The sequence below is a fragment of the Triticum dicoccoides genome, chromosome 3B (assembly GCF_002162155.2).
Source record: "Triticum dicoccoides isolate Atlit2015 ecotype Zavitan chromosome 3B, WEW_v2.0, whole genome shotgun sequence".
NCBI lineage: Eukaryota > Viridiplantae > Streptophyta > Magnoliopsida > Poales > Poaceae > Triticum > Triticum dicoccoides.
The window spans coordinates 240,258,228-240,330,316 of record NC_041385.1 but is presented as its reverse complement, the minus strand read 5'-3'; the positions used below and the strand labels follow the sequence as shown (position 1 = coordinate 240,330,316).

The 72,089-nt window shown below is 43.9% G+C and overlaps 3 protein-coding genes and 1 long non-coding RNA gene across 19 annotated transcripts; 1 reads left to right on the top strand and 3 right to left on the bottom strand.

Moving 5' to 3' along the window:
* Positions 1–3,134: 3,134 nt before the first annotated feature.
* Positions 3,135–4,311, bottom strand: LOC119281193 (BTB/POZ and MATH domain-containing protein 2-like). Its single transcript, XM_037561789.1, has one exon. It carries the CDS (start codon positions 4,277–4,279, stop codon positions 3,251–3,253), a length of 1,029 nt encoding a protein of 342 aa, XP_037417686.1. The 5' UTR covers positions 4,280–4,311; the 3' UTR covers positions 3,135–3,250.
* Positions 4,312–16,864: 12,553 nt separating this feature from the next.
* On the bottom strand, positions 16,865–21,777 carry LOC119275701 (E3 ubiquitin-protein ligase hel2-like). The gene is made up of 7 exons (XM_037556600.1): positions 21,426–21,777; positions 20,966–21,283; positions 19,786–19,994; positions 19,658–19,706; positions 18,704–18,793; positions 18,520–18,582; positions 16,865–18,391 (listed from the first exon to the last, which is right to left on the bottom strand). The coding sequence occupies exons 1-7, from the start codon at positions 21,591–21,593 to the stop codon at positions 17,162–17,164; spliced, it is 2,127 nt and encodes a 708-aa protein (XP_037412497.1). The 5' UTR covers positions 21,594–21,777; the 3' UTR covers positions 16,865–17,161.
* Positions 21,778–23,081: 1,304 nt separating this feature from the next.
* LOC119275700 (50S ribosomal protein L3-2, mitochondrial-like) lies at positions 23,082–30,137 on the bottom strand. Its single transcript, XM_037556599.1, has 5 exons — positions 29,796–30,137; positions 28,688–28,897; positions 26,889–26,993; positions 23,657–23,770; positions 23,082–23,566 (listed from the first exon to the last, which is right to left on the bottom strand). The coding sequence occupies exons 1-5, from the start codon at positions 30,135–30,137 to the stop codon at positions 23,396–23,398; spliced, it is 942 nt and encodes a 313-aa protein (XP_037412496.1). The 3' UTR covers positions 23,082–23,395.
* Positions 30,138–39,432: 9,295 nt separating this feature from the next.
* On the top strand, positions 39,433–56,059 carry LOC119275699. Of its 16 annotated transcripts, XR_005135846.1 has the most exons (10): positions 39,433–40,108; positions 40,238–40,316; positions 40,782–41,003; positions 41,236–41,403; positions 52,442–52,613; positions 52,938–52,992; positions 53,990–54,201; positions 54,280–54,544; positions 54,626–54,710; positions 55,462–55,726. It is a non-coding gene; the product is annotated as an uncharacterized LOC119275699 (long non-coding RNA). The 16 variants fall into 16 exon arrangements; XR_005135838.1 differs by adding an exon at positions 55,822–56,059 and having other exon boundaries at positions 52,442–54,201; positions 55,462–55,684; XR_005135837.1 differs by adding an exon at positions 55,757–56,059 and having other exon boundaries at positions 52,442–54,201; positions 55,462–55,684.
* The last annotated feature ends 16,030 nt before the right edge of the window (positions 56,060–72,089 follow it).

The window sequence follows — 72,089 nt, the reverse complement described above, 5'->3', positions numbered from 1 at the left end:
TACCAGAAAATTGCAAAAAATAATACTCATATAGAGCCTAGAAAAATTATTCTCAACTCGAAGTGCAATGTTGTAAATTCATTTTATTTATACAGCTAGTTTGGACCTAATAATAATTCCCTTAAATATTTGTAGAGTTTACTTAATTACCAAGATTGTATTTATCCACTCCAAATGACATCTTAACATTTTCTCACTCCTTTCATAAGGAATATAAGTAATATTATGTTCTCTTTTATTTCTTTGAGTTGAAAATAGTTTAAATTTAAATGTTCTTGAATATTCAAATACGCATTTGAATAATAAGATGCAAATTAATGCTTTTATAAACGTCCTAATAAAATTGGGATGTTATACATCGTGTGTGGTCTTTGTGGTTGTTGCTAGAAACCCATGGTGCTTTGATGCGTCATCCATATCCATTTCAAGTGTCATATCCTACACTGATCTAAACGGTCTTATATTTCTTTACAGGGAGAGTACCTTTTACGAAGTGATCTAAATGATCTTATATTTATTTACGGAGGGAGTACATAGTTCTACATTTTCAATTCATTTCCCTGTGATTTATACATATTACTTTATATTGGAGCTTAAATTCTTCAATTTAAGAAAAAAAAAGTCTCAAATGTGAATCACTAAAAGAAAATTAATAGAACAAGCATATAAACAACAATTTTAAGAAAATGCTTGTTTGCTTGCCCTAATTCAGAGAGCATTTAAAATCTCAAATGTTAAATCAAAGGTGCATGTCCATTGACCCTGCAAGTTGAAGGCACATTCTCTAGTAGTCGAGAAGTCCATATCACCCCTTGAAATCGTTTTAGGGTTCAGATAACAATCTTGGACTTTGATTTGGTTCATTTAACCATGTGAACTCTGAGAACCGTTCACTTGACAACCCCCTTCTCTCGGTTCTGTGCTAGTCTGCTGTGCCAAATCACATAATTTCTCTCTCCTCCCAGCTATATGCCTATGTCATCTCTTTTCTGTCTCCTTGTAATAACCAAAACTAAAAGATAGGTTTCTCTCAAGTTGTATGCTAATTTTTTGAACATATTTTTTAAACCTATTACATAAAACTTTGACAAAATTATAGTGAACGAGGAATAGTTCAGTGACCAAATGTTATTCAGATAAACTTAATATTTCAGTTTCATGTTTAAATGTTGGGTTTAAAAAAGCAAACTGCACACAAACAAACAAATAACCAATGACCGACTATTATTCAGTGAACATCTGGTCAAACAAAGAGAAAAATATTTACGCAACAAGTTGAAACATGGAACTGCATGGTAGATTAGGAGGGTAACTTGACAAAATTAGGAAGGAATATATCTACTATTTTAAAATTAAACCAAGTCAGAGTAACTTGACTAAAGGGAGAAAACCTGACCTTCTTTTCAGAGTATTATGCTGGACTTTCAGAGAAAACAACTTAGGTCTGAAAAAAGAGGGAGGTGCAGACTTCCAGATGTCATTAGTAACTTTCAATAGACTTCAATAAAACATTTATATCTAATCGCTGGAAAACGTGGTGAATCATAGACCTCTAATTTTAACTGAACTAATTTCATATACACCTAAGAGAACCACTGTATCATGCGGTCTTACAGTACTATCAAAAGCAAGTAGATTTTCTGGGCATCAAAATATTGTGAAATACAGCTGCAATCTTTGATGTCACTATAAGCTACACTTATTGTTCCATCTCGCAACAAATTCTATGTGTTCCTCAAGGTGAATAATTATATAAAAGACTTCTGCATTGACCTTTGTGTTAGTACTGTGAAACATGGCTGGTAGCACTAAATTGTCAAGCTCCTGTGGAGATGGTTCAACACTACTTAGAAACGTTAGAAATAGTAAAACTAATCAATTGATTTTGCCTTAGATGTAATAATACGCCTTTGAGGAAAATGGTTGAACTATTTCTAGGGTTTTGGGTCAGCACACAATTGCAACATTAAATGATCCATGTAGACTTGCTAATAGGTATGAATACTATCCTAAGGTGAGACTGACTTGCAATCCTGCTTGGTACATACATGCTGCGGCAAATACAAAAAATATCTCAATCAATCAAACTGATTAATAATCTCGTCACATACAAATCAGATTGAGAATACTTTTGAAAAAGATATTCAGTTGCTTCCCTGCCCCAAATTCCTACAAATTAAAGGGAACAGAAATCACCTCTGTAAATAACAACTAAATCCCGACTTGCCTGACATGCACCAAGTTCCAAAGTTTGCTTTGATGCGTTCCTGTAGACGGTAGGGCTGCATATAACCTGTTACGAACAATACTTTCCCCAGTTTTTTACATGCTTCTTCATTATTGCGTTCCTTCTGTATCAAAATGATTAATTTACAACACAAGGGGTACTTTCAAATGTCAACTTTTATTCGATATTTTATTCCTCAAGGATATGCAGGTGCATTAACATACTGCACTCTTCCAATTAGTTACTGTCATATAGTACAAATGTGTTTCATTCAAAGTAATAGCATGATATAGGCCAATTGCCCAATACTGTGATGTACCGATGATGTTTATATAACAGTATAGATGGATGATGTGGTGGTACTCAATCATTTTATAGGTTAGATTGATTACTTATTTCATTTTATATTTGTAAAAGAATTAAAAGCTTACCGATGGGTCAACTTTTTATGGATTCAGTCTCAACTTTTCAGGTAATCAGTAAAATAAAAACTGAAACCAATTGGAGGATGCAAGAACAGAAAAGTACCTGGCAAAGGAAATTGAACACCTTCCAGTGCAAGAATTATTGTTTCAAATGCACCCCTATTATTTTACAACACGAGTTCGAAAATGTGGCATTCATTCTCCCGTTTCGAATTTCATATTATGACGAAATGTTCCCATATAATCACATTAACACACTCCTGTCCCACTCTTGTCGCATTTTGCTGCTTATTCGTTACGGCAGATATCATCATTGAAGTGAGTAGCATACACTAGCCTGCACATGTAGTGTGGTAATTAAAACCTATGACAAAATTTTCGAACAGACAATTAAACACTCATATATATTGTTTAGCAACAATACCATTTGCGCTAAAAGGATAAGTATGCAACATCTTGACAAACGAAAAACATTAGCAGAGTAATACTGTTTTCCACCAAAGCTTCAGATATATTAAAATAAACTAATCCTTCATCAAACAAGTAGCAAGATATGTATGTGACTTAACACACATGCCAATGTGAAATGAAGACTATATCATGTACAGCCTAGTTGCCTTCTCCCACAGTTCCAGTAAAGCCAAAGGACAGGTTCTTTTGAGCTCATCATATCCTGGCTTGCTATTATATCATCCACTTTACCCAAAGAGGCAATAAATTCAATGCAAGCATCAGTCAACTTGTTGCAGTGATGCTGATCAGCCAAAGGCAGTGTAGTCACCACGGTCTTCGAATCTATGTTCTTGCAAAGGATGCTTTCACATATGATCTTCAGTCTTTCCATGGCATAGCGATCCGCGGCTACAAGCAAATGTCCAATAATCTCTTTGTACTCATCTTGATCTTGGTAAAGATCATGCATGGTGGGCAACGAATCGGTGTATATAAAATGGAGCAGGGCCTCGAAGACTGCAGGTTGCATGTCGCCGATGATAACGCGACCCATATCATTTTCCCTCAAGGCACCGTACAACTCTGCCTTAAACACCGGTGACCGCATCGCGAGCACTGTCTTGTGGGCAGGAAAAGCCTCCCCTTGAACCTCGAAGGTGACATCGGTGCCCTCTTTCCCTTGCCACAGCTTCCTGAGGTGATCCGTGATGTCGGATGGCGGCAACGGCACCTCAACAAATGATTTGGGCGCTTCCGTGCAGATAGTGATGGTACACTCAATTGTGAGGCGATCGCCGCCGCGAAGGTAAGGCGACGCCTCGAGGTCGCTCTTCCTCATGAACTCGGGATGGCCGAAGCACGTCCGGTCGCCAGAGTCGAATTCTGCGGCGACCGTCCTCATCGTACGAGGCGGCGTTGATCCAGTGATGTCCACCAAACTGAGCTCGAAGGTTGCCCTCACCTTGGCCTTCTTGCTGACTAAAAAGAGATAGACCGCCACATAGCCTCCGGAATGCCCAAACACTCCTTCCTCATAGAAACGAATCTGCCAGTCGTAAGCGCCGACGGTGAATACTTCCGATGATTGTACGTCGAGGCTAACTCCGCCGTACCCTGAGACCTCGAACACGAGCGAGCCCCGCCCCGCACGTCGCGTGGACGCCGTGCATCCCATCGCCGCTTCCGTTGTCCGGTTGTCTTGCTCGTGGTCGGGGTGGTGGCCGGTGGCGGGGGAGAAGGGTTTCTTAGGGTTTCTTATTAGGGTTTTCCATTTGTATGGAGGGTGGGCCGAGAAGCGGAAGGAAAGAGGGTTGGGCCGGGAAGCGGAACGCGCTTCGCTATCCTCTCTAAAATCGGGCCCAGGAATCCGAGTCCAGCCCTGGCCGAATCAAATCGTCTCACGTCCCGTTAAAAGCCGACATCAATCGGACCTCCCAAGCACCGAAGCGCTGGCACCGACGACAAACAACTACTCCCTCTGAGTGCCAAAAACATTCTTATATTATGAAACGGAGGGAGTAGTTCCTCGGATTATCTACAGTAATGCCTACTACTAGCAGTTAATACACTTGTGAATATCTAGTGATCTAAACGCTTTTATTTTAATTTACAGAGGGAGTATCATATAATCTTGGAGGAACTCTGACTTCTCATATTCAGTTTTACAGATGAGGAGCCATCAAATGCGCAAAGCACATCATCAGACCATACCCATGGGAATTCAATCTAGAAGAAGGCGAGCTCAGACGTTAAATTGGGAGACCTTCCAAATGTATGTCAAATTTCCCTTTTTTTGATATACAGTCGAGTACAGCTATAACTTGTAATCTCAAGCATCTATATTCCGTTGACGTAGGATGTGATGTGCACAATTTTGTCAAAGTTGCCTCCTAAAGAGATTTCAAGGGCCAGTGTTTTATCAAGTCACTGGAGATCTATCCGCGATGTTTCTTGCCACAAATTATGTTTCACTGGTGCTGCTGGGTGTTGCCGCGATAGTTTTTTAAGAAAAGAATATTGTGAATACATGCAGAAATTTATCAATGATGTCAATGCAGTCTTGAGAAATTTCCACGGCACGGTGGTCAAAGAATTCCATGTCAAATTCGAATTTGACATCATGCTGGCTACTCATCTCAATAACTGGGTTGATTTTGTTGTGTCATCACAGACAAAGAGCATTGTTGTCTACTTAAACCCTGTTAACAAGGCAGTTTGAGATATCTTTCGTTACATATTTCCATTTCACCTTTTGGATATTGAAAGCATATCACGTCTAAAATATATTCAACTTAGCTTTGCATCCTTTAGACCACCATTCGAATTCAATGGTTTCCCAAGCCTAAGAAAGCTTGACCTGGAATTCGTGGATATCACTAGAAAAGAGCTTCAAGTCATATTGAGGGAAGAACTAGATGGAGCATTAGCCAGGCGGTTATCATTTGGGTAAGATTTGTCCTTTGATGGGACAATAAAAATATATTTAACTCCAGATGCTTCTATGAGGTATACCAATGGGATAACCAACATGAGAGGACGCTCAGACGTACAAAGGGGATAGAACATTGCCATTAACTCAATTTGGTGTAAGGTTCAGAATTTATCTTGCTCGGCCAAGTAAAAAAACAGTTCGCGTACTTTGCTTGGCACCCTTCCATACCGTGTTTTGCTTGCCAATAGGCATTTGAAGGTGCTGCCTCAATGTCCCTCATGCTCTTAAGGATCGGATGATACAAAGCAACTGTTTTCTCGGTGTAGAAAGTGATGGAAGTTTGGAGAGTGTTGAGGCTGGTGAAAGGAAACGTGCTACGCCACAAAAAGAATACATGTATGAACATGCCTATGAACACTATGAGATTGAGTTTCAGTGCCTTAAGGCACCTGCCTTTGTGTGCATGACATGTGGGCCCAACAGATAGCTGACCCACATGTCACACACCCAAAGGTAGGTGCAGTCACGGCACCGAAGCTGCATCCAACACTATGGAGGTTATTGGTAACGATGATCTCACCAGCAATCAACACAGTGGAAGAGGAAGAAGAGTTGATGAAGCTTGCCGATTTCCACGTCTAAGTTAATTATATCCCAGCAAAGAGAATTTTCTTCGGGATGATCTGTTGATCTATTGTTGAAGAGGACGACACTTCTGAGGTACCCGCACGTACTGATCTAGCAGTACCGCAACACTTCATGGAATCAGCAAGAAGAATTGAGGGAGAACTAGATGGAGCATTAGCCAGGCGGTTATCATTTGGGTAATATTTGCCCTTTGATGGGACAATAAAATATATATTTAACTTCAGATGCTTCTATGAGGTATACCAATGGGATAACCAACATGAGAGGAAGCTCGGACGTACCAAGGGGATAGAACATTGCCATTAACTCAATTTGGTGTAAGGTTCATAATTTATCTTGCCCGGCCAAGTAAAAAAACAGTTCGCTACTTTGCTTGGCACCCTTCCCTACCGTGTTTTGCTTGCCAATAGGCATTTGAAGGTGCTGCCTCAATGTCCCTCATGCTCTTAGGGATCGAAGGATACAAAGCAACTGTTTTCTCGGTGTAGAAAACGATGGAAGTTTGGAGAGTGTTGAGGCTGGTGAAGGGAAACGTGCTACGCCACAAAAAAGAATACATGTACGAACATGCCTATGAACACTATGGGACTGAGTTTCAGTGTCTTAAGGCACCTGCCTTTGTGTGCATGACATGTGGGCCCAACAGATGGTTGGCCCACATGTTACACACCCAAAGGTAGGTGCAGTCACGGCACCGAAGCTGCATTCGACACTCTGGAGGTTACTGATAACGATGATCTCACCAACAATCAACACGGTGGAAGAGGAAGAAGAGTTGGTGAAGCTTGCCGATTTCCACGTCTAAGTTATTTATATCCCAGCCACGAGAATTTTCTCCGGGATGATCCGTTGATCTATTGTCGAAGAGGACGACACTTTCGAGGTACCCGCGCGTACTGATCTAGCAGTACCGCATCACTCCATGGAATCAGCAAGAAGAATTGAGGGAAGAACTAGATGGAGCATTGATGTCTACTACACAACCTTCTTCTTGTAGACGTTGTTGGGCCTGCAAGTGCACAAGTTTGTAGGACAGTAGCAAATTTCCCTCAAGTGGATGACCTAAGGTTTATCAATCCGTAGGAGGCGTAGGATGAAGATGGTCTCTCTCAAACAACCCTGCAACCAAATAACAAAGAGTCTCTTGTGTCCCCAACACACCCAATACAATGGTAAATTGTATAGGTGCACTAGTTCGGCGAAGAGATGGTGATACAAGTGCAATATGGATGGTAGATAAAGGTATTTGTAATCTGAAATAATAAAAACAGCAAGGTAACAAGTGATAAACGTGAGCGTAAACGGTATTGCAATGATAGGAAACAAGGCCTAGGGTTCACACTTTCACTAGTGCAAGTTCTCTCAACAATAATAACATAGATAGATAATATAACAAGCCCTCAACATGCAACAAAGAGTCACTCCAAAGCCACTAATAGCGGAGAACAAACGTAGAGATTATGGTAGGGTACGAAACCACCTCAAAGCTATTCTTTCGGATCAATCTATAAAAGAGTTCGTACTAGAATAACACCTTAAGACACAAATCAACCAAAACCCTAATGTCACCTAGATACTCCATTGTCACCTCAAGTATCCATGGGCATGATTATATGATATGCATCACACAATCTCAGATTCATCCAACTAACATAAAAGTACTTCAAAGAGTGCCCCAAAGTTTCTACCGGAGAGTGAAGAACGTGTGCCACCCCCTATGCATAGGTTCCCAATGTCACGAAACCCGCAAGTTGATCACCAAAACATACATCAAGTGGCACATGATATCCCATTGTCACCACAGATAATCACGGCAAGACATACATCAAGTGTTCTCATAAAAGACTCAATCCGATAAGATAACTTCAAAGGGGAAACTCAGTTCATCACAAGAGAGTAGAGGGGGAGAAACATCATAAGATCCAGCTACAATAGCAAAGCTCGGGATACATCAAGATCGTGCCATAGAGGAACACGAGAGAGAGAGATCAAACACATAGCTACTGGTACATGCCCTCAGCCCCGAGGGTGAACTACTCCCTCCTCGTCATGGATAGCGCCGGGATGATGAAGATGGCCACCGGTGAAGGATCCTCCCTCCGGCAGGGTGTCGGAACGGGCTCCCGGGAGGTTTTTGGTGGCTACAGAGGCTTGCGACAGTGGAACTCCCGATCTATCTTCTGTTCTGGAAGTTTTAGGGTACAAGAGCATATATGGGTGCGGGGGGTACGTCGGAGGAGCTACGGGGGGCCCACGAGGTAGGGGGCGCGCCCGGGGGGGAGGGGGGCGCCCCCACCCTCGTGGGCAGCCCGTATCTCTCCTGACGTGCACTCCAAGTTCCCTGGGTTGCTTTCCTTCCAAAAATAACTTCTCCAGTTGATTTCGTTCCATTTTGACTCTGTCTGATATTCCTTTTCCGCGGAACACTGAAATAGGCATAAAACAGCAAATCTGGGCTGGACCTCCGGTTAATAGGTTAGTCCCAAAAATAATATAAAAGTGGATAATAAAGCCCAATATTGCCCAAAACGGTAGATAAAGTAGCATGGAGCAATCAAAAATTATAGATACGTTGGAGACGTATCAAGCATCCCCAAGCTTAATTCCTGCTTGTCCTCGAGTAGGTAAATGATAAAAAAGAATTTTTGATGTGGAGTGATACTTTGGCATAATTTCAATGTAAATCTTTTTAATTGTGATATGAATATTCATATCCGAAAGATTCAAGACAAAAGTTCATATTGACATAAAAATAATAATACTTCAAGCATACTAATCGAAGTAATCATGTCTTCTCAAAATAACATGGCAAAAGAAAGTTCATCCCTACAAAATCATATAGTTAGGCTATGCTTCATTTTCGTCACACAAAGATGTTCCCAACTTCTATACCCCCGATGACAAGCCAAGCAATTGTTTCATACTTAAATAATCTCAAACTTTTTCAACCTTCACGCAATACATGAGCGCGAGCCATGCCTATAGCACTATGGGTGGAATAGAATATGATGATGGGGATTGCGTGGAGAAGACAAAAAAGGAGAAAGTCTCACATTGATGAGGATAATCAACGGGCTATGGAGATGCCCATCAATTGATGTCAACATGAGGAGTAGGGATTGCCATGCAACGGATGCACTAGAGCTATGAATGCTCAACAAAATAAAACTAGTGGGTGTGCATCCAACTCGCTTGCTCATGAAGACCTAGGGCATTTGAGGAGACCCATCGTAGGAATATACAAGCCAAGTTCTATAATGAAAAATTCCCACTAGTATAAAAAGACAACTTATGAGACTCACTACATGAAGAACAAGGTGCTACCTTGAAGCACAATATATGAGACTCATTACATGAAGGACAAGGTGCTACTTTGAAGCACAAGTGTGGAAAAAGAGATAGTAGCATTGCCCCCTTTTTTTATTATTGTTTTTTTTTTGCCTTTCTCTTTTTTTTTGGGAAATGCTCTAATAATGATGATCATCACACTTCTATTGATTACAACATAAGCATTACAACTCGAAACTTAGAATAAGATATGACTCTATATGAATGCCTCCGGCGGTGTACCGGGATGGCGCAATGAATCAAGAGTGACATGTATGAAAAATAATGCATGGTGGCTTTGCCACAAATACGATGTCAACTACATGATCATGCAATGGCAATATGACAAAAGTAATGTATGTCATGATGATGATGAACGGAATGGTGGAAAGTTGCATGGCAATATATCTCGAAATGGCTATGGAAATGCCATAATAGGTAGGTATGGTGGCTGTTTTGAGGAAGATATAAGGAGGTTTATGTGTGATAGAGCGTATCGTATCACGGGGTTTGGATGCACCGGTGAAGTTTGCACCAACTCTCAAGGTGAGAAAGGGCAATGCACGGTACCGAAGAGGCTAGCAAAGGCGGAAAGGTGAGAGTGCATATAATCCATGGACTCAACATTAGTCAAAAGAACTCATATACTTATTGCAAAAATTTAGAAGTCATCAAAAATCAAGTACTACGCGCATGCTCTTAGGGGGATAGATTGGTAGGAAAAGACCATCGCTCGTCCCCGACCGCCACTCATAAGGATGCACAAGCCAGGTACACTTCATGTTTCAAATTTGTTACACAACTTTAACCATACGTGCATGCTACGGGACTTGCTAACTTCAACACAAGCATTCTTTGAATTCATAATCACCCAACTAGCATGACTTTAATATCACTACCTCCATATCTCAAAACAATTATCAAGTATCAAACTTTTCTTAGTATTCAACACACTCATAAGAAAGTTTCACATATCTTGAATACCAAGTATATTAATATTGAGCAAATTACCATGTTATTAATGACTCTCAAAATAATTTAAGTGAAGTATGAGAGTTCATCTATTTCTTCAAAATAAAACTACCACCATGCTCTATAAGGGATAAGTGATGCACTAGAGCAAATGACAAACTACTCCGAAAGAAATAAGTGAAGGTCAATGAGTAGCTAAATAATTATGCAACTATGCGGAGACTCTCTCTCAATTAATAATTTCAGATCTTGATACTTTATTCAAACAGCAAGCAAAGCTAAAGAAAACTACATTGCAAGGATAGCACAACTCATGTGAAGAAGCAAAAACTTAGGCTCAACCAATACTAACCGATAGTTATTGAAGAAGAAAGGTGGGATGCCTACCGGGGCATCCCCAAGCTTAGATGCTTGAGACTTCTTGAAATATTATATTGGGGTGCCTTGGGCATCCCCAAGCTTGAACTTTTGTGTCTCCTTAATTCCTCTCATATCATGGTTTCTCTTTTTATCAAAAGCTTAATTCACAACAAACTCAACAAGAACTCGTGAGATAGGTTAGTATAAACCAATGCAAAACCTTATCATTTTCTACTGTAAAAAATCACTAAAATTATTATTCAACATTGCATACTAAATGCCTATGCATATTTAATACTCCTATCCTTAAATAGAATCATTAAACAAACAAACATATGCAAACAATGCAACCATAACAGCAATCTGCCAAAACAGTACAGTCTGTAAAGAATGCAAGAGTATCATTACTTCCTGACTCCAAAAATTATGAAATAAAATTCCCACTGTAATAAATTTATCAGAGCTAAATATGCAAAAAGATTCAACATTATACCACTCTCTGACTTTTCTAGGGAATTTCTGCAACAGCGGTAAACTTTCTGTTTTCAAACAGCAACATGTATACTAGCAAAGTAAGCATGGCAAAGGCTATCCTTGACTTCTTTATTGAAACTAAAGATGCAAAACATTATTCTAACTAACAGCAAGCAAATACTAACAAAATAAAATGACGCTCCAAGCAAAACACATATCATGTGGTGAATAAAAATATAGCTCCAAGTAAAGTTACCGATGAACGAAGACGAAAGAGGGGATGCCTTCCGGGGCATCCCCAAGCTTAGGCTTTTGGCTATTCTTGGATATCTTGGGGTGCCTTGGGCATCCCCAAGCTTAGGCTCTTTGCCACTCCTTATTCCATAGTCCATCGAATCTTTACCAAAACTTGAAAACTTCACAACACAAAACTCAACAGAAAACTCGTAAGCTCCGTTAGTATAAGAAAACAAAACCACCACATAGGTACTGTAATGAACTCATTCTTAATTCATATTGGTGTAATATCTACTAATTTTAACTTCTCTATGGTTCATACCACTTAATACTAGCCATAGATGCATCAAAATAAGCAAACAACACATAGAAAACAGAATCTGTCAAAAATAGAACAGTCTGTAGTAATCTGTATCAAACGCATACTTCTGGAACTCCAAAAATCCTACCAAGTCCTAAGAAATTCGTGTACCAATCCAGAGAAAAAATAATCAGATCAAAATCACGTTTCTGTGAATTAACAAAACTAATTACTGGGTGCAAAAGTTTCTGATTTTCAGCAGGATCAACACAATTATCATCGTAAGCCATCCTAAAGGTCTTACTTGGCACTTTATTGAAACAAAAGCTATAAAACATGATTATTACAGTAGCATAATCATGTGGACACACAAAAACAGTAAAGGTAAATATTGAGTTGTCTCCCAACAAGCGCTTTTCTTTAATGCCTTTCTAGCTAGGCATGATGATGACAATGATGCTCACATAAAAGATAAGAATTGAAACATAACGGGAGCATCATGAAGCACATGACTAGCACTTTTAAGTCTAACCCACTTCCTATGCATAAGGATTTTGTGAGCAAACAACTTATGGGAACAATAATCAACAAGCATAGGAAGGTAACACAAGCATAGCTTCAAGAATTTAAGCACATAGAGAGGAAACTTTATATTATTGCAATTCCTACAAGCATATGTTCCTCCCTCATAATAATTTTCAGTAGCATCATGAATAAATTCAACAGTATAACCAGCACCTAAAGCATTCTTTTCATGATCTACTAGCATAGAAAATTTACTACTCTCCTCATAAGCAAAATTCTTCTCATGAATAGTAGTGGGAGCAAACTCAACAAAATAACTATCATATGATTGAAAATTAAGATCAAGATGACAAGTTTCATGGTTATCATTATTCTTTAAAGCATACGTGTCATCACAATAATCATCATAGATAGGAGGCATGCTTTCATCATAGTAAATTTGCTCATCAAAGCTTGGGGGACAAAAAATATAATCTTCATCAAACATAGTTTCCCGAAGCTTGTGGCTTTGCATATCATTAGAATCATGGATATTCAAGAAATTCATACTAACAACATTGCAATCATGCTCATCATTCAAAGATTTAGTGCCAAACAATTTAGAGATTTCTTCTTCTAGCACTTGAGCACAATTATCCTTTCCATCATACTCACGAAAGATATTAAAAGGTGAAGCGTATGAGACAAACTTAACTCCATTTTTTTTGTAATTTTCTTTTATAGACTAACTAGTGCTAAAACAAGAAAAAAAAGATTCAATTGCAAGATCTAAAGATATACCTTCACTTACCTAGCCTCCCCGGCAACGACGCCAGAAAAGAGCTTGATGTCTACTACACAACCTTCTTCTTGTAGACGTTGTTGGGCCTGCAAGTGCATAGGTTTGTAGGACGGTAGCCAATTTCCCTCAAGTGGATGACCTAAGGTTTATCAATCCGTAGGAGGCGTAGGATAAAGATGGTCTCTCTCAAACAACCCTGCAACCAAATAACAAAGAGTCTCTTGTGTCCCCAACACACCCAATACAATGGTAAATTGTATAGGTGCACTAGTTCGGCGAAGAGATGGTGATACAAGTGCAATATGGATGGTAGATAAAGGTATTTGTAATCTGAAATAATAAAAACAGCAAGGTAACAAGTGATAAACGTGAGCGTAAACGGTATTGCAATGATAGGAAACAAGGCCTAGGGTTCATACTTTCACTAGTGCAAGTTCTCTCAATAATAATAACATAGATAGATAATATAACAAGCCCTCAACATGCAACAAAGAGTCACTCCAAAGCCACTAATAGCGGAGAACAAACGTAGAGATTATGGTAGGGTATGAAACCACCTCAAAGCTATTCTTTCGGATCAATCTATAAAAGAGTTTGTACTAGAATAACACCTTAAGACACAAATCAACCAAAACCCTAATGTCACCTAGATACTCCATTGTCACCTCAAGTATCAATGGGCATGATTATACGATATGCATCACACAATCTTAGATTCATCCAACCAACATAAAAGTACTTCAAAGAGTGCCCCAAAGTTTCTACCGGAGAGTCAAGAACGTGTGCCAACCCCTATGCATAGGTTCCCAATGTCACGAAACCCGCAAGTTGATCACCAAAACATACATCAAGTGGCACATGATATCCCATTGTCACCACAGATAATCACGGCAAGACATACATCAAGTGTTCTCATAAAAGACTCAATCCGATAAGATAACTTCAAAGGGGAAACTCAATTCATCACAAGAGAGTAGAAGGGAAGAAGCATCATAAGATCCAACTACAATAGCAAAGCTCGGGATACATCAAGACCGTGCCATAGAGGAACACGAGAGAGAACACGAGAGAGAGATCAAACACATAGCTACTGGTACATACCCTCAGCCCCGAGGGTGAACTACTCCCTCCTCGTCATGGATAGCGTCGGGATGATGAAGATGTCCACCGGTGAAGGATCCCCCCTTCGGCAGGGTGCCGGAACGGGCTTCCGAGAGGTTTTTGTTGGCTACAGAGGCTTGCGGCGGCGGAACTCCCGATCTATCTTCTGTTCTGGAAGTTTTAGGGTACAAGAGTATATATGGGTGCAGGGGGTACGTCGGAGGAGCTACGGGGGCCCCATGAGGCAGGGGGCGCGCCGGGGGGGGGGCGCCCCCCACCCTCGTGGGCAGCCTGTATCTCCCATGACGTGCACTCCAAGTTCTCTGGGTTGCTTCGTTCCATTTTGACTCCGTCTGATATTCCTTTTCCTCGAAACACTGAAATAGGCATAAAACAACAAATCTGGGCTGGGCCTCCGGTTAATAGGTTAGTCCCAAAAATAATATAAAAGTGGATAATAAAGCCCAATATTGCCCAAAACAGTAGGTAAAGTAGCATGGAGCAATCAAAAATTATAGATACGTTGGAGATGTATCAAGCATTAGCCAGTCGGTTATCATTTGGGTAAGATTTGCCCTTTGATGGGACAATAAAATATATATTTAACTCCTGATGTTTCTGTGAGGTATACCAATGAGATAACCAACATGAGAGGAAGCTCAGACGTATAAAGGGGATAGAACATTGCCATTAACTCAATTTGGTGTAAGGTTCAGAATTTATCTTGCCCGGCCAAGTAAAAAAATAGTTCACGTACTTTGCTTGGCACCCTTCCCTACCGTGTTTTGCTTGCCAATAGGCATTTGAAGGTGTTGCCTCAATGTCCCTCATGCTCTTAAGGATCGGAGGATACAAAGCAACTGTTTTCTCAGTGTAGAAAGCGATGGAAGTTTGGAGAGTGTTGAGGCTGGTGAAGGGAAATGTGCTACGCCACAAAAAAAATACATGTACAAACATGCCTATGAACACTATGGGACTGAGTTTCAGTGTCTTAAGGCACCTGCCTTTGTGTGCATGACATGTGGGCCCAACAAATGGTTGGCCCACATGTCACACACCCAAAGGTAGGTGCAGCCACGGCACCGAAGCTACATTCGACACTCTGGAGGTTACTGATAACGATGATCTCACTAGCAATCAACACAGTGGAAGAGGAAGAAAAGTTGGTGAAGCTTGCCGATTTCCACGTCTAAGTTAATTATATCCCAGCCACGAGAATTTTCTCCGGGATGATCCGTTGATCTATTGTCGAAGAGGACGACACTTCTGAGGTACCCGCGCGTACTGATCTAGCAGTACCGCAACACTCCATGGAATCAGCAAGAAGAATTGAGGGAAGAACTAGATGGAGCATTAGCCATGCGGCAATCTGATCTAGATTAGATTTAAACTGGAGAGAGAGAGAGAGAGAGAGAGAGAGAGAGAGAGAGAGAGAGAGAGAGAGAGAGAGAGAGAGGCGCAAGTAGCAAGGGGAACAATCATGGGATGGTTTTTTTCTCCTAGTGCACCCCTCGCTATATAGGTGGCTGGGAGGTTTGGGTCGACCAACCCTTGGAGGAGTCCCTCCTCCTTGCATCAAACAGCCCTAGTCCAACTAGGACTCCCCTTATTGATATTGTTACTATGTTGATGTCACTGGGAACAGAATCGCTTTGGTCCCTTCTCCTCTGCACCATTGATGCTAGAACACAAGAGTTCTAGGAAAAGAAGAAGAAGGTACTTGAAGAATATACAACCAGGAAGAACAAAGTGAATGGATTTTCCACAACATTTTTGTTTTACTACAAGTTTGTTGCACCAATTCTTTATCGAAATATATGTACCCTCAAAACCGGTCCACAGAAGCAGGTATATTGCTTTCCATTTACGATCCAATTACATAAATTCCTGGAGGGATATACGAGGGGAAATAGATGATAGACACAAACGAGTTCCCGAATCTTGGAGCAGGACAATGGGCGTGCCCTGGCCCCTGCATGTCACAAACTCCTGCCCACATGAAGCTCCTAGTTCAGGCATCAACACTCATAGTTGTAATTCAGGCATGGTCATGTTGCAATTCGAAGTTGAGAGGAGATTAATCTCTCCGGGGGCGGTACGTCGCTTAAATGGTGGAAAAATCAGCATTGTATTTCACCGCTTCAAGACCACGTGGAACATATTAAGGCTAAAATATTTCTGTGTTTTTTTTTTCATGTTGCATTGATCCTCTAATACTAAGATGAGGTATATATAGAGTACAAGTGTAAGAGAAAGAGACTTGGGGTAGAGGCAAGTCATAGATGATTTATACTTATTCTCATCTCGTGCAGAGCCATTGTGTTTATCACGGCAATTCATACCTACACTTTGCGCCCTCGGGATTAAGAAGACAAAGTAAAGCGTCTTGAATTGTTCGTTACTGTTGATTACTGACAAGTACTACTCCCTTTAATTCAAATTAATCGACGAGCTTTGGTACACCATTAGTACAAAGCTGTACTAAAGCTCCGTCAATTAATTTGGATCTGAGGGAGTACCTCTGTTAGGAACAGAGGCTGTACTTTGTATTAGGTTGGACATAGCGCACTGATGGATTTGGATATGTAAAAAAGTATAGTTCTAGATGGATTTGATATGTATTTCCATACAAACTTCGAAATACTAATCCTGACAGAGACATCCCGAAATACAATAGCTTTGATAGTTACCATCCACATAGTTCATAACTATTCCTTCTTCACAACATTCACGACACAATTACGCAAACTCAACATAAAGTTCAGACACAGAGAAACAGAAGCGAACCAAATAATCACTCCACGGCCTTTTCAGTCGCCTCAACAAGCCAGACACAAAGCAGGGGAAAACGGACGTTTTCACAGCAGCTCAGGTGGCAACTCATCCTGTAAACCGCAGTTTACTTCTTCGCCTTGCTCACGAGTCTCTGCCCCCCACGGTTTTGCCAAGCACCCTTCACAGGCCACCTCGGCTCCTGCAAAGGTCCATCGGCTGCTCCACACCCTTCTCTCAACAGCGCTCTAGAGCCTCCCACCTGCGACTGAAGCTTGCTGGCAGCACTCAGGAGCTTACCCTCTAACGAATCCTGTGCAGCAGCAGGAAGTTTCCCCTTCCCCTTATTTTTCCGGGTGCAGTCTTTCGAGCAAACAGCTCCACCGCCACCATTTCCTTGGAGGCTTGTAAGGCGCAAATTCGCATAGTAGGCATCAGCAAGCTCCTTCTGCTTTTGAGGATCCGGCAGTAACCTTGACATTTCAAGAACGAGGTGCGACAGACCAAATTGTTCGACGTATGAAAGATACTTTGAAGCATTGATAACTCCTTGACGATACTCCCCGGAGATCTCTTTGAACATCGAGTACCTGTCCCGGTCCATTCCTAATGCGGCCTGCATTCTTTCAACCAATGAATTATTCGCTGCACGAACATCATCCACAGAGCACAACACCTGGCGGCTCACAGGTGTTTCTTGCCTTCCATTTCCTGCAGAAGTCAGACTCAGCGATCCACTAACGTGAGGACTTGTGTTGGGTGTAGGCCAACTTGGGGAGTGACTTGAACCAGAAGGGATCAAATCAGTATTTTGAAGGGACCAATGCTGAGCAGAATGGTGTGTATTCACAATTCCATTGCTTTGTTGTCGGAGCCCAAATGCATGAGTGTTCTCAGCTACCTTTCGTACCCCCTGCTCTGTTGAAGCGGCAGTTCTGTTATTACTGCCTGATAAAGGAGGGAATTCCAAATCCATTGCGCGTGCAGCAGTCCGTGAGCTCCGACTGACAACTGGTGTATACCCTGATTGCCCTGATATGGGAGGGGATGAAGCTTCTTGAAAACAGGAACCTATTCTTGCATCAGGAACCTCCTGGCGGGAGAGGGGTTGTGGTTGCTGCCAAACACGATTCATCCCAGAGCTTTGGCCTGCTTGTGATGAGTGCCCAGAACTAGATCGCAAGGGAGACACAACTGCAGCAACTTGATTTCCCGAGCCACGACCCATATTTGCAATGCTATTCTGAACAGACAGCAAGGTATTGTCAACAGAACCATTGGAGAGGCAAGCGTTATGCCTTCTACCTCTGCCATTACTCTGCTCTAGCTCACTCCGGTCTCGAGAACTGGTTGGTGTCTGTCAATGACGGGCAAAGTAAAATAGATCAGCTTAATGCTCCATTTTTACTATCAATATGTATATGCTAGCATGTCAATAGTTGGCTTAACACAAGAGATGGAAATAAGGCAGATTCGTTTGTACACCTGGAGAGCAGAATTCTTCTGTGCATGAGGCATGCGCTTCCTATGCTCCACAGCATTGTGCCTCTGGAGGGAACAAGAAAAGAAATGATGTAATATCAGTAAAGGATAACCAGTTATCATGTACTAATCTGGTGACATGTCCAGGGAATATGATTTAACAATATATCATTTGTGTTTGACTTGCCTTAAGCTCTGCTTCACTTTGGAAGACAATGAACTTCTTCTCCAAGCACTCTCTGTCCTCGCAGAAGAAATGGTCTCTTCGGAAATGCATCTAAAGGGGCACATGCACCATGTTAGGTTCTAACATGAAATTTACCACAATTTTGACTTGGAATTCTGTAGCAACTTGTTATTCCAATTTAATACAAGTCTACCACTAAATTCTGTACCATAGGATTGATATGCAGTAAAAATCTTGTGTGGGAATGGCATGCATAGGCACCGAAAATGGAGACCATGTTATATCCACATCAAGGATAATAGATCTAGCAGGCACAGCTCCAGTTGGAAGAGATAGACAATATGCTATGGTCTCGCTTAACTGCTACGGACATGACCTTCAACTGCGGAAGTGATGTGACATCAATTTAATCAATATACTCATTACAGTGTTCCGAAAGGCGCTGCCTAGCCATAGTCTGCATAGGTGGCATCTACATGCTAGGGTACACCCTCTCGCCTAGGCAGCCGCCTAAGCAGGACTAGGCGCTGGTCTGCTTCCTGATTGGTGCCTAGCACCTTGTGAATGTACTCCCTCCGTCCGGAAATACTTGTCGTAGGAATGGATGCATCTAGACGTATTTTAGTTCTAGATACATCCATTTTTATGCATTTTTCTGACAAGTATTTCCGGACGGAAGGAGTACATTGATGGTCCAAACATAAGGCATACTTAACAAATATAGACTCGGAGATTAAAAATGGGTAAAATATACAATTCTATTCAAATAACCTAGTTGGGCAAGGATAGAACCTTATATCTTATCTACACAATATTTGGTATCCACTCCAATATCTCTGTAGTACAAATTTGCCCATAGATGCAATGTTTACATGTATTTATGTTGGTTTTACTGCCTAAAATTAAGATAGCACTCTGACTTTAGTATAACTATGCCAACTTGATATGACATACCTCTAAGTCATCATAGTTCCTGAAATAATCATCCTGCCCACCGTGCTGCCTGTAAACAACCATGAAGTCAGAGAAACCCTAAGCTTTGTACTTATGCCCCAACAAATAAAATAACGGTTGCGTAGCACCTCTGACATATGTGACAAGAATAATGTTCTCTTGTCATATGTGTATCTAGCTCAGTCTCTCCATAAAATGGGCTTTTACAAAACTTGCACATCGGGTGCCCTGCAAAACCCCGGCGCTCAACTTCCGAGCCATCCACCTCTGAATCACCGGTTTTTATGTGCTGGTTTAATTGAGGCCTTGTATAAAGTTTCTGCTCGCAAATAAATACCTGCTCAAGACAACAACAGTACAGGAATTTCTTATAAAAATCAAATATTGTGGAATACATGAAATATTCATTACTCGGGCTACAAGCCAAGTATGCAATCATGATAAGCAGGATGTACCTTCATAACTAATTTTCCCTGCTGGTAAAAAGAAATCAGTGGGAATTGGCAATATGCCAAACATTAAATCATTATGCAGCAGGTTGAAAAATATGGTTCAGCTATGTTAATTTGGGTGTTCTCCTAACTATTTTAAGCATGTAAATGTGAACTGCAAGAGAATGGAAATGCTAATTTGTGGACACAAATCTTCAAATCAACAAATCTTCTGAACTATTTAACCATTGTTTGTTCACATCTGATGTAATAAACTTGAATGTTGGAGTGAAAAGAAGTGATGGAACTCCAAAAAGGTTAGATATTTTATCTACTATTAGGAAGAATACATACATTTTTGCTATGGTCTAAATGAGAGAATTATATGATATATCATCCACTGGTGGATAAAAACAAGGGATGACATGTGTTAAGTTGGTATGGAGAGCAACGGGCTAGCAAAAATAATACAATCAACACTCAGGAAATAATACTTCCATTGCTACATGTAGATGACAACAACGGCAACAAAAATATGGCAAAGCACTACTAGTTTGTAAATGATACTAATAGCATCATACAGCAACATGATCTAAGAACTATCATGTCAACACAAGAAAAAATCAAGTCTTAATGCATTAGTAACTGGTATTGAGCACTGCACAACTAAATGCAAGGATGAATTGACCACGCCGCACCAAGTTATATGCCTAGTGTTGCACGAAGCTATTGGTATTACCAGCAAGCATTTCATCACATTAGAAAATACTCCCTCCGTCCGAAAATACTTGTCACCAAAATGAACAAAAAAGGATGTATGATGTATCTAGAAGATTAAAGCAGTTAACAAGGACAAGCAGGCCATCAATTGCATCACCTTCCTCCCATCCAAGCAGAGGTCGCACATGTACAAGCAATGCTTGTTGGACAGATGGGCTTTGAGCTGCTCAATGCTGTCGAACTTGATCTTGTGTTTCGCCTTGGACGACTTACTGCCCTTCTTCCCCTTGTTGCCGCTGCTTTCGCAGACGGTGCAGGAGATCCGGCACATCGCCCTTACCATCCTGTAATGGTCAGCGTCGTCGAACCACACCTGCGTGGCCTCGTGGTACCAGTACTCCCCGGTCTTGCCCTCGCCGGCCGCGGCCGGCAGCGCCGAGAGATCGCCGATCGCCTTGGTGCGGTCCCCCATTTCCTGGGCAGCGAGAAGCCATCCATGAGGGCGGAATTCGAAATTTTGAGACGCGCGCGGCGCGGGGGCGGCGCGTGGGGCGAGAGGGTTGGGGGCGGGCAGGGGAAAAGCGCGGATGAAAAAACCCTAGGTAGGTGGTGCTGACCTTGGTGGCGAAGACGGCGGGGCAGTGGGTCATGCAGAGGCAGCAGCGCTGGTCGCGGAGGACGAAGCGGAGGCGGGTGACGCAGGCGGAGCAGACCTCGCGGTGGCCGCAGGCGCCGTAGGCCACCCATTCGAGCGGCTCCGCGCAGACGGCGCAGGCGTCGTCCATGTCGAGCTCCACGGCGGAGGGGGGCGCCGGCGGCGGGGGAGCTGGCCTGGGTGGCGGGGGAGGAATCTGCTGGTTGGAGAAGCGGGGGCAACGGAGGGGAGGGGAGGTGAGGGGGGAAGGAGGGGTCCGGTCGAGCGCACGACGCCACAATGTCGGAGTTGGTGGGGAGCCCTGCACAGTACGGTAACTGCTGGCGCTGGAGCGGGGCAAGTGCGTGTTGTTTCGATTAGGATGTTCCCTTGAAATAGCAAAACTGATTAGGATCTTTCCCTTGTATTTACAGAATTTATTTAAGAATATTAAATTAAATTTTATAAATTAAATGAGATAAAAAAGACCTAGAGAGACATATCTAACAAATCCCGGCGATAAACTATGTCGATCCAATGACCTATATTTCTTCAATTTCAGCGTGCAATTAATATCGTACCAAATATTAAGATCTACAGTATACACGTAATTAATGATATCTTATTTAATATCAATGTCCAATTTTTCTTCTAATATCAACGTGCATTGCATGTATATATTCACCAGTATTTAAAAAGAAAAAATTGATTAGGTTCTATGTTATTGTTTATTTTATTTTGTGATCAAATTTTTTGATTTGTTCATCATGCCATGACAGTACAAAGAATACATAAATAATAAAATTATATCCATGCCCGTAAACAACCTAGCGACGACTATAAGCACTGGAGTGAGCTGAATGTGTGTCGACGTCATCGCCCCTCCCTCATCGAAGCATGGCCAAACTTGTTGTAATAGAAAGTTGAAAAGCCGTCGTGTTGAGGCCCTGCGGGACCTACACAAGAGCAACAGCTTCGCCCATGAAGAGAAGTGTAGATTGAAAGGAGAAGACGAACAAAGACTCCAAGGAGATCTACAAAAGACCAACACCGATCGAATCTCGCAAGATCCGTTGTAGACACATCTTCACATGCCCTCCGACGGCACTAGAGCATCATTGAAACAAGGACTAGACAGGGAGAACATCATTCCAACTTCAAAGAGCAGCTACCGTCTCATTTTTCTGAGCAGGACACAAACCCTAAAATTTTTTACAAAAATACCTAAAAAGATAAGCAAGATCCCTCCTGCCGGCAAGGGCAGAGGTCCACCGCGCCACCATAAGGCCACCAGATAAAAGGCGGACCGGCAGAGGCAGAGAAACCCTAAGCTTTTTTTCCCCTTGGAGAGGAGACGGTGGCAGCTGCGTCTAAACGGTTATGCTTTAGGCTGAATATTTTTTGTGAGGGTGACGAGGCTTATATGCAAAGGACGTTCTGTTGTTACATATCTCATGTGTGTTGCTAGACATACATAAATACATGACTTAAAACGAGATTTAGTTAGCTGTGCCTGGTTTGCAAAGTCTCGTGTACATTCATGTTTTCATGCACAGTAGTACTAGTAAGCTAGCACGAAAAAAGAAAAATGGACTAGCGGTATAATCAGGCAATGGCGGAAATTACTTCATCAGGAAACTAGAATAGTAACCTCGGAATAGAGATTTTCGATTTTATATATCTATCTGAATCATAGCTTACACAACTTATTAAACAAAATAAGATCCACTCAGTCGACCAAACAATCAGCTCAAAACCCTAACTGAGTCAGGGCCCTGGCATATATGCCAGGTAATGTACATGGAACAACATTGATCTGGCAGGTCAGTAACGGGGTAACTCTTGTAACCCAGGAGCTACTCATATATCCAATGCAAAATTTAACAGACAATCACGTGGGATTGTCAACACTGCACTGAAAGCAAAAGGGATTCTTCGAAATTTGTCCTAGTCTTAATCTGCTGCCATGAACGGGTCGACGTCACCAAGATCAGCAATGAGCGGCTCCATGTCTTCCAACTCGCCTTCTTGTGAGAAGTACGTAGGGAATGGCAGGAAAGCTCTGTCGGGTTTCTTGTAAATAGAGTCCTTGACGAAAAGAAAGCTGCCTTGAGGACCAGGAACCTGCAAAGTTCACAAGAGAATGCATAACACACATATCACAACATAAACATTTTAGCTAAAAGACGTACTGCACAGTGGAGATGAAATTACCTGGCCTTTCAGATACAGTAAGTTCCTGGCAGGGTCAATTTGGTAAACCCATACATTTTTCACCGTGCGTTGAACACCACCCATGCGCCCAGGCATTTTCCTGTTTTTGAAAACCTGCAACATTGTTACAGCTGTTAGCCTATATGGAGTACTACCGGCTGCTTAGGACACACCGACAGCTTCAAATAGCGCATTCCTACCCAAAAACTAAACTTATAAATGCCAATTCACATTCAGAAGTGCATCTGTTTGTGCTTCTTTAAAGCGGCCTCACTGGTAGCTCACACCTTAGGAAACTTGAAACATTCAATAATGTTCATTTCTTGGTGATAATTTAAAGTGGCCTCACTGGTCACTTCCACCTGAGGAAACTCGAAAAGTTCCACAATGTTGCACATAATACATGGAAAGGATTAAAAAAAATAGCTTCTATTGACGGGTTCTACCTTGAGAATGCTATATTTTACTATAAAAACAATCAAGTTGCATGGATTTTCTATTATTTTGCTCTATATATTTACAAATTCACTCACTAACATCTGTCAGGAGTCAAATTCATTTGGCATACATGTAAGTAGCTACATTGTTGCTATTGGCACGTATTCTGAGATGGCCGACAGATGGCATATGTGCTACGTCACACAGATACTTCAGAAAGTGCGCGTATCCAGCCGGATACTGCCCCGATACTCAGATACTGCCTCGATACTGCCCGATACGTATCCCGTAAGTATCCTGTGATTTATTGATTTAAAATAAAGAAAGTAGTGTTTGATACGTCTGGGATACCTTTGGGATACGCTTTGGATACGGCAACCCCTTCGTTCGACGTGAAAAACTGAAAACTCCTCGATCCCCTCCTGGTGCCGCCGCACGTCAACAATTCCCAGCTCGTCCCCTCGACTCCTTGGAGCAGGCAAGCAGTCCCAGCCCACAGGTCTCCAACTCTCCGTAAATTCTCAGCTCCAGTTCTCTCCTCTCCCGCATGTTCTTCTCTCCTTCTCACCTTCTGAACTCCAATCCAATCGACGCTGATCGGTCGCTGGCTCGTCACCGGCAGAAGACATCCGTGTATCCCCTGCAGGAGGTATGTTCTCATCTCCCTCTCTTTCTCTGAGCTCTCTTCTCCATCTCCTTCTCTGAATTCTGTACGTAGGTGTTTTAGGTTTAGGTTTTAAGATCAAATTGTCTAATCTGTTTTCCTAATCTCCTTTTACCAAGCAGATCGGCCATGTCTAGTAGGTCTTCTTCAGTTAGAAGTGAAGCAGGCAGTGGAGGTAGCGTGGATGCAGTCCATGTATTGGCTGCTGCTCGTGTGATCCCGGAAGATGATAATGAGGAGAAGCCTTATTGATTTGTGAGCTGGTCGTGATGTGAACTCCCGTTTTATTTTGTGAGAACCTGAACCTAAATTATGATATTTATCTATCTATGTGACTATGTGCGTGTGAATTTGATGTGTGAATTGTGAATGTGATTACCTTATTTGTTAAGCAATTATGTCAAACCATTGACATCGTCCAGCCGTAGAAATGCAGTATTTGTTAAGCAATTGTGAAGACTTCAAATTTTTAAGAAAACTGTGTGTTTCCTACTGAAAACTCGTTATTTTTTTATATCTTTAATAATTAATATGCATATACAAAAGAGCGAATTTGACATGGGAGGAGTCCGTTAAGAGAGACCTGAAGGATTGGAGTATCGACAAAGAGCGAGCTATGGACAGGGGTGCGTGGAAGCTTGCTATCCATGTGCCAGAGCCATGAGTTGGTTGCGAGATCTTACGGGTTTCACCTCTAGCCTACCCCAACTTGTTTGGGACTAAAGGCTTTGTTGTTGTTGTTTGTTGTTGTTGTTGTATACAAACGTATCCCCGTATCCTAGTTTTTAGAAAACTGACGTATCGGGCGTATCCCCATATCGCATATCCGATACGTATCCAAGTATCCGTGCAACGTAGCATATGTGAGCACAGGCCAGTTTGACAAGTATCAAGTAAAATTAGCACCCTTATTGTCTCTCTCTAGATTCCAATTGAATTAGGAAGAAAAATAATATGTTCCCTAGAAACAAAACCCCAAGGACCCAAACCCTAAAGCCCTAACTACCTTTGTTGCTGATGCATGCGCATTACCAACACCACTTTTAAGCTTTGAGATTTAACTCCATCAGGATGTAAAAACTTGATTGAGCGAATTTCAAGTCACTGTAGGCCACAAGGGTAAAAAGCAAAGTGCACATATCATTTTCCGTGAGAAGCATTATTTTGTGGGTCTTATACATCTATACATGTACATCCAGTGAAGCCATCACTAAGGCCTCCTTTTGGTCCATAGGATAGGAATATCATAAAGGGCAGCCCCAGTGCATGTAGCTCCCGCTTGCGCAAGGTCTGGGGAAGGGTCCGACCACTTTGGGTCTATTGTACGCAGCCTTTCCCTACATTTCTGCAAGAGGCTGTTTCCAGGACTTGAACCCGTGACCTCATGGTCACAAGGCAGCAGCTTTACCACTGCGCCAAGGCTCCCCTTCAGGATAGGAATATCATAGGAATAGAAAAACCATAGAAAGTGAGGTGGCATGCATCTCAATTCCTATAGTGAAAGAGATGTCACTTGATTCATAGGAAAGGAATTTTTCTATTGGGTCTAGGCCCATGTTTTTTTTCCTTTGAAATGTGAAGGATTGGTTCCTATCCTCCATAGGAATATGAATTCATTCCTACCAAACCAAAGGACTCCAAACAATTTTTTCCAACAAAAATCCTACAAACCAAAGAAGGCCTAAGATCAGAATAACAGCATACACTACAATCTTAGGGAGACACAATCATTGTTTTGGGCACATACACTGATACATATAAGATTAAACCTTATATGATACTCCCTGAGTAGACACTAAAAAAGATAGAAGATGCAAATCCACTTAATATTATGCAGTTATGCACAACACACAAGGCAGTCCTATCATCCTATGATTACTCACTAATTAGAAGTATAATAAAACAGCACTGCTACTAATTACTGAAGCAAGGTCTTATCTATCCTAATCATTTTACATATTAGAAATAAACTGGCAAATAAATACAACATCCAAGAATAGTCATGCCAAGAGGGTGCATAACTTCCAGCAGAAGTCCAATGCTGCGTGTTCTAATGGCTACCATGTCTCTTTTCAGAGGAGACATGTATACGAATTGTTCAGTGCGTGGACTTGTGAGTTTATAACATACCCTGCCAGGAGCATCCCTTTGACCTGTAGAACCGATGCTGCGATGTGATAAAGAAGCACCATGTGATGCAGGCATCCCACTAAAACCATGTCTTTTCATGCCACCCTACAAGAGTAGAAAATATAATGTTATATAATTGATGTACAGTGTTACATTGACATATTTCAGTAATTGGTTTGTTCTAAAAGAGGAAAGTACTAGTATCTTAAGTGTAGCAGCAAAAGTTAAGTTGTAACATTATGAGAATATATATACTTGATTGCATTGGCGACGTGAAATTAAGTTGGAACATTGAAAATCATCCACAACTTAGATTAACATCCCAAACTAACATTATACCAGTGTTCATTGATTACGAGTCAGAGTGACTAGTTGCTAGACTACTATATGAGTCGCATTCTAGGTGTCAACTAGAAATCTCGTGTAGACTAGTTCGCCGAGTCGAGCAGTCGAAGGACTAGTCGTGCACCTTGAGTCGTTCGACTAAAAAAAAGGGTTGGGAGAGGATAAGTGAGCGAGCCGCCCAGCCCAGAGCCCACAGCCCATGAGAGGGAAAATTTCGCCCGCTAAGTTTCCAGCCCGCTCCGAGCCGCCTCGCCTGGGAGTCTGGTAGGAGGCGCCGCCAGCACCCAATGTCCCACCGGTGCCGGCACCCACCACCGCCCCTCCACCCCTGCTTGCTTCAGTTTCAAGATCCTTCGGTCTGAACTGCAATGTCTACGCCGCCGGAGATACCTCAAGTAGTGTGTTCAGCAGCTGCTGCAGCTCAAGCCGATGAGCAATACGATCCATCGAAGGATCCTGCAAGAAGCCAACTAGGAGCAAGGATCCAGAATGGAAATATGCTTATTGGCCTGATATGCAGGACAAATTGACGCTCCAATGCACTTTGTATAGTACTCCCTCCATTCCATCATATAGTGCGCCCGCGCTTCCCGAGATTCAAGTTTGACCATAAATTTAACTATCGAGACCGACTGCGGCGGGAGCAAAAATTATACCAGTGAATTCGTATTTGAATTCACTGGTATAATTTTTGCTCCCACCGCAGTCGGTCTCGTTGGTTAAATTTACGGTCAAACTTGGACGTCGGGAAGCGCGGGCGCACTACATTGTGGAACGGAGGGAGTATATACTCCCTCCGTCCCGAATTACTTGTCTTAGATTTGATGTATCTAGACACGTTTTAGTGTTAGAAATATCCGTATATAGACCAATCTAAGACAAGTAATTTGGACGGAAGTAATATTACATACTAATACTAGGTCTTAGTAATTGATTACTGCAAGTTGTGTGCTACAGTACCATGTCAGCCTAGTCCAGCAGTAGTCTAGACTAGTCATGATTAGTCTATGAGTCTCAACCTTTGAACGACTCGTCGACTCGTAAACGTTGCTAGTGTTACATTTAAAAGAAATTTAAAACAATTTTCATCAATTAAGTTGATCTCACATATAACCAAACTGCATTTTTAATTACCAGCAATCAATATTTGTATTTATCTATGTTTTTAAAAATCATTGGCAATGACTTGATTGTCAAAGAGCCAGCAGCGAAAGCAAACATTGAGGTTTTTGGAACAAGGCTGCTTCCTAAAATCAAGGGATAGCTAGGACCCTAGGATGTATAGACAACATTTTGAAGCAGATGCACACAATTTTAATTGTCTATTTTTGAAGGAAGAGGTGTTACGGAAGGAAACCGACTATTTAATGACGCTGTGTTCAAATAAAATGGTAAACATGGTGATTTGTCAGCAAGTGCAAAAACCATTTTACGTGGTAGACAAAAATACATACCGCAAAACCTTTTCCCTTTGTGATTCCAATGACATCCACAAATTGCCCAGGTACAAAATGACGAACCGAGATGGTTGTTCCAACAGGAAGAAGTGCATCCTCAGTAACAGGAAACTCCTTTAATTTTCTCTTAAGAGGGACTCCTTGTGATCTAAAGTGGCCCACTTCAGGCTTTGTTAGATGCTTTTCCTTCTTTTGGCCTGCTCCGAGCTAAAAAAATACCAGGAGAGACTTTCAGAAGTTAGCGAAAATTTGCACTATAAAAGTGGTAACAACAAAACCTGAAGAGCATAAGTGCTACAAACTAAACAAACTAAACATATATACTTGCATTTAGATCAACAAAATACAGAACCAAGATGGAATGTTTATATTGCACTAATGTGTCTAAATTATCCATTTTGGGGGCAGGTAGTCATCTGCAATGCAGCAACTGGCATGAACTTAGCGCTAACAAAACTCGATGGTTATTCCTCAAGCATATTGCTAGTTGTTACTGCAAATTTAGGAGATGACAAAACATTGGGAGCACAATTAAAACAACCTGATTTGATCAGCCGACCTAATACACACGATATCATGTTTGTAGAGAATGGTAAGAAAACGTGAAGCAGGCTAGGTGTTCTGTTTTTTTCTAAATTATAATTCCCAGCCCCCATTGGAGAGACGTGGGAAGAAAATCGCTATTACATGAGTTTGGTCACAAACATAAAATAAACATAACTACCTTCGGCAGCTAGTCTCAACGCTAATGATCTAGTCATGTAGTGAGTTACCAATAAGTCATCGAAGAGCACTTAAATTTCTAACAAAAATATATTTTACGACATCTTACGTCTAGATCGAACCTTAATCGCATGGGAGGCCAAACTTTAGACCTAAAGGCACAAAACACTCAAATTGCTTTGAGTCTTAACAAATGGGTAAAAACTAGCACTACTTTTATGGGTCTAATTCCTTGAGATTTCACAGAATCAAGTTCCAATACTTATTTTCTCAGTGGAACACCAAGGAGTACTTATTTTGTCAGTGAAGTGTGAAACAATGCAGCAGTTTGTGATCCCTGTCATATACAAAGTTTGGTACAAAGATGAGAAATTTGCAGCACCTGCAGCGCGTAGAACCCCTCCTTCTCGGCGGTCTTGACCTGGCAGACGACATTGTCGTCGACCCAGAGGACGGTGATGGGAACCTTGGCCCCCCACTTGTCCCACATCGCCGACATGCCGCACTTCACGCCGATCACGCCGGTCCGCCGGGAATCCGGGCCCATGACAGCAGGACGCGCCTCTATGATCCGGCCTCCGCCCTCGCCGCCGGCGCCGGCATCGTCGTCGTCGGGATGGGAGACGAGAGGCTCCGCGGAGAAGAGGCGGCAAGGGGGGAGGCGGGGCCCGGCGAGGGAGAGGTGGCGGAGGCGTGCGAGAAGACTTCTCGAGGCGGCCGCCATGGCGGTAGCGGCGGCGGCGTTCGCGTTGGCGTTGGTTGTGCGCTGGAGATGGGCCGCGCGGCGGGATGGGTGGGGGTTTACGCGGCGGCGAGGTGGGTAGGGTTTAGTGAAGTGGGGAGATCGGGGGGAATGGCCCAGATGGGGAGGAGCACGCACATGGCCACACTTGTTAGTTGTAACTGGGCTTCTGCCTTCGGGTGTTTTCTCTCCGTTTTCTTCTTTCAGCGATGCCCCGTCAAGATATGTTTGAAATGAACTCCAAATATTCACAAACCGTTTGATTTCCGGGTTTTTATTTTATTTTTTGCCACTATACTCACTTTGCCCTTTGATAATTCGTCACTAGCTATAGAAAAATGTTTATTCTAAGTTGAATGATAACAATCAAATATAAGCCGCGTCCCTGATGAACACGTGCCCATGTGGACCCACCACCGCTTTCCGGTAAGCCTCATCTTTTCGCACTGCAGCTCTTCTCCATTCATGTGTTTCCCTCATTCATCTCATTCCCCTCCCCACGTCGAGCTCCCATGGCGACGTGCCCAACCCCACCCACCGTTGATGTAAAACATGAGAATGACGGCGACCACCGTATGCTTCATCTCCGCCGCAATGGTTGTTTTTTTGTTTGTCGCACACCGTTGCGATGTAACAAACAGGCCAAAAGCGGAGCTGCTCGCGCTCTGCTGCTATGTAGTTGCTGGAAGGGGGTCGCCTACTCGCCGCCAGTGTTGCAACGCAGCAGGAAGAAGGAGGCTGGAGGAGGGCGCTACTCCCGGCTAGTGTTGCCACGCAACACAAAGACGCAATCACCGATGTTGCGATGGGAGCTACGTCGGGACACCAGCGCTGCGATGTAGCACCGCCACGTCGGTGTCAACGTTGTAGCAAAGCATCATGAGTGTTGTGATGGGGATTCCCCGGGGCCGCCGGTGTTGTGACCAAGCTCCATCGAGGTCGTCCAGTGCTGCAATGGAGCTTCGTTGGGGGCTACCAATGCTGCAATAGAGCTTCACTAGGGGGCGCCAGGGTTGCGATGAAGCATCATCGAGCCACTGGTGTTTCAATGGCGCGTCGCGGGGGCGCAGGGGTGCTTTAATGGAGCATCATCGGGGTCGCGAGGGTGCTGCGCTGGAGCATGATATGTGTTACTGCTACTTGTGAGCTACGTTGGGATTTTCCCCGAAGAAGAAGGGTGAATCAATATAGTAGCAGATAGTATTTCCCTCAGTAGAGAACCAAGGTTATCGAACCAATAGGAGACTCGGCGAATCAATAGGCAATGGCGAGGCCTTTCAATCCATATCAATGCGAGGAGTAGGGATTTTCATGCAGCGGATGCACTGGAGCTATAAGTGTACGAAAGCTCAGTATTAAAACTAAGTGGATGTGCATCCAACTTGCTTGCTCATGAAGACCTTGGGCATTTGAAGAAGCCCGTCATCGGAATATACAAGCCAAGTTCTATAATAAAAAATTCTCACTAGTACATGAAAGTGACAACTCAGGAGACTCTTTATATGAAGAACATGGTGCTACTTTGAAGCACAAGTGTGGTAAAAGGATAGTAGCATTGCCCTTCTCTTTTTTTCTCTCATTTCTTTTCATTTCTCATTTTCTAGAACAATATCAACAACCTCATCCCCACATTTTTGGAGGACTCAACAGTCTCCATCATTCTTTACCTCACTGGGACAATGCTCTAATAATGATGATCATCACACTTTTATTTACTTACAACTTGATAAACTAAAACAACATGACTCTATATGAATGCCTCTGGCAGTGTACCAGGATGTGCAATGATCTAGTGTAACATGTATTACAATGATGAATGGTGTCTTTGCCAAAAATATCATGCCAGCTCTATATGATCATGCAAAGCAATATGATGGTGAACACACATGTCATAAGACAGAACGGTGGAAGTTGGATGGCAATATATGTCGGAATGGCTATGAAAATGCCATAATAGGAAGGTATGGTGGCTGTTTTGAGGAAGGATATAAGGAAGCTTACGTGTGATAGAGCTTATCATATCACGGGGTTTGGATGCATCGACGAAGTTTGCACCAACTCTCAAGGTGATAAAGGGCAATGCACGGTGCCGAAGAGGCTAGCAATATGTGGATAGGTGGGAGTGCGTAATAGTTCATGAACTCACGTTAGTCATAAAGAACTAATATACTTACACTGGTGCAGAGACGTGCTATACAAATGGTTTTGAACCCCTTTCCGCGACGGCGTTTCGAACCGTCGCCAAGTGAGTGACTGCGATAGGGGGGGGGTCCTTCCCACACGACCCAGAAACAGCCGAGGATAGGCCCTCCTGGCACACAGGCTTAGGAAAAATGAGCTCGTGTGCGATCGGACGAGGCATCGAAACTCAATCGTTTCCGTTCGTATGTATTACCCACACGGTGATTCCCAAAAAACATTTTCGTTCGTATGTATATCACACACGGTTTTTGTGTGGAAACGTTTGTGCAAGGTGGCCTAACGCAAACAGTTCTCTATCAGAAGCCGTGTGTGATTGTTAGGATCGAACACGCCTACTTTCTAGAAACCGTGTGGGTTGTTTGAGTTCATCACCCACGGTGTTATCTGAGTAACCGTCTGCAATAGAAAACCCCAATAAGCAAGGTAATTAGCCTATTATTTATAATCCATGTAGTAATCAAATTGACATTTCTTATAAAACACACCAGATATTTCATAGCCGTATAACAGCAACCAGGATTTCATAATCGAATTACATCAGATAGCTTCGGCACTCAGTTACGCCATTACACAACATCACCAAGTTTCACATGCAACATCAAAAACCTTTGGAAAGTAGCATCATACCCAGTAAATAGACAGATGAATCTCATCTGGGAAACTACAGAAGCGGAAGGCAAATATTGAGCCTACAGTGATGTTGAATGTGCTTGCAACTTTAGGCCAGTGGCTATGGATAATTGCCCGCCCAACCTTCGTCCTCTTCAGGAAGACTTCAATATTGTACCATGGGTGTAGAATGAATACCTTCCTCGCCTCTTGACCATGCAGCTGGTTTGAGAGGTAATCATCGGTGAACTACTTTGAAAAGTACTGAAAACAAAGATATGCATAAATCGCTGTTATAAATTTTGAAATGGCGCAAGGGGTAAAAACAAGGTAAAAGAGTTAGTACCATCCTATAGTTGACTGATGTCTTCTTCATTGTGAAAACAAAGATCTTGTTGTTATTCATTGCAAGTTTCTTCATCCTAACAATCTTTCTGAGTTTCTTGACTTGACTGATATTCATGGACATCTCATTTCCCCGTATGCAAAACTGTAGGATCGAAAGTATGTCTAGAAGGGGGGTGATTAGACTACTTGACCAAATAAAAAATCTAGCCTTTTCCCAATTTTAAGTCTTGGCAGATTTTAGCAACTTAGCACTTAGTCAAGCAAACAACCTACACATGCAATTCTAAAAGTATAGCAGCGAAATGTAAATCATTGCATATGAAGGTAAAGGGGAGGAGTTTGGAGGGAGCAAATGCAATGTAGACACGGAGATTTTTGGCGTGGTTCCGATAGGTGGTGCTATCGTACATCCACATTGATGGAGACTTCAACACATGAAGGGTAATGGTTGCGCGAGTCCATAGAGGGCTCCATCCACGAAGAGTCCACGAATAAGCAACCTTGTCTATCCCACCATGGCCATCGCCCACGAAGGACTTGCCTCACTAGGGTAGATCTTCACGAAGTAGGCGATCTCCTTGCCCTTACAAACTCCTTGGTTCAACTCCACAATCTTGACGGAGACACCCAAGTGACACCTAACCAATCTAGGAGACACCACTCTCCAAAAGGTAATAGATGGTGTGTTGATGATGAACTCCTTGCTCTTGTGCTTCAAATGATAGTCGCCCAATACTCAACTCTCTCTCACAGATTTGGCTATGGTGGAAAGATGATTTGAGTGGAAAGCAACTTGGGGAAGGCTAGAGATCAAGATTCTTGTGGTTGGATTGAAATGTCTTGGTCTCAACATATGAGTAGGTGGTTCTCTCTCAGAAAATGAGTAGTGGAAGTGTAGACACGTTCTGATGGCTCTTTCATAAATGGAGAAGGGGGTGGAGGTGTATATATAGCCTCCACACAAAATCTAACCATTACACACAAATTCCCAAACTCGGTGGGACCGAATGGTTAAACTCGATCAGACCGACTTGGTTCAAAGTGTGAATGTTAGGCATTTCAGTGGGACCGACAACATCAACTCAGTGAGGCCGATGCGCTAGGGTTAGGGCAAAACCTCACTCGGTGAGACCGATCACATGAACTTGGTGAGACCAATTTCAGTAATAAGCAAACAGAGACTTGGTCAGGCAAACTCGGTGGGGCCGATCGCTCATCTCAGTTAGACCGAAACATTACAAAAAGGAAACAGAGAGTTTGCAATGCCAACTGTGTGGGACCGATCTCTCACTTTGGTTAGACCAAAACATTACGAAGGGAAATAGAGAGTTTGCATTCTCATCTCGGTGAGACCGAGATCCCTATCGGTAAGGCCGAACTGATTAGTGTTTGTGGATATGGTTATATCAAGTGAACTCGATGGCGCCAGATATATCAAATTGGTGGGGCTGAGTTTGACTTTAGGTTTAGGACATATGTGGAAATGAGAAAGTGGTTGAGGGTTTTTGGAGCATATCACTAAGCATTTTGAGCAAGCAAGCCATTAAGCAACACCTCATCCCCTTTTAATAGTATTGGCTTTCCTATGGACTCAATGTGATCTTGGATCACTAAAATGAAAATGTAGAGTCTTGAGCTTTTGCCAATATGTGTCCTTAACATTTTGAGGGGTCCACATCTCTAGTCCATGCCATACCAACCATGGAACTTTCTGAAACATTGATCTTGAAAGAATATTAGTTCAATGAGCTATATGTTGTTATGAATTACCAAAACCACCCGGGGATTAGTTGCACTTTCGATCTCCCCCTTTTTGGTAGTTGATGACAACATATAGATCAAAGCTTCGACAAATGATAGTACAAATGAAGTACATTGTCGCTTTGAGAAGTATGTGATAAGAAAGAGCTCCCCCTAAATTTGTGCATTATTTGAAATTTGCTTTTGAATGCAAATACACAACCAATTAGGATCATGGGTCACTCTTCCATGTCACAACATCTTGGTGGAGCGCTCAAAATGATAAAATATTAAATATGCACTCATCACCAAAATAAGATATGAATGATCATACATGAGAGATAGAATATCATCATTAAGCACAAGCATTAAAGTATGATATGATCAAACATATGACCATACAAGTATCTCACACACAAGCATAAAACATTGTTTCAACCAAACAAGCAAATCAAATGAAGTAGCAAGAAAGCAAAACAAGCAAACACACTCTCTCTCTCTCGAAGCCTATGATCTATACACTTTCTCCCCCTTTGGCAACAAGTTAATAAAAAGCTTGAAATGCATAGTGTTATGCGGCTCTAAGCACGATCTCCGGGAGCTCCGGAGTGCGAAGGTGGCGTGGAGAGGAGTCCCGCGACGAATGCATCCGAAGTGGTCTGAGGAGCTGGTGGAGTTGCAACTGGAGGAGCAACAGAGGTTGTAGCTGCTAGTGCTGATGTTGTAGCCCTGGTGTCAATGGCTGGCACAACTGCAGACCTTTGTGCCCTTGGCACTCTCTGAAAAGCTTCAGTAGTAGATCTCCCTCTTCTCTCTTCAGCTTCATCCTGGAGTTGCTCAACTGCAGTTTGGATCTCTTTGACCTTCAAGTCTAGATCATAAAATTTAGTCTCAATGATTCTCTCTAGACTTTCTTGGTTCTGAGTCAGGGTTGCCAACCCTTTCTCAATCCTCAAGCTTGCTTGAATGAGATAGCCTAATTGATCTTTCTTGGATTCAAGAATATCTGAGAAGCTTCTTATGCACTTGGTGGCTTGGTTGCCTTCTCTGCTCTAGCTTTTTCTTTCTTCTCCTGAGCCTGCACGGATGTGGGATGTGATGGATCCATGACAACCACATTATCCTCAAACTCTGGTAGCAGGGGAAGATGTTCCTTGTCCAAGAGATATATGCACTTGCCCATCTTGGACTTGATGAGCATCTGAATTTGTGGAGCATAGCCACATGATCTCTTCTGGTCTACTACTGTCCTCTTGATTGTCTCAATGATTAGTGTCATCAATTTGAACTTTTCAGGCACATCAAACATATGCAGCAAAATTATTGAGTGCCCTCTAATCATCCTGTCATCTCCAGACTTGGGCAATAGAGTGTGTCTGAGAATTGTGTTGATGGTTGGCAGACCTGACAGCAGATAATACACAGACCCAAACTTGTGGGTGTCCAAGGCAGCATCTGGAATTTCCTTGTACATATGAGCCATTGAGTCATGTCCCTTCCTTGGCTTAGCATATACATCAGTATCATCCGCATGCTCTTCTAGGGCATTTATCAGCTTTGCCCACTTAGCCACAGTAGATTGGTACCTGGTACCCTCTGTCATCCAAACAATTTTACCATCAGGGTAAAAATGTGATGAGGAGTAGAACTGCATGATCAACTCATCATTCCATTTTGTCAACTTCTGGCCAACAAATGCATCAACTCCTGTTGACTTGAAGCTCTCATGGACTCCTAGGAAATGATCTTCATTGCTGTCAATGTACTCCCAGTCGACCCATCTCATGTCACTCACTATAGGCGTCTTTTCAAGCAGCACAGTCTCATAGAAGTCTTGTTGTTCCTTTGTGTGGAACCTGTAGTCAACAGCTGTTCTCCTTCTAATGGCATATGGGTAATTCTTCCTCCATAGCCTGAGACCCGCATCCTTTCTCAGCTTCATGTTTTCTGCAACAGGATGTGTGTCATCGTGATCAGGAATCTTGGGATTCAACTTTCTAAGTACTTGACCTTCTTCTTCCACTTCAGGCACTAGGGCCTTATTTTTCTCAGCAGCTGAAATGTTTCTGGTGGATCTCTTGGGGGCTTGAGCAGTAGCCTTGGGGGCAAATTTGGGCTTTGAAGGAGCATCCCTGATCTGATTGCATCCCCCATTAGCTTCTGAGATTTTGCAGGAGGTGCATCTTGCTCTTCTTCTTCTTCTGGGTCTCTGATTATAGAAGATATCCCAATGACTCGGGCCATTGTCTTCTTGACCCTCTTATTCCTCTTTTTGCCCACCAGCCTCTTTGGGTTCAAAAGTGAACACCATGGTTTCTTGGGTTGAGGCTCTGGCTTTGGACACGGGAACTCTTCTTGCAGGAGCTTTTGTCTTCAACCCTGGCTTGAGATTAGCAGAAGTGCCAGTTTCCTTCTTGTCACCTTTCCTCTTGGAATTCACTTCCTCATCAATCACAAAATCCTCATCCTCATAATTAGATGTCTTCTTCTTCCTCTGCCTAGTTGCAGCTTTGGGCAGATTGCTAGGAGTGCTTCTGCTCCCATCATCATAGCTGCTCTTAGAGGAACTAGTGCCCTCACTCATCTGAACTTGTTCCTCACACATATTCTAGCTATCATTGTTGTCAGACATTGTTGCAAGCTGAAGGCTGACCCTGTGAATAGATATAGATGAGATAGAGTGGATGAGCATCACAAAGTGCAGAGATTTTGCAAAACAATTGAGCCAAAAACTTACTTTTAGTTTTCTACTGAAGTCATTTTGGAGCTACCGATTTGCTGAACTCGGTGACACCGAAGCAATGTTCAGTGTCTAAACTAGTGAACTCGGTCAGACTGAGGCACAGTTCGGTGAAACTGATATGGCTAGGGTTTCACAAAGTCCTGAACTCGGTCATACCGATTTGTGAGTTTCGGTCAGACCGAAAATCACAGTGCAATGGCCTAGGCCAAATCCATGAGACCGATTCCTACAACTCGGTCGATTCGTGATGAATTTGGCAGAAACCTAACCCTAAATTTTCAAATAAAAACTAATCTAATGGAACTTTTTGATGGATATAATAATCTCAATCGTGGCAAGAATCATGGCATTGTCTTCGTGCTAAGAATCGGAGTGAGAAAGCACAAAGGATCGAGCTCATACCCTAACTTGGCGGTGAGTTCGCTACGGCGGCAACGACGGAGGAAAGTCCGTTGATGGCGGCGGAGACCAGTGGCAGGGGGTCACTGGTGATGGAGGCAATGATCCGGAGACCACGAGTCAGCAGAGCTAGACAGCACGGGCGAAGAGTTTTGGAGGAATTTCCAAAAATTCAACCCGTGAGTATATATATCCAGACCCTGTCGGTGTGACCGAGTGGAACAACTCGGTGGCACCAAGTTGCAGAATCGCAAGCGGTTACTGCAACTCGGTGAGACCAAAGTGTTCAAATTGGTTGCACCGAGATTGAAACCTAGATCAACTTAATGAACTCAGTGTGACCGAAGGGTATGAATCGGTCAGACCGAGATGCATCAAGAGGTTTTGGAAGTTTAAGTCTATGACGAATCGATGACTCTGAGTGCTCCTCACCCAGAGGGGTCGAATCTGACTTGATCAAACTTTGGGATGTAGCATAAATAGAGTTTGAGACGAGAAAAGCATAGATAGCTAGAGGGAGTACTTAGGCATTCTTGTCCATCCATTTGGCAAGAGAAAAAGACCAAACAATCAAAACAACAAATGGATGTCCTCGAATGAAGAAAATTATGCAACCAACATGCTCACACAAATAAGATAGCAAATGAAATATGTGGCAAAGCATGCACAAACACTCTAGCATCTATCAAGCAATTGGCGATGACTAGGTCATCTATATATGAGTATATTGACTTAGGAGTCAAATGAGAACATTTGATCATAGGTCATACTCATCGTTTAAGCTCAAGTGGGGTTACCACTTTTACATAAAGCATTGTTGTGTTCACATCATTGGAGTTGCTTTAGCTCAATTCTTAGAGTAAAGCTCCCCCTAGATGTGATATCCCCTTTTTAGAGGGATGAACTAACCTTGGGTTTTGTCGATGATGACTTCATGTAGATGTTGAAGATGTGGATGCTCAACATTGATGTAGATCATTTGGAGCAATCCATTGGAGTGAGTTGCACTTTCAATACCTACATGGGTTAGTCCCACAAGGAACAAAAAAGGATCTCTACTCCTAATGGAGCAGTTGGTAGTCTCCGCCGGTCAATTTTCGTCCCACCTCCACTGGTTTTTTTTCGTCCTAAACAAATTTCGTAGATTAACCAGGGACAACCAGCGAACAAAAAATTGGACGACGCCCTAGCTCCCTCCGCCCGTGGGTCGCCCGCTCCCTCGCGCCCCTGTTGCTCCCTCCTCGATCCCGATCTGGATCAAGGGGACGAGGAGCTCGTGCCTCCCCGACGACCGGCCTCCTCCTCGCCCCGCCGCTGCGTCCGGCGCCGCCACGGCCTCTGGAGCCAGGGAAGCCATGGCCTGAGCTCGGCCTCGAGGTCCCCGCCGCCGTCTCCTGCAGATTCTGCCCCGCCGCCTCGCCGCCCGAGCTCGCCGTCGCACCAACCTCGGCGCCGCGCCGACGTCGGCTCTGGTCGCCTCCACCTCCGCGCTGTGAGGAACCCACCACGCGCGTCAAGGCGAGGCGCCTCCTGGGCTCCGTCCGTTTCCAGAGCGAGCGCCCGTGAATACCTAGCTAGCCGCCGCCGTCGTGATCGTTCCAGCCATCGCCAAGGTAAGGTGCTTTCTCAATCTCGATTTCCTTCCTTCCCCATCAAGGTTAATTTGGATGCGTACTTATGTGATTTTGGTGTTGCTCATTGGATTTGTATACGTACGTACGTGTGTCTTCGATCTGCTTCGTTTAGATACGTTGTTAAGTAATTCACATCTTCCCCGTTACGATACGTGCATGATCTTGTCTTGTGCTCTTCTGCTCATTGGACTGATGCATGAAGGACAAGAGCTTGCATAGAGTTTTTAGTAGAAGACGACGTAAATTGTGGTATTGGCCGCAATCTGGAAGTTCTTCAGGTGAGTGACATGATTTAATTTGGAGAGGCACGAGTTAGGATGCAGTCACATATTTTTTAATGGTTTCTTCCTATTCCTTGTGATATTATCAAGATTTTCTAATTGAACTGAAGTTCTATAACCTTCCAGATCCAAATCCTGCTTCAGAAAGTGTATATGAAGCAAAGGTCTGCACCTACATGTTATCAGAAGTCAGGTCTTAGACAAGGTAATGTTTTTCTATCCGATGAACTAGACTAGGTAATGTTCGAACTTGGGAGTGATCAAATCATATGTTTTCAGGTTTGTCATTGTCCGTGGATTCAATCTTTCCCCCTTTCTCTGTTGACATACTTCTAGGAGCTGCAATGCTCAAATTGCCACGGATCTTAGACTGGTGTCAAGATGCTATTGATAAGATTTTGAATTGCATCAAACGGTTTCAGGTTTTTTCTTCAATTTCAGTTACGATGTTCATGTTCTGCTTATAACCAGGTTTAAATATCGTACTGTTGTTTTCTGCTGTGTCATTTGTTCACATTCGTTCACATGAACATTACAGATTTAGCTACACATGAATTTGTGTTAGATCAATTGCAATTTTAATTATTTTGGCCTGGGATACCACTTCAACATTTTTGAAGTATAAGATATTCATTGTTATTACTCCAGTAAGATATCCCCCTTTTTTTAGGAAAGTGGCAGGAGTGATGAAGAACTAAAACATAGTTACAGTGGGCGTTTTTTATAGGAACAAAACTGAAGAATTTGACATTAACATAATTTTATTACTAAATCAGGTGTCCCTGGTTTTGTTAGCATCAGGACATGTTGACCTAATTGTCCATGGTTACACTCATCTTCAAACAGCACAACTTGTTTTGCTGCACATCTTCTCTTACCATATGATGAATAGGTATTCTATGTTCCATCCCTTTCTTATTTCACACTGCATTAACAATGTTTTTTCAGTATGTGGATTTGCCTAACTTTGCCTTATAGATTATTGATTTTGTTACTGATGTGTACACAAACCCTGCCTAATTAATTTAGTCTACTATATCTAACCATATGAAATCTGAAAGTTGATTCAGACTACTTGCCTGGTGGTGTGGTACATTACCTCTGTTTTTTAACTATGGGAGCAGAACGACGGCGCCGACATGGATGACTCGGAGCTCAACCTTGTCAAGGGCCGCGAGCAGCGGCAACTTTCTTTTCCACGAGAAGATGACCAAGGGCGCCATCGGCCACTTTGTCTTCGCCGTCGAAGAGTCCAAGCTCGTCTCCGCATCGGTTGCATTGGTGCCGATCAGGTGCTAATATGAATCCTTGTCCAATTTCAAGTGGCCTATAAAAAAACCCAGGGTTGAATGCACATTACCATCACACTGCCATTTAGTTTTCATTGGTACGCAATACTATCGTTACAATTCTTTTTGGCCATTTTGTCTTTGTCTTTGTCCATGGTCAGGTCATGGTTTTTAGGCTTGATTGTTATGAGTCAGTAAGGTTAGAATGAGCGGTAATGGTTTAACTAATCACGCCTGCATGTTTTTAGTATCACTAATTCTTCCAAATCCCATCTAAAGGAAAGAAAACTACCTGATGTATTACTAACACTTCTATAGGCATACTAGCCCTGGATTTATGAGTGACAATTCCAGTATAGTTGAGGGGTGCCTATTGGTGGTCTTTCTATAGCAGCATTAAATGGATGACTACTAGCAGTACCATTGTCTCTGTCAATTTTGTACCTGCCATAGAAAGATGACCCCTATTCTCTATAAATACCTGAGAATATTGTTGTGTTAGGAGATTAGCTTTTACTTCTTTCCATTGATTGCTACAGATTTTGAGAGAACACTATTGTCCACGTTTATATCATATACTTCCAAATTATAAAGCGTTCTTGTTATATGTAAGTTACCTGTTATCCACACAATGCAAGTAGTGGTTCAGAACTACAGAGAAAGGAAGCACCAATAATTTGTTTCTTCATTTCTTGTTGGTGATAAAAATGGATTTTGCTTTGCGATGATCCTGTGTCGGTGCCTTTGTCTCTATCAAATATTAGGGGTAATGACTTTTCTGTGCTGGATCAACATGCAGAACTTGCGCCCACCTTGAGGCCATTAATCCAGGGAAGTCATTTCAGTATATTCAGGACATAGCCAGTAGCTTAGCAATTTCCACGACTATGTTTTGTTTAAAATAAAGTTGTATGCAGAATATGCATGATGCTCTCTGAGGGAGTCCTGGACTAGGGGGTGTCCGGACAGCCGGACTATCATCGTCCGCCGGACTCCAAGACTACGAACATACAAGATTGAAGACTCCGTCCCGTGTCCGGATGGGACTTTCCTTGGCGTGGAAGGCAAGCTTGGTGATACGGATATGTAGATCTCCTACCATTGTAACCGACTCTGTGTAACCCTAGCCTCCTCCGGTGTCTATATAAACCGGAGGGCTTTAGTCCGTAGGACACAACATACATTACAACAATCATACCATAGGCTAGCTTTAGGGTTTAGCCTCCTTGATCTCGTGGTAGATCCACTCTTGTACTACCCATATCATCAATATTAATCAAGCAGGACGTAGGGTTTTACCTCCATCGAGAGGGCCCGAACCTGGGTAAAACATCGTGTCCCTTGTCTCCTGTTACCATCCGCCTAGACGCACAGTTCGGGACCCCCTACCCGAGATCCGCCGGTTTTGACACCGACATTGGTGCTTTCATTGAGAGTTCCTCTGTGTCGTCGCCGATAGGAAGGATGCCTCCACCCGTCTTCAAAGACGGTATTTTCGCCAAAGAGGCCTTGGCCACCGGCCAAACTATCCGGCTAGGCGGTTTTCTTATGACCGCCTGTCCGGCCACTGCTTCGACAATGACTTCCCAAGTCGTCGAAAGCAATATACGCGTCAGCTCGGAATTTGCCGAGCGGCTGGATCCAATGGAGCTCTCGTCTATCAACGAGCTCTTGGATCGCATCGCAGCCCTGGGAGTTGCTACAGACTACAATCAGATTGGGCTTAAAACCGATCTGAGAGAGATTAACTCTCCCCAGGCCACCCACCACGTCGCAGTGGTAGAGGAACAATGCGGCGACTCTTCGCCTATATTGAAAACTAGTCACGTCCGGATTCCCGAACCCTCCATGCCGGATTTCCGCGGAGGGACGGACTTCGATCGAGCATTGAACTTAAAATCATGCATCGTTCCGGACTCGCTGGATTGTGTCCAGCAACCCAAGCTTCCGAATTCGGAAACTCCTCGGCCTTTAAGCCCCAATATGGGCAGGGATTCGGATTTTAGTCCACCCACCCGCCCAGACATATGCGATCTATCTCTAATACGGCAAGAGCCCGCTGAAACAGTACATCACTACTGGGCCAGATTCCTCCTGGTTATGGACAGGATAAAGGACTGCCGAGAGGAAAACGCAATCAAAATCTTTTGCAATAATTGCACGGACAAGGGAATATTGAACGCCATCGGCCGTCGTAAAATTACACGCTTCACCGATCTGGCGTCCATAGTACGAAAGTACTGTGCGATGGAGAGTTCCCGGAAAACCGAAAACCAATTTTGGGATAATCCGGCCCCGAATACAACCCCAGTCCGCAACAAAAGGGCGCACCATACTCAGGCCCCAGATGCAAAAACCAAAAAGCAAAAGCCCCATAAAGGGCACGAAACCGTACTAGAGGGATGGCTCGAAGGACCCTGTAAGCTTCACAGCACAGAGGGAGCCGTCCCAACACATAGCCTTCGAGCATGTTGGATATTACGGCAGGTGGCCAAAAGTGGCGAGGAGCTTCTAGCCCCGGAAAACCACTCCCACAATACTGGTACGGTATCAACAGTCTTCGAGACCTTCGCATCAAACAATATGCGAAAACGAACAATCCGCGGCCTCGCCGAAGTCTACCAAGTAGCAGCAGCAAATCCATGGAGCGACACAACTATCACCTTCAACGCCAGCGATGAACCTAAATTCCAAACAGCCCGAGCACCAGCCGCACTGGTGCTCAGTCCCATAGTGGACGGCTTTCGACTTACAAAGGTCCTCATGGATGCGGCAGCGGACTAAACCTCATCTATGAGGAAACTCTTCAAAAAATGGAAATCGATTGGAGCCGTATTGAGCGAAGCAGCACAACCTTCAGAGGAATAATCCCTAGCCAGGAAGCACGCTGCACCGGAAAAATCACACTCGATGTGGTGTTCGGCTCGCCGACAATTACAAATCCGAAGAAGTCACGCTCCAAGTGGCCCCGTTCAACAGAGGATATCACGCTATATTAGGACGAGAGGCATTCACAGTTTTTCAAGCCGTACCCCATTACGGGTATATGAAGCTCAGAATGCCTGGGCCCGGCGGAATAATCACTCTCGCTAGTGATCCGGACATAGCACTCCGCGCCGAAAACTAGACAGCCGCACTAGCCCTGGAGGCACTATCCGAGGCCCTAGCGGCAGAAGAACTCACCGCGCTGCGCTCTACAGTAAACAGGGACGATGTGATACTTGATAAAAGATCCAAGTCCACCTCCTTCAAACCAGCAGATGAAATAGTGAAATTCCAGGTCCATCCAACGGACCCAACAAAGACGGCCTCCATTGGGGCACAATTAAACCCCGAGGTAGACGCCGCACTGCGCGAATTCCTTCGGGAAAATTGGGACATTTTCGCCTGGCATCCTTCGGACATGCCCGGAATCCCACGCAGACTGGCAAAACATAGCCTAAACATCCTAAAAGGATTCAAGCCAGTCAAACAGGCTCTTCGACGATTTTCCGAACCCAAAAGACAGGCAATGGGAGAAGAGCTAGCCAAACTATTGGAAGCCGGATTCATTAGAGATATCAAACATCCGGATTGGCTAGAAAATCCGGTAATGGTACCAAAGAAGGACAAATCCTGGCGCCTATGCGTCGATTTTAAAGACCTCAAGAAGGCTTGCCCAAAGGATCCCTTCCCCCTCCCCCGCATCGACCAAATTATCGATGCTACCGCAGGGCACGATTCATTGTGCTTCCTCGACGCATACTCTGGCTACCATCAAATCAAGATGGCGGAAGCAGACCAAGCCGCAACGGCATTCATCACTCCATACGGACCATTCTGCTTCAACACGATGCCCTTCGGACTTAAAAATGCCGGCGCAACATATCAGCGCATGATTCAAACATGTCTGGCTACCCAGATCAGCAAAACAGTCGAGGCATACGTAGACGACGTAGTCGTCAAAACAAAACACGTTGAAACTCTAGTAGACGATTTGAGGCTCACATTCGACAACCTCAGAGCATATGACATCAAGCTGAATCCGGAAAAATGCGTTTTCGGCGTACCAGCCGGAAAGCTGCTGGGCTTCATTGTATCCGGTAGAGGAATTGAAGCAAACCCGGCTAAAATCCGAGCTCTGTCACAGTTGGATATTCCAAAAGACCTCAAACAGATACAAAAATTAACAGGATGCGTGGCAGCTTTAAGCCGCTTTATCTCCCGTCTAGGAAAAAAGGCATTGCCCCTCTATCACCTCCTCAGGCGCACCGAACACTTCGAGTGGACGGATGCTGCCACTGCCGGACTCGAAGAAATAAAGGCCATATTGGCAACAAATCCGGTCCTGGCTGCGCCCAATCTAGGCGAACCAATGTTGTTATACATCGCAGCAATGCATCAAGTCGTAAGCGCGGTACTCGTCGTCGAATGAGAGACAGAAGGGCATAAATTCCCTCTTCAAAAACCAGTGTATTATGTATCCACTGTGTTAACTCCCTGCAAATCCTGTTACCCACACTATCAGAAGATAGCGTATGCGGTGTTCATGGCATCCCGGAAGCTCCAACACTACTTTCAAGAGTGTTCGATAACAGTGGCTTCCGAAGTACCACTCAATGACATCATAAATAACCGTGACGCAACGGGCAGGATTGCAAAATGGGCCATTGAGCTCTTACCATTCGATATAACTTACAAACCTCGGCGAGCTATAAAGTCACAAGTTTTGGCTGACTTCGTCGCTGAATGGACCGAGGCCGAACTCCCTAAAGAGTACGGCGCATACTCCAATTGGATTATGCATTTCGACGGCTCTAAAATGTTGGCCGGACTGGGGGCTGGCGTCGTATTGACGTCCCCAACCGGGGACACAGTCCAGTATGTACTTCAAATAATGTACACGGACTCCAACAACACAGCCGAATACGAGGCCCTGTTACATGGTCTCCGGATGGCAGTCTCCATGGGCATTCAACGCCTTGAGGTGCGAGGGGATTCAAACCTTGCAATATCCCAAATAAATGGAGAATTTGACGCCAAGGATCCGAAAATGGCAGCATATCGCAACGCTGTCCTAAAAATGTCAGCTCGGTTTGAAGGACTCGAATGCCATCACATAGCCCGAGATAACAACCAAGCGGCCGATGTACTGGCACGCATCAGTGTGAAACGTGATGATGTCCCTCCAAATATCTTCCTGGAACGGCTCTTCAAGCCATCCGTACTATGGAAAGAGGAATCCGGAAATGACAAACCGGAAACAACCGCGCCAACCGGCGATTCAGCCGATGACATAACACCTTCAGCCCACGACATAATGGCAGTAATTGCCCCGTGGATGGAACCATTCCTAGCCTATCTGCTTAGACAGGAACTTCCCGAAGACCAAAATGAGGCCCGCTGCATAGTCCGGCGATCGAAGGCCTACAAGGTCCATGAGGGAGAACTTTATAAGAAAAGTACAACCGGAGTCCTTCAAAGGTGTATCTCCGAAGAGGAGGGGCGAAACCTCCTGGCTGAAATTCATGCCGGACTAGGCGGACACCACGCAGCAGCCCGGGCCCTTGTAGGAAAGGCATTCCGTACAGGATTTTATTGGCCAACGGCCCGGGAAGATGCCCAGGACTTAGTCCAGAGATGCGTAGGTTGTCAGCTCTTTGCTAATCAGAGCCATATGCCGCCCACCGCCCTCAAAACTATACCCATTACCTGGCCGTTCGCGGTCTGGGGGCTTGATATGGTTGGACCCCTTAAAGGGGGAACCCACAAGCAAAGGAACCTATTGGTCATGGTGGATAAATTCACCAAATGGATAAAGGCCAAACCGGTCAAAACGGCAGAGTCCGGACCAGTGATAGACTTTACATCCGGGGTAGTACACCGTTACGGAGTCCCCCACAACATCATCACCGACAACGGCACGAACTTCACGGCCGATGAGGTTAAGTCATGGTGCAAAAATATGGGCATCAAGCTCGACTACGCTTCAGTCTATCACCCTCAAACCAACGGTCAAGTGGAACGAGCAAATGGTCTAATAATGAGCGGCATTAAACCCAGACTAGTGCGGTCACTTACTAAATCTGACACGCACTGGGTTGAGGAGCTCGACTCCGTACTCTGGGGGCTACGGACAATGCCTAACCGTACTACCGGATTCACGCCATTTTTTATGGTATACGGTGCAGAGGCAGTTCTGCCCTGCGACATTATTCATGACTCACCTCGAGTGCGCATGTACGAAGAAAGAGAGACCGAGCTGGATCGGCAGGACAGCTTGGATACATTGGAGGAGGGACACGACGTCGCCAAGGCTCGTTCCGCATTCTATCAGCAGCATGCCTGAAGATATCAAAGCAGAGAAGTACGGGCCAAGACTTACAACATTGGCGAACTAGTTCTACGCCTGCCGGACAAGAAAAAGGACAAGCTCAAGCCCAAATGGGAGGGTCCCTTCATTATCGATCAAGTCCTGACTGGCGGAGCGTACCGTCTACGAAATGCGTCGGACAACCGACTCGAGCCGAACCCATGGAACGCAGCCCGCCTCCGAAGATTCTATGCCTAGCGCCGGACTAAGAGTTCGTCCCCTTCCTCCGTTCAAATTTTTACACTCCAGCTGTCTTTTGTTTCTCTTTCTTCCCCTAACCTTTTTACTAAAAAGCCCTTGCGGGCCTACTTCCGCATTGTTTGCGTACACTTGATGTGCCATCCGCACTCATTATACCTGGGGGCTTATTTTCCAGAAGCTCAATTATAAGGGCTTCATGCCCAGCACATGTGTCAAGCTTCCACATGTACCTTTCACTCACCATTATATGCATCGATATGACTTAAGTTTTGGCCAAGCTGGGTTGCCTGGCTCCTGTGCTTACCCCTACGTTCCCGATTGTTCGGCTAGGAGGTAAAGGGAGCACCTCTGCGATTGTTACTGCCGGGTCAGCCGGATGTGTACCTCAGACTGGGTGAAGCCGAAAGCTAGCGTTCTTAAGGGAATAATCGGTCGGTGACTTGAAAGATGATTTTTTACCTATTTATTTATCTGCCCCCAGATGTTTTCCTGCTTTTTTCGCAGTCCGGACATGCACTTTAGGGCATGCCTCCCAGGGAAAGGAACCCTTAACGGAACTATTCTCCCTGGAAGATGTTTCTTACTAACCATGTAATATAACATAACTAGTTGGGCACTTGTCTGATAAAGCACTAATGACCCCTACGCCTGGTCTCCATGCATACCCCGGTTGTTTCTTAACCAAAAAAGGTATTCGGACACACTCCGGACTCTAGGGTCCCGAGGTTGAAGCGAAAAGGTCGGCAAAGACAAACGATCTACAATCCGGCTAGAAGGCATTTCACATGTCATTTTAAAACAAATACATTGTCAAATTTACTGATTGTATTCCTCCTCAATCCCATCTAACAGTCTGTCTAATTTACAGTCCCGTTGGGAAAATTTAGCAGCCAACTCTACCTGGCTGTATACTAAACTCACAGGGATCTCCTTCCCATCGGGCCCCACAGGTCCAACTTCGGCCATGTGGTTGGGATCCGCCTTCTTGTAACGCGTCTTCACCATGGCCCAAGCCTCCCTGGCACCTTAATGGCAAGCCGAAATCTTCCACAAACGGAAGCGCTGCCGCACTCCCTGAAGCTTCTCCGCAAGCTCCCTAAGGCCTTCGGGTAGGGAGAGAGCAGGCCATAAAGCCTGGACGACGCTGCTCATTGCCTGCCGAACTCGTTCGAGCAGCTGCAACAGCTCGGGAAGTTGATCACCCGTTGATATGGGCATCTCCTCCGCAGGGCGACCTGTGAGTATACCTACAAGTCATACTATGTCAATTTGCTTCTTCGCCGAACTCTTCTTTTTAAAGGAGTCCGCTCAAGCACTTACTATAAATGCCGCGGCGAAGCCGCTGATTCTCCTTAACGGAGCCGGACAGCTCGGCTCGAGCGCCTTTCAGCTCTTCTCCGAGCTTGGCGTTGGCATCCTGGAGCCTGTTCCTTTCTTGCTGCACCCTATTCAGCACACTCTCGCCGGCCTTTAGCTGGCGCAGTAATACTTGCCTGTCTGGATCTTGTCCGGCGGCACCTGCAATGTCATTATTAGACTTGCGCGCACGCCGCACATCGCTTATATTTATTAATAAAAATGTGTTACCAGGAGGGGCCTCTGCGTTTCCTCCTGCGGCAGCAAGCGCGGCCTCAAGTTGGGCCTTGCATTCTTGCAGCTCCTGAGACAGCTGGGTATTCTTCTCGGTAAGAGCCTGCGTTTCAAATGATCCTTAAATCAGTTAACATAACTACTTTAAGTCTCGGGGGCTACTGGTATATATAACCATTAAAATTCCCTTACCCGTATATCTTTTACATACTGCTCCGTGGCTCTGGTAAAACCGTCTTGAGCAGCACGGAGGTGCGCGTCCCCTGCGTTAAAGGCGTCCAATGCCTCAGGGGAGAAGCACGCTTCACGAAATACTGTCCGGCGGCGCCTGTGGTTCATGGCGCTCTCCACCTCAGACTTGGTGGCGGACAGTCGGTCGGCATCCTCCGTCGGAGGAGTATCTGGCCCGCGCCTTGCGCTTGCCTCCCCCTCCTGACCAGGCGCTGGAGCCTGGCTGGTATAGGCTGGATTGGCAACCTCTATGCCCGCAGTCCGGTGGGCGCTTTTTCTCCTATAAAGGATATTGAGCACTCAGACGCTTCCTAGGAACGTTGCTCTGGATATTCAAAATACGAGCTATACCTTTGCGGCGATGTCTCAGTCCGTACCGCGCTCCTTTTCCGCCTGCTGGTCCGGACTGACCTTTGTTGGTCAGCCGCCGCGGGCTCGGCTTCCCGCCTTGAAGGTGCTTCCTGTAAAACACCATCGTTCACGAAGGTCAGAAATGGGCAAGGAAGAGATAATGGTGTTCGAACCTCGGTCACAGTCACCTGGGAAGCCGGATATAATCCGGGGTAGTCCGCCGTAATGGCGACCAAAGCATTGTCCATGCTAAGCTGGTAAAACACCCCGTCGATCAGCTCCACCTTGATGTCCGGATCCTCTTCGGAGGCCGGATCTCGGGATCTTTCTGGATCCTCGGGTTGAGGAGCGGGACTTACCATGTCCTCCACAGTCCGGCGTAGATCCTGCGCCGAAGACATAATGTAAGAAGCCTAAACTTCGAAAGCATGGGTTGAACCCCTAAAAGTGTTCGCTTACCCAGCCTCTGGGGTTGTTCATGGAAAACCCATTCAAGGGGTTCGTTCGAAGGAAGTCCTCCTTCTCCCCCTTGTACAGGCCGGACAGGATCTCCACCAGATCCTCGGTCAAATCCGGCCCTTCGCGGCCATGACGGGTGGCATCGTCTTCCCCGTTGAAATCCCACATGGGGTGGCCTCTGTATTGCAATGGCTGTACCCCCCGCATGATGCATGTTGTCATGACTCCAATCATGGTCAACCCGGAATGGGCCAGTAATCTTATTCGGCCCATCAGGTAATGGACGCTCTTGTCTTCCTCCAATCGGGGGCTCCGCGGTCGCCAGCTGAGGCGTTTCTTCAGAGGAGCAGCACTAAACTCCGGGAGGCCAATCCGGACTGGGTCTGGCAGCGGAGCGTCTTCTATATAAAACCACTCCGAAGGCCAGTCTTCGGACGCCTTCTTAGGGGTACCGGATGGGTATCCGGTCCCTGCAATGCGCCATATTTCGGCGCCGCCCACTTGATATATAGATCCCTCGTGAGAACAGGGCACGAGGCAGAACAGCCTCTTCCACAGTGCAAAATGGGGCTCAATGCCCAGGAATAGCTCGCAAAGAGCTACGTAGCCCGCGATATGCAGGACAGAGGCGGGCGTAAGGTGATGGAGCTGGAGTCCGTAGAACTCTAGGAGCCCGCGGAGGAACGGATGAATTGGAAATCCGAGTCCCCTTATCAGATAGGGGACGAAGCATACCCGCTCCCCTTTGTTGGGACTTGGGGTAGCCTCCGCTTGCTTCCCACCTTGGTAGGTGGCTAGCCCGGCTCGAACCGGGACCATGAAGGCCGGAGGGAGATATCCCCCCGCTTGGAGCTTTACTAGCTCGTCGTGTGTAACAGAGCACCTCTTCCAATCTCCAGGTTGTGGGCTGGGAGTGCGAGAAGAGGAGCCGCGTCGACGGTCCATGATGGAATGGATTTTTAGGTCAAAAGCGCTCCGATGAGTATTCGCAGAAGGAAGATGGCGTGGTTTGGATCTGGATTTTTGCCTCTTTTGTAGGCGGATGACTCGCACGACTAGGGGGTGAAACATAAAAAGACACCCTGGCTTTTCGCATTCGTGCGACGCATGGAGGAGGGCCATTATTGGGCGTAGAAGCCAAGAAGCACGGTATTTATAATGAAGCCGGACACTGTTCGGCAGGTACATGGAACTTGAAGGGAGAACCCGCCTTGCAACGCCGAAGACTATATACGCGCTGGACTTATCGTCATTGAAGCCTGGTTCGGGGGCTACTGAGGGAGTCCTGGACTAGGGGGTGTCCGGACAGCCGGACTATCATCGTCCGCCAGACTCCAAGACTACGAAGATACAAGATTGAAGACTCCGTCCCGTGTCCGGATGGGACTTTCCTTGGCGTGGAAGGCAAGCTTGGCGATACGGATATGTAGATCTCCTACCATTGTAACCGACTCTGTGTAACCCTAGCCTCCTCCGGTGTCTATATAAACCGGAGGGCTTTAGTCCGTAGGACACAACATACATTACAACAATCATACCATAGGCTAGCTTTAGGGTTTAGCCTCCTTGATCTCGTGGTAGATCCACTCTTGTACTACCCATATCATCAATATTAATCAAGCAGGACGTAGGGTTTTACCTCCATCAAGAGGGCCCGAACCTGGGTAAAACATCGTGTCCCTTGTCTCCTGTTACCATCCGCCTAGACGCACAGTTCGAGACCCCCTACCTGAGATCCGCCGGTTTTGACACTGACACTCTCTTTTATCAAAGTATACACATGTGTCTATTTTGTCATCCAGTTGCAATGCACGGGAACCTTCGATTTGATTCAGTTTTATCTTCTACTGCACATAGGGAAATGTGGACACTGGATGAGCCTGTTATACAATACAGTCGCGCACCTCTATCGCGTCGAGAAGGACAGGAATTCTCAGGAGAGTTTTCTCCCTTTCGCAGGATACACGAGACTGTGCGACGTCCGCTGGACAAAGCGGTTGGACTATTTGAGACCGCTTGACATGATGTGGTTGGTCCGGCGCCGTTTTGCGGGTTTTCTTCATGGGACGGCGCAGCGGCTTAGTGGGCTGTCCCCCCCCACACACAGTTGCATCCTTACCCCTGACCCATTGATTCTTCCCCGTTTGCTTTGAATTTGATGTTCAACTATAGGACTAAATTTTGAAGTTTGTCTTGGTTTATCTTGAATTCCCTCTGACCCCTAATCATCTGTGTGTAGTAGAACTACTTGTCCTTCCCATACCTCCACTAACTTTTTTCTTACTATATCATAGTTGTTTGATTATTGGCAAATAAAACAACAATTATTTACCTTATCCTTTTTTATCTGCAGATTGGTCTAGCAACATAGAGAGGAAGCTGCAAAGAAGCTCCAAGTGGATGTAGAGGTACATGTATCTGTGATTTTAGGACCACTACAACCAAAGTTTTCATGAAAACTGCAGGGTTGCTTAAGAGGAACAAACAGTTCTTAAGTTCATTACATTAGAGTGGCTGCTCAGCTGTAAATTAGTAATACATGCACATAGAGACTAATCTGCTATGTTCAGTAGTAATACATCAATTAAGTTCAGTACATGGTTCGTGTATTGCATATGATGGTTCAGATATGGTTTATTCCATTCAGGCTATTTTGCTATGTTGTGATGAGTTTGGGCATTTGGATGAAGAGAGCAAATCAATTATGGAGAAGAATTTTTGTGTGCCATGGATTTACCATTGATGATTTAGACTTTAGTCTGCATCATCATTGTAGTATTATATTACTAAACACTTGATTTTTCTTCATTTAGACATTTCTTTTTGGTAGGCACACCTATGTCAACATATTGTGCCCTCCTTAAATTCAGTTACAAGTACTTATGTGTGTGTGATGTTGCCTTCTCTTATGATGTGCTCATAGGCCAAAGTGATTTCTCCTCTCTTTATCTGTAAAACTATAACCCAACATTCTTGGCCGCCCACCCATGTTTGACTTGGTCTATATGGCAGTGTGCAGAAAGCCTGAGCCCAAGAAAACTCCATTGTGGCTCACTGATTCTGCTGATAAGTCGTATAAAAAGAGTCATGTGCTATCTATTTATTATTATTATTATAAGTTCATCACTACCACTTTTACTTCTCTTTATTGTTTTATGTGCCTTTGTATAATATGCTATTATAGGATATTTTCTTATTCCAATCAAATCCATAATATAGTTCATCCTTACTAAATAGTAGTGTCTACTTAACTAATCTGTACTAAGATCTGGTGGCTTTGGTAGTTTCATCACTATCTTGCACTTCTTATATATAAGGCCTCTTTAGGAACTTCTAAATTTTTATTTTGTCATTAGTGGTGTGGTGTGTCTGGTTAAATTGGTGTTACTAATAGCTTTCTTTCAGTTTTCTCTTCAATTTCAGCTTGTGGAATTTGAGGAGAATCTGTGCACCAGCATCCGACTCCTTGATGTTGCTCTGATCATATTGTGTAAATATATTTCTAATAAAGCAATCGCCCGGTGGTGTACATGTTAGAAATAAAAAGATGTAATCATCAAGTGTGAGAGATGGCAACATCATAATGGGATGGTATGTACTGTTGTGCTCATCAATAGGTTAGTCTTTCATTCTCTTGCAGCCAGTATGTTTTTTATGCAAACAATTAGGAAATATCTAATTTCTATGGTTGGTAGGGGGAGCTCAAGGTCATGGCGGGGCTTCGTTTTTTCTTGTAGAAAAGAGAGACATAGGAGGATCCAGGGAGGAGGAGAGGTAGGAGAAGAAGGACGGGGAAGTAGGAAGGGTGCAATAGGGGTGAGTGTGCTTCCGCCTGCCACGCCCAAGGCTTGATCTGCCGCCGCCTCTCCTCTACCCATGCTGTCTGTGACACGTCAGATCCCCAACTGCCGTCACTTCTCCTCTGCCCATGGGCCATGGCTGTTTTAATGCATCAAATCCGTAAGCTTCCAGTTGCATCTCCATCTCTTGCAGATTGATTTACAATTGGGACCTCTAATGATGGTGCCGTCCCTAACAAAGACTACAGATCGATCTGCTGTAACATTGGCTGGGTGTTCTCTTCTCGACTCTACCAACACTCTGGAGTTACAAGCAATTGCATCAGGTTCATATATCTATGTTCTTTTTTTTTTGCTTTGAGCTGCTTTGGTTTTATTGGTAAACGGGGAGAGGCTTGTGAGCTGTCAGCACATCTTGGCCACAACTGATTTACAAAAAGACGGATAGACATGCAGACTAAGCTCCATTGCAAAGGGATTTTGTTAGTACATGCCATGTTTATGCTCACTATTGAATAGTCTGTATACAACTATTTATGCAATACTTGGATCACAGGAGCAATTCATTCTGTATATTTTGCTAGGGGTTGTGCCTTGCAGTCAATTTATAGAAGGGTAAGATGTATCGCAATATCTTTGACTTGCATTCTCTGTGATGTCAAGTAATAAAATAGAATATATACTCTTTGAATTATCTTTTCTTTTTTTCGATGTCTCTATCTTACTTATATAATCCAATTGGCATTCGCTAGAGTTTCTGTTGATGAAACATTTGTTTTGTGATGTGAGGAGGTTCTATTTGTGACTTTGCAATCAATATTCGTAGATACGGTTCGTAGATCATGATATCTGCACAATCTCAATCTACTTCCTGTGACCATATATTGTATTAATGGGTTGTGTCAGGGTTATTTTATCAACTACTGGGTTGTTGATCTACATTACGGTTTAATTCTTACACGAATTAATGTTGACTCGATTCCCTGTAGTAGGTTGAGAGGCTTCTCCTCTCATGATTTACTCTGATTAGTTTGCTTGGCTCCATGCTCCTCATGATTTGTTTGAATTTTTCTGTAGGAGCTCGGTCAAAAATCACCTAAGAAAAATATGTCATTCTTCTCTACAAGGGTTGCATGTGGAATTTGAGGAGAATCTGTGCACCAGCATCCGACTCCTTGATGTTGCTCTCATCATATTGTGTAAATATATTTCTAATAAAGCAATGGCCCGATGGTGTACATGTTAGAAATAACAAGATGTAATCATCAAGTGTGAGAGATGGCAACATCATGATGGGATGGTATGTACTGTCGTGCTCATCAATAGAGTTAGATCACTTTTATGTCAGAGAGTCGATTTTTTTGTGCGTTAGATGGATAGACAAGTACCGAAGATTGATGCAAGCAAAACTAAAACCTGTCCATGGATTACCTTCAGTCCCGCATTCCAATCAACAACATTGAGCCGAGCGAGCGCACGGGTGGCGCAAGAGGCAATGGGCAGCCGGTGGAGACTGAGTGGTGAGTGGCGGTGGCGAGGTCGAGCGGTTGGCACCAGTGGCAATTACCGTGACGGGTGAGCGGACGGGGCGAGTAGGTGTCACGATTGCATCACAATTGGAATAAAGTAAAAAAATGCATACATATGGCCATTGACTGATTTTGTGTGTTGTGTTCTTGTGTTAATAGTCAGCCAAATCAATCAGCCAAGGGACATTATGTACGCGAGTGTGTTAGCAGTGGGTATATCTGAAGATTATTTCTCAACTCGACATGTGGGTAGAGACTACAAAGACGATGCCACGGTAGCATGGCAGACCTGGCAAGTGCCATGGACATCATGATATTCTTCCTTTTCTTAATTCCTTGATTTGAAAAATAATTTGCTCTGTGTGTGTAGGAACATAGCAGTCGGGCAAATGACACTTTGGCATCTTGATCTATCAAGGGAAATAATTTCTTTACTTTAGAAAATGTGGGTTCAGATTGGTCTGTTGAGTTATGGCTGGCTGATCGAAATAATTTTTCTATTTAAAAAATGTAGCAAATAGCATTTCATTAGAGATTGGTCTGTTGAGTTATTGCTAGCTGATTGGAATAATTTTCCTATTTAAAAATGCAGCAAATAGCATTTCATTAGAGATGGCTTTGCAACAAATTGCAAATCGCGCAAACCAAGCCATCGCCGCCTCGTCGCTCTCGTCGGGAGCGACACCGCCTGTCTCTTCTTCGCCTTCTTAGCCGGCATCTCCTCCATCCGGATGCCCTGCGGCACGAGCCACTCCGCCACCGGCTGGGACTCGACCTCCGGGAAGTTTAGGTCCGTCTTCGGCCCACCGGCACGCCACACCGCCACGTCGTAGGCACGAGCAGCCTCATCGACAGTGGGATACGTGCCGAGCCACCAACGCTGCCTGGCGTCAGAGAACTCCAGTCCGAAGTTCCCGGAGGGCTTCGCCCTCATGCCGAAGAAACTGGACTTTCCCTTTGGCGTCTTCTTTGGCGCCATCGGGGAGCAGGCGGCGGCCGAGTGGGGAGCGGGGCGGCGACGTGCAGTGTGGGGCAGAGGCGGACGGAGCGGGGCGGCGGCGTGCGGCTCGGGGCGAAAGCGGACGAAGTGGGGTGGCGGACGGACCGGAGAGGAGGCGGACGGAGCATGGCCGGAGAGGAGGCGGATGAAGCGGGGCCGGGCGGAGGATGGACAGGAGGCGGAGGCGGTCGGAGAGGAGGCGGGCAGGGTCGCGGCGGCCGGGCGGAGGCGAACGTGATGGGGCAGCACGGCGGCAGGCGGCGGCCTATGCGGGGTGGAATCAGTGGCGGGGGTCTGGATCTACGGCGGGGTGAGGCCTTAGAAAGTTAACATGTAACTCTTGCAAACTATTTCAAGAGCCCGTGGCAACGCACGGGCAGTCTACTAGTATCCATAGAGATAGAGTGAAGTACATACACGATGACGTCCATGAAAACATTAGGTTACCTTGTCCCTTGACTTATTAATAAGAGAGTTTGTGACTCCTTGAACTAGTGCAAGATGTGGAAGTTGATTGCACTTGTTCTTGCCAATATGAATATTAGTGAAGTATGTTGGCGAAGTCACCCTCAAGAACTCTCTAGTTCTTCTTCTTCGGGATCCACATCATCTTGATGGGAATCCTTGGGGTTGTAGATGTACTTGATGAAGTAAAACTTGAGGTGGACTTGGGAAACCACTTGACCAAGGCCTTTGGAGCTTCTTCAAATGCACCAATTTCCTCTTGAAGCTTGTCCTTGCCTTTTAGCTTGTGGTCTTGTGGTGGAAGATCATCTTGAGCTTGTGTCCCCTTAAAGGAAGTAGGATCATACTTCTCTTGTTGAGGAACAAACTCTGTCTTGGGGTATTGATCTTCTTCCCACTCAAATCCATTGGCATTGAACTTCCGTCCAAAACCAACACCTTGATTCTTCTGGTGCCTTCCTTGCTTGCATACAATTTCCTCAAATTGCTTATTTCTGGCAAGGCTCTTGTAAACACCTTCCTCTATAATTCCCTTCAATAAGCTATTTTCTTGCTCAAGTGTACCTTGGCTAAGAGAATCATTAGTGGAATCAAGAGAACTACTAGAAGCAACAATATTGGATTTAGCATGATTATTGTTACTACTAGAAGAAGAATCTTCTTACTCTTGTTGCTAGATTTTACTTGTGGCATGTAAGTAGACAAGAGTAAACGCTTGGCAATGTAAGAAGAACTTTTCTTCCGAAGATCATCATTGATGGCTTTTAAGGACCCATGTTCTTTCTCTAGGTTGAGCTTCTCGAAGCGTAGCTTCTCATGAGTTTTTAAAAGTTCTCGATGATCTTCTAAAGTAGTTTCATGAGATAACTTAAGAGTGTTTAGTTCTTTAGTTAGACGCTCAATCTCCTTCTTATCATTATCATTCGTTTCATCTTGTTTAGCATGATTAATAGCAATTTCATCATAGTTTTCATCACTAGCATTGTCAACAAGTAAATCATCATCACCTAGCAAGTCATCTTCATCACTGTTGAAATCAAAATACTCGGGGTGTGGTACCTTGGGGCCTTTAGCCATGAAGCATCTTCCAATTCCTTCATTTGGTGACTCAAATATGTCATAGGAGTTGGTTGACACAAGTGCAAGATCGACAACACCCTCATCTTGAGTATATTCGGAGTCGGAGTGATAACTTCTCTTGGAGTGGTGGTCGGAGTCAGAACCGGATACCCATTCACCAACATGAGCTTGATGTCTTTCTTTTGTGTAGCTCTTTGATGACTTGTCCTTCCTTTCCGAATCCTTGCTTCTGCGAGAGGTTCTTCGTTCATAACGATCATCTATACTCCTTCTCTCTCTTGGAGGTGATTCTTCTCTTCTACTTCTTTTAGGTGAGTCTTCTCTTCTTTTCTAGGGAGCCGTACACTCATTAGAGTAGTTTGCGGGTCTTCCACAATTGTAGTAATTTCACTCACGACTAGAAGATCTTTTGTCATGGTAGGATCTTGACTTGGAGCTTCTCTCTTTGCTTCTACTCTTGTAGAATTTGTTGAAGTTCTTAACCATTAAGCTCAATTCCTCATTGAAGACTTGTTTTTCACTTGAATGTTGCAGGAGCATCACATGAGGCTTTATGTGCACCACTAGACTTGTTGTGAAGCTCTTCTTTATCCTTGAGTGACATATCATGAGCAACAATTCTTCCAATGACTTCCGTTGGCTTGAGATCTTTGTAATTGGGCATCATTTCGATCAATATGCACACGGTATCATATTTTCCATCCAATTCTCTTAGGATCTTCTTGATGATGAATATGTCAGTCATCTCTTCACTTCATAAGACGACAATCTCATTTGTGATGAGAGCAAGCCTAGAGTACATTTCAGCGACACCTTCACCATCCTTCATTTTGAACTTGTCAAGTTGACTTTGAAGCACATCCAACTTGGATTCCTTGACTGACTCGGTACCTTCGTGCATATCAATCAAAGTATCCCAAATTTCCTTTGCATTCGCAAGACGGCTGATTTTGTTGAATTCTTTGGGGCACAATCCATTGAAGAGGATATCGCAAGCTTGAGCGTTGTATTGCAACATCTTCTAGTCTTCTGCAGTTGCTTCACGATTTGGTTCTCTCCCATCGAAGAATTCACCTTGCAAACCAATGCACACAATAAACCAAACGGCGGGGTTATGTCCAAGAATATGCATTTTCACCTTATGCTTCCAACTAGCAAAATTAGTGCCATCAAAGTAAGGACCTCTACGGTGGTAATTTCCCTCACTAGACGTCATACTCTCCTAGGTTGTGAAACCAAGGCTATGATCACCAAAGCAATGGAAATCAAGGCAAATGGAGACCAAAGCTCTGATACCACTTGTAGGATCGAAAGTATGTCTAGAGGGGGGTGATTATACTACTTGACCAAATAAAAGTCTAGCCTTTTCCCAATTTTAAGTCTTGGCAGATTTTAGCAACTTAGCACTTAGTCAAGCAAACAATCTACACATGCAATTCCAAGAGTATAGGAGCGGAATGTAAATCATTGCATATGAAGGTAAACAGAGGACTTTGGAGGGAGCAAAAGCAATGTAGACACGAAGATTTTTGGCATGGTTCCGATAGGTGGTGCTATCGTACATCCACGTTGATGGAGACTTCAACCCATGAAGGGTAACGGTTACGCGAGTCCACGAAGGGCTCCACCCATGATGGGTCCACGAAGAAGCAACCTTGTCTATCCCACCATGGCCATCGCCCATGAAGGACTTGCCTCACTAGGGTAGATCTTCACGAAGTAGGCGATCTTCTTGCCCTTACAAACTCCTTGGTTCAACTCCACAATCTTGACCAAGGCTCCCAAGTGACACCTAACCAATCTAGGAGACACCACTCTCCAAAAGGTAATAGATGGTGTGTTGATGGTGAACTCCTTGCTCTTGTGCTTCAAATGATAGTCTCCCTAACACTCAACTTTCTCACACAGATTTGGCTATGGTGGAAAGATGATTTGAGTGGAAAGCAACTTGGGGAAGGCTAGAGATCAAGATTCTTGTGGTTGGATTGAAATGTCTTGGTCTCAACACATGAGTAGGTGGTTCTCTCTCAAAAAATGAGTAGTGGGGGTGTAGGCACGTTCTGATGGCTCTCTCACAAATGGAGAAGGGGGTGGAGGGGTATATATAGCCTCCACACAAAATCTAACCGTTACACACAAATTCCCAAACTCGGTGGGACCGAATGGTTAAACTCTGTCAGACCAACTTGGTTCAAAATGTGCACTACAAAAAAAAGACACATCCGTGACATTTTGGGCCGAACGAAACTTTTTTTCTGTCATACATATGACACTTCTATGACGATAATTGTGGCAAAACCCGGTATCATCATAGATGTGGTGGGCTCCTACTTCTATGACAAAAAATCATGACAGAAAATGGGCTTTTCGTCCTGGGCGCGCCGGAGATGCAGCTGCATGACATTCTTTGGGCCGTCCATGACGGAAAAAACCATGGTAGAAGAGAGGGCGAGGAAAATTTCGGGGAGTTCCCGGTTACGGTGGGTGGTCGGGGGCCGAGTGATGCGCGTTTCTCTTGTACACGTACGCGCGTGTGTGCGAGGCATCGGCTCTAACTAAACCCGAGCGAGGCGTTGGGCTCTAACTGAACCCAAGCGATTGCACTGTAGGCTACGCGTTACTGAACCTGAGCGATCGATCGATGGCTATTAACTGAACCCGATCGAGCGATTCCTTCGCTACTGCTGCTAACTGAAGCCGGTCGATGCTGCCTCTCTAGATGAATAGTGAGCGTTGCGAGGGGGGGGAGGGGGTTTGGATGAACAGTGAGCGGTGGGGGTGGATGAACATGACCCCGTGGCATTGCCTCGATCGAGCCGATTGGGGCTGGATGAACAGGACCCCGTGGAGGGCTGGATGAATAGGACGACCCCGTGGAGGGCTGGATGAACAATAGACGGTGGAGGGGTGCCTGTGGAGGGGTGGTTGAACAGTAGCCGGTGGAGTAGCGCGTGGTGGAGGCTGGATGAACAGGAGCCCGTGGAGGCTGGAGGAGATCGACGGTAGCCCGTGGAGGCTGGAGGAGGTCGACGGTGGAGATGAACAGTATCCCGTGGAGTCCCGTTTTGCGGTATGCCACACCCCTCCCGATGAACAGGACCCCCGTTTCAACCGTAGCGCTCCAACACTAGTCCGTTTTGTCCGTTTTGCGGTATGCCACACCCCTCCCGATCAACAGGACCCCCGTTTCGACCGTAGGAGGTCCGTTTCCTCCATTTTGCGGTACCCCAGACCCCCCCCCGATGAACAGGATCCCGTTTCGAACATGGCCGGTCGAACACAAGGCCGTTTCCTCCGTTCTGCGGTACGCCAGGCCTCGTTTCCATCGCCTGTTCCGTCCAAGCCCTCCCGATGAATGATGACCCACAAGTATAGGGGATCTATCATAGTCCTTTCGATAAGTAAGAGTGTCGAACCCAATGAGGAGCAGAAGGAAATGATAAGCGGTTTTCAGTAAGGTTTTCTCTGCAAGCACTGAAATAGTAGGTAATAGATAGTTTTGTGATAAGATAAATAGTAACGAGCAAAAAGTAAATAAAGTACATAAAGTGCAGCAAGGTGGCCCAATCCTTTATGTAGCAAAGGATAAGCCTGGACAAATTCTAATAATGAAGAAGGAGCTCCCGAGGACACATTGGGAATTATCGTCAAGCTAGTTTTCATCACGTACGTAAGATTCACGTTCGGTACTTTGATAATTTGATATGTGGGTGGACCGACACTTGCGTACTGCCCTAACATGGACAAGCATCCCACTTATGATTAACCCCTATTGCAAGCATCCGCAACTACAAAAAGGAGTATTAAGGTAAACCTAACCACAACATTAAACATATGGATCCATATCAACCCCTAACGAAGCAACACATAAACTAGGGTTTAAGCTTCTGTCACTCTAGCAACCCATCATCTACTTATTACTTCCCTATCCCTTCCTCTAGGCCCAAATAATGGTGAAGTGTCATGTAGTCGACGTTCACATAACACCACTAGAGGAAAGACAACATACATCTCATCAAAATATCGAACGAATACCAAATTCACATGACTACTAATAGCAAGACTTCACCCATGTCCTCAGGAACAAACGTAACTACTCACAAAGCATATTCATGTTCATAATCAGAGGAGTAATAATATGCATAAAGGATCTGAACATATGATCTTCCACCAAGTAAACCAAATAGCATCAACTACAAGGAGTAATCAACACTACTAGCAACCCACAGGTACCAATTTGTGGTTTTGATACAAGATTGGATACAAGAGATGAACTAGGGTTTTGAGAGGAGATGGTGCTGGTGAAGATGTTGATGGAGATTGACCCCCTCTCGATGAGAGGATCGTTGGTGATGACGTTGGTGATGATTTCCCCCTCTCGGAGGGAAGTGTCCCCGGCAGAACAGCTCCACCAGAGCCCTAGATTGATTCCGCCAAGGTTCCGCCTCGTGGCGGCGGAGTTTCGTCCCGTAAGCTTACCCACGATTTTTTCCAGGACAAAACCCTTCATATAGCAGAAGATGGATGCCGGAAACCCACCAGGGGGCCCAGGAGATAGGGGGCCGCGCCCTAGGGGGTGGGGGGCGCCCCCTGTCTCCTGGACAGGGTGTGGGCCCCCTGGCCTATTTCTTTTGCCCATAAATCCTTATTAAATCCAAAAAGTTGTTTCGTGGAGTCTCAGGTCTTTTGGAGTTGTGCAGAATAGGTTTCCAACGTTTGCTCCTTTTCCAGCCAGAATTCCAGCTGCCGGCATTCCCCCTCTTCATGGTAAACCTTGTAAAATAAGAGAGAATAGCCATAAGTATTGAGATATAATGTGTAATAACAGCCCATAATGCAATAAATATTGATATAAAAGCATGATGCAAAATGGACGTATCAACTCCCCCAAGCTTAGACCTCGCTTGTCCTCAAGCGGAAGCCGAAATCGAAAAATATGTCCACATGTTTAGAGATAGAGGTGTCAAAAAAATACGAACATGAGGGCATCATGATCATTCTAATAATAGCAACATAAATGGATTTTGTCATATGATTTCCTAGGTTAAAGTAATAAACAATTCACAATGTCAAGTATGGTTCAAAAACTTCATTGGGAACTAACAAACTATAATCTCAGTCATTGAAGCAATTGCAATTTATCGTAACATCAGAAAGAGTCAATAATAGAGCTTTTCAGCAAGCTCACATACTCAACTATCTCATAGTCCCCTATAATTGTTAACACTCACGCAATACTTGTGGTTATAGAGTTTTAGCCGGACACTGAGAAAGATAGGGGCTTATTCTGTTGCCTCCCAACATATTCACCTTTAGGTGATGTCAACAATAATAGCCTATGCCAACTTACATCAATTGGATATATGTCTCATGATCTTTCAAACATGAGGAGCTTGCCAAAGGATAAAAATAAAAAGGGAAAGGTGAGGATCACCTTGACTCAAGCATAAAGTAAAAACATAAAGTAAAAGATAGGCCCTTCGCAGAGGGAAGTAGAGGTTGTCATGCACGTTTAGGGTTGATGCATAAAATCTTAGTGCAAAAGAACGTCACTTTATATTACCCCTTGTATGTGGACCTTTATTATGCAATCCGTCGCTTTTATTAGTTCCACAACAAGTTCATACAAAGCTTATTTTCTCTGCACTAATAAGTCATACATATTTAGAGAGCAATTTTTATTGCTTACACCGATGACAACTTACTTGAAGGATCTTACTCAATCCATAGGTAGGTATGGTGGACTCTCATGGCAAAACTGGGTTTAAGGATATTTGGAAGCACAAGTAGTATCTCTACTTGGTGCAAGAAATTTGGCTAGCATGAGGGGGAAAGGCAAGCTCAACATGTTTGGAAGGTCAATGACAATATACTTTAACTGAGATGTCGGAAAACATAAACCATTACGTTGTCTTCCTTGTCCAACGTCAACTCTTTTAGCATGTCATACTTAATGAGTGCTTCAAAATCATAAAAGATGTCCAAGATAATATATTTATATATGAACCCTCTTTCCTTATCACTTCCTATTAATTGCAACGATGACCAAGGCTACGTTCATCAACTCTCAACAATTTTTATGCCTCATACTTTCTATGTGTGAAGTTATCACTATCCATAAGATCAATATGAACTCTTTTGTTCTTTCTACTTTCACAAGATCATAGCAACATGGCAAAGCCCTTGACTCAACACTAATCTTTATTATAGATAGCACACGGACTCGATTACATAAAGAGATCACAAAGCAAAACTCAAAACTACTTGATATCAAAACTTCGAACTACTAGATCAAGATACTACTAAAAGGATCGAACTAATAAAGCGGTAAAGATAGGAGTGTGATGGTGATACGATACCGGGGCACCTCCCCCAAGCTTGGCAGTTGCCAAGGGGAGTGCCCATACCCATGTGATTATTTCTCCTTCTTCACAGTTGGTGTTATGATCTTCTTGGCGATGATTCCATTCAGGATACGGTTCTCCTCCTCGAGCTTATTGACTTATTATTTGAGGTCCATAATTTCTTTATGGAGCTTGCCCGTAATGGCCAAAGCTCCTTTTACCCAAGGATGCTGCATAGCTTCTGGAGAACACACGAGACTCTTTTTCATATTTTCATAAGAAAGAAATCTAGAGTTGGAAGGGATGACCGAAGCAGGGACAGCCAGGCTAGGTAGTTCCCCCATAGTGAATTATGCTTGGAGACGAGAGGTAACTTCTTGATCTTCCTCCATGGCATCTATCCTTTTCAAATCATCCTCCATCTCATCCTCCTTTGATGGTCCAAAGTGATAGGCATCGCTATTTGCTCCTGGACCTGGCGATGGGTGAGACACCCGGCTCTCCCCAACTGACTCCTGAGAAGACATCTTGCTTTACTCTGCAACAGGAACAACTCGAAACGAAAACAAAGGATATTTGCGTGATACGGTGGTCAAAACCTTCGGGAGTATATATAATGAATTTTTACCGACCAAAATACGTAACATACAAGAAAACAGAGTCCGGGAGGCACACGAGGTGCCCACGAGACAGGGGGGCGCACCCTACAGGGGGGGGGGCGCCCTCCTCTCTTGTGGGAGCCTCATGCCCCTTTCGGACTACTTCTTTCTTCCTAAAATCTTTAAATAATCCAAAACTGATAAAAATTGCCATTAGAGTTGTTTTGGAGTCGGTTTACTTACCGTACCACGTACCTATGCCTTTTCGGAGTCTGGAACGTTCTGGAAAGTGTCTCTTATGTATTCCTCAGGGGTTATGGTTTCAATAATATTAGTTTCAACATTCATAGGATTACTTGAAATATAATGTTTAATTCTTTGACCGTTTACCACCCTCGGATTTGTGCCTTCGAAGTTGTTGATTTTTATAGCACCAGAACGATAGACCTCCTCGATAACGTAGGGACCTTCCCATTTTGAGAGAAGTTTTCTTGCAAAAAATCTTAAACGAGAGTTGAACAATAACACATAATCTCCTACGTTAAACTCACGCTTTTGTATCCTCTTATCATGCCAACGTTTGACTTTTTCTTTGAAAAGCTTGGCATTCTCATATGCTTGGGCTCTCCATTCATCAAGTGAGCTAATATCAAATAACCTCTTCTCACCGGCAAGTTTGAAATCATAATTGAGCTCTTTAATAGCCCAATATGCCTTATGTTCAAGTTCAAGAGGTAAATGACACGCTTTTCCATAAACCATCTTATATGGAGACATACCCATAGGATTTTTGTATGCAATTCTATAGGCCCATAATGCATCATCAAGTTTTTTGGACCAATTCTTTCTAGATCTATTCACAGTCTTTTGCAAAATTAATTTGAGCTCTCTATTGCTCAACTCTACTTGACCACTAGACTGCGGATGATAAGGAGATGCGATTCTATGATTGACATCATACTTAGCGAGCATCTTACGGAAAGCACCATGAATAAAGTGTGAACCACCATCAGTCATAAGATATCTAGGGACTCCAAACCTCGGAAAAATAACTTCTTTAAGCATTTTAATAGAAGTGTTATGATCAACACTACTAGTTGGAATAGCTTCTACCCACTTAGTAACGTAATAAACAGCAACTAAAATATGTGTATAACCATTGGAAGCATGAAAGGTCCCATATAATCAAAGCCCCAAACATCAAACAGTTCAATAACAAGAGAATAATTCATAGGCATTTCTTGACGTCTACTGACGTTACCTATTCTTTGACATTCATCACAAGATAAGACAAACTTACGAGCATCTTTGAAAAGAGCAGGCCAATAAAAACCAGATTGTAGTACCTTGTGTGCAGTTCTATCTCCAGCGTGGTGTCCTCCATAGGATTCAGAGTGACACTTGCGTAGGATTTGTTCCTGTTCATGCTCAGGCACACAACGTCTAATAATACCATCTACTCCTTCTTTATAAAGGTGTGGATCATCCCAGAAATAATGTCTTAAATCATAAAAGAACTTTTTCTTTTGCTGGTATGTCAAACTAGGCGGTATATATTTAGCAACAATGTAATTAGCATAATCAGCATACCAAGGAGCAGTACGAGAAGCATTGACAACCTCTAATTGTTCATCAGGAAAGCTATCATTAATAGGCAGTGGGTCATCAAGAACATTCTCTAGCCTAGACAAGTTGTCTGCAACGGGGTTCTCAGCTCCCTTTCTATCAATAATATGCAAGTCAAATTCTTGGAGCAAGAGAACCCATCTAATGAGTCTAGGCTTAGTATCTTTCTTTTCCATAAGATATTTAATAGCAGCATGATCAGTGTGAATAGTAACTTTGGAATCAACAATATAAGGTCTAAACTTATCACATGCAAACACAACTGCTAAGAACTCTTTTCAGTAGTAGCATAATTTCTCTGGGCAGTATCAAGAGTCTTACTAGCATACTGGATAACATTCAATTTCTTATCGACTCTTTGCCCTAAAACAGCACCTACAGCATAATCACTAGCATCACACATAATTTCAAAAGGTAAATTCCAATCAGGTGGCTGAACAATAGGTGCAGTGATCAAAGCTTCACTACAAAAAAATACACTTCCGTGATGATACATGTTTGTCACAGTAGGTCGCGTTTTTTGTCATGCATGTACATCCATGACAAAATCAAGATAGTCATACCTGTGCTGTCGTAGAAGTGTTCCATGACATTACCAAAATTATCATCACGGAAGTGTCCACTTCCATGACGATAAATCGTGCGTCACAGAAGTGCTTTCGTCAAGGGTGACCGACACGTGGCATCCACCGTAACGGAACGCCGTTAAGCTATCGGGTCGGGTTTTGGATCTGATAACCCGTTAACAGCCCTGACCAATGGGGATTTTCCACATGTAAAATCATCATTGGCTAGAGGAAACACGTGTCGGCTCACCGTTGGGACAGATTTCATCCACTCATTGGACAGAAGGCGCCTATGATACGTCGACATGTGGCACGGCCCAACAGAGGCCCATTCCTGTGAAAAGGCCGGCCCATTTGACTTGGTCAAAAGGTGGCGGGCCGGCCCATGTAAAGCCTGTTAACGGCCTATTCGCATATGGCCCATTTATAGCCCGCTAACCCAAGGCCCGTTACGCCATATCCGAATTAGGCCCAGTAGCGTCATCTGGGCCACCCAATATGATTCCAGCCTGTTTTCACTTCTGGCCCATGTATGGCCCATGACGTCTTTCGGCCCATACGAGGCCCTATGTAACTCTTGGCCTATTAACGGCCCCTGGTGAAACTGGCCCGTAATGAACAGTGTATTACTTTACACCCATTAACGGCCCATGGTGAAACTGGCCCGTAATGAACAGTGTATCACTTTATACCCATTAAGGGCCCGTTATTCCGTTGGGCCATTTCCAGCCCATGTTATCTTTCGGCCTTCTCAGAGCCCATTTATTCTTGGGCTCATTTCCAGCATTCGTTTACTTACAGCCCATTACTGTCATTTTCTGCTTATGGGCCAAATTCAGCCCGTGGTTACAGTTGGCCCGTTTGTGGTCCGTTAACATGTTGGGCTGTTTTCACAGCGTCATGAAATACAACCTATTAACGATGGCCCGTTATGGTCGGCCCATGAACGGACGATTCCAACTCTAGCCCGTTTACGGCCATAATACGGCCTGTTATTGGCCCATGTTTGGCCAATCGATCATACTGCCCGTATAAGGCCCATTGATGATACGGCCCGTAGAAGGCCCATTGTTTCTACGGCCCGTGGAAGGCCCACTATTTATACGGCCCGTAGAAGGCCCACTGTTTCTACGGCCCGTAGGTGCAGTGTCACTACAGTAAATATTAGCCCATGGTCATTGTGGCCTAGTTTTAAAAAATAGGTTGTTGCAGCCACTAGCAAACCGCAGAAAAAGAACTGCATTGACTACAAGCAAACAAATAAATAAGAAAACAAGGAAATAAATAAGCAAGCAACTTACACTAGGCTATCACGGCTATTACACATATTACATCCACTGGGCATCAAAGTTTGCCACCAGTGCAAATATAGGGAACACAGCAGCATATAAATGCCGCAGCAAAACAAGTCCAGAACTGAAACCACTTCAGAAGAGCTCAAGAAACAATATCCTGGGTACCCATAATTCTGGGAAGATGCTTAGCAAGCTTATTAACTTTCTCTTGTTTGGTGCTTAAGTCCTCCAACGCCTGCTGTTGCACCAGAAAGTATGCATCTGAATTTTGCAGGGACTTCCTCAGTCCTTCGGCTTCCTGTCGCATAACATCTGATCGATGTCTTTCAACTTGAAGTTGAGACTCAAGAAGCCGAACTGATTCAGGCAACGAGTTCGAAGAGCTGGTGCCAGCAGTGGTAGCCAGTAACTCGAACACTACATCAAGACAGGACTTTGGGGTTGTCTCAGTGTCCTCAGTATAGTTTTTATCAGCTTTCTTGGAGACCAACTTGGATGTCTCACTATCTTGAACCTTATCTGCATTACTTCCTTTACCATTGCATAACAGGGTACTCTTCTCCAATATTTTATCCGCGTTCTAAAAGGGAAACAAACAAACACATCTCAGGTTTACAATGTAGTATATGAAACTCATTTTGGTAAACCAGTTCAGTAGTAAGGTGGACAGGATAACAGCATGAAACAAACATATATCTATGTAGTATGGTCACTGTATGGTCTATATCATTCTAGTTTATGTTGCCAAATCAAGATAGATACAGTTCGAATCATATCTATTTAAGACAAAGCAGCATAGATAGAATATAAGTGTGGGAAACTACACAGCAATAACAACACTTGTAATGTGCATGGCATGAGAACATAACTGTTTATTCAATTGAAACTGAAATCAACATAGAGCAAGTTACAACAGCAAACAGCCAAACACGTTGAAGAAACAGGTTTAAAACATACCTGTTGCGCCATTGGAGTTTCAATTGCATCCTTCAAATTTGAAATTGGTTGGTATTAGTAAATACAGTGATGCAAGAGCAAGTAGTATGAACCATAGCTACGGAACTTGACCTGAGAACAATTCTTCTTCTGCTTTAAGCGTTGACTTCGGGTTCAGAGTGGTGGTCCTTGTGATTTGGGCACTGCAGTTGCCTTACTAACTGCTCGTGTTTGGGTGCTCTATGGTGGAGATGGTGCTGTGTCAACGGGAACTGGGTGTCTATCTGCTGGGGTTGGGGTTAGAAGGGGTGTAGCTGGTTCTCTGTCCAACTGGGTAGGGGTACAATCTGCATGAGTGTGGGTTATGTGTGGTGGGGCTGATTCTTGGGCAAGTACAACCGTGGTTCTATCTGCATCGACAGGTAGCACGATCTTTTCTGAAGACCGTGTTTTTACTCCCACAGATACTGCCATCACTCCCTCCAATTGAAATGGCTGATAAACAAGAAAAGTAATTGAATGTACAGACATTGTAAGATAGACAGGTGCAATGGATAGTAGGGAAGAAAACAGGGCATGAAATAATTCACATTTATGTTGTCTAAGAAAATAGAATAGCAGGACATAATTTGACATATATGATGGCTAATTAAACAAGATAGCATGACACAATTTCACATGTATGATGGCTAACTAAACATGATAGAATGACATACTTCAAAATATGATGACTATGTAAACATGATGACATGATATAACTATACGATGTGTCTATTAAAGTGGTTGGCATGCCATAAATCACAAACATGCCGTCGATGGAAACATGATGGCATGATATAATTCACGGATAGAATGACATAATTTAAAATATGATGGCTATGTAAATAGGATGAGATGATATAACTATATTATGTCTTTAGAAAATGGGTTGGCATGCCATAATTCAGATACATGCTGTCTATGTAAACATCATGGCATGACATAATTCAAATATATGATTTATATACTAAGGAAGTGAGCAGAGGGCAATTGCAATATGATGTGTCAACTAAGGAGATGGCATTCAATATTGTGTATATGATGTAAAAAATAAGCATTGCAATACAATATATGCATTATATGAGTAATATAACCTTGCCAAGTTTGAGCATACACCTCAGGGGGATAATAGGACTAGTCATCTGCCTCTGAATCCTCCTCTGAAGAGCTATCTGAAACCAGCAAGATATCTGCTTCAACAGGTAGCATTGTCTGCTCTGAAGACCTTGTTTTCACTCCAGATTTCTCCATCACCAATTCAAATGGCTGATGCATAGGAAGATCAGTTGAATACACTGTTCAAGATATCTTCCGATATTCCGATAAATCGGCCGATTTATCGCTTACCGTTGTCTGACCGATAAGATAATTTGGCCGATAAATCAGCCGATATGGCGATAAATTGGCCGATATGCCGATAAACTGGCCGATTTACCCCTTATCATGGGTTGGCCGATAAGTTCCCGATAAGCGATATCCCCAACATTGGTTGAATATACAAACATTGTCAACAAAAGCAATGAGAAATACAAAAAAAGGACGGCATGATATAATTCACATATATGACGCTTGCCTAAACAACATGGCATTGCATAATTCACATACATAATGCCTTGCAACAAGATAACGTTGCATAATTCACATATATAATGTCTTGCAACAAGATGGCATTGCATAATTCACATATATGGTAATTAGACACTAAATAGGTGGCATTCACACAAAGCATGTCTAAACTAAGCAAATGACATAGCAATGCAAGATACCATACGCACGATATGAGTAACATAACCCTGCCAAGTTAGGGCATGCACCTCAGGGGGGAAATATGACTGGTCATCTGTCTCTGAATCCTCCTCTGAGGAGCTATCGGTAACCAGCAAGACATGCGCTTCATCAGATAGCATTGTCTGCTCTGAAGACCTTGTTTCCACTCCAAATTTTTCCATGACCGTGCCGAATGGCTGATGCACAGGAAGAGTAATTGAATGTACTAAAATTGTTGACAAATTTAACACATAATAAAAAAAATGATGGCATGATATAATTCACATATAAGATGACTGGCTAACCAGGGTGGCATTGCAAAATTCACATATATGATGCCTGGCTAGACAAGATGGCATTGCATGATTCACATATATGATAAAGAAACAAAACAGATGGCATTGACACAAAGCATGTCTAAACTAAGCAGATGATATCTTTAATGTATACAGTAAGCAA

Coding starts and splice junctions, on each gene's coding strand:
- LOC119281193 (XM_037561789.1), bottom strand. CDS start 4,279: ATGGGATGCACGGCGTCCACGCGACGTGCGGGGCGGGGCTCGCTCGTG.
- LOC119275701 (XM_037556600.1), bottom strand. CDS start 21,593: ATGGACGACGCCTGCGCCGTCTGCGCGGAGCCGCTCGAATGGGTGGCC. Junction 18,794..19,657: donor GGAACTATGATGACTTAGAG/GTATGTCATATC, acceptor GTGCCCCTTTAG/ATGCATTTCCGAAGAGACCA. Junction 18,583..18,703: donor AAAGTGAAGCAGAGCTTAAG/GCAAGTCAAACA, acceptor TGTTCCCTCCAG/AGGCACAATGCTGTGGAGCA.
- LOC119275700 (XM_037556599.1), bottom strand. CDS start 30,137: ATGGCGGCCGCCTCGAGAAGTCTTCTCGCACGCCTCCGCCACCTCTCC. Junction 26,994..28,687: donor CAAAGGGAAAAGGTTTTGCG/GTATGTATTTTT, acceptor CTACTCTTGTAG/GGTGGCATGAAAAGACATGG. Junction 23,567..23,656: donor TACTGTATCTGAAAGGCCAG/GTAATTTCATCT, acceptor TGAACTTTGCAG/GTTCCTGGTCCTCAAGGCAG.